General features: G+C 41.2%; 4 protein-coding genes across 8 annotated transcripts; 3 read left to right on the top strand and 1 right to left on the bottom strand.

The window, feature by feature from the left end:
* Positions 1 to 365: 365 nt before the first annotated feature.
* Positions 366 to 25093, top strand: ipo8 (importin 8). Of its 3 annotated transcripts, XR_269950.3 has the most exons (26): positions 366 to 761; positions 2657 to 2738; positions 3043 to 3199; positions 3352 to 3510; positions 7108 to 7264; positions 7705 to 7794; positions 8740 to 8834; positions 8930 to 9014; positions 10394 to 10528; positions 10913 to 11012; positions 11367 to 11443; positions 11725 to 11841; positions 11940 to 12029; positions 13003 to 13168; positions 13637 to 13797; positions 14156 to 14281; positions 14368 to 14443; positions 14894 to 15019; positions 15684 to 15781; positions 15896 to 15991; positions 16226 to 16446; positions 17080 to 17285; positions 17700 to 17782; positions 19717 to 19938; positions 20655 to 20784; positions 24601 to 25093. XR_269950.3 is itself a non-coding variant. In XM_005475566.4 (25 exons), coding segments are annotated over exons 1-25 (3048 nt in total). In that variant the 5' UTR covers positions 368 to 677; the 3' UTR covers positions 24602 to 25093. The 3 variants fall into 3 exon arrangements, 2 of the variants coding, with proteins under 2 accessions (XP_005475623.1, XP_005475622.1); XM_005475566.4 differs by lacking the exon at positions 17700 to 17782 and having other exon boundaries at positions 368 to 761; positions 14368 to 14434; XM_005475565.4 differs by lacking the exon at positions 17700 to 17782 and having other exon boundaries at positions 368 to 761.
* Positions 25094 to 31548: 6455 nt separating this feature from the next.
* glipr1a (GLI pathogenesis-related 1a) lies at positions 31549 to 36839 on the top strand. Its single transcript, XM_005475563.4, has 6 exons — positions 31549 to 31822; positions 32552 to 32800; positions 32911 to 33023; positions 33843 to 33928; positions 36335 to 36361; positions 36539 to 36839. The coding sequence occupies exons 1-6, from the start codon at positions 31652 to 31654 to the stop codon at positions 36688 to 36690; spliced, it is 798 nt and encodes a 265-aa protein (XP_005475620.1). The 5' UTR covers positions 31549 to 31651; the 3' UTR covers positions 36691 to 36839.
* Positions 36840 to 38091: 1252 nt separating this feature from the next.
* krr1 (KRR1 small subunit processome component homolog) lies at positions 38092 to 46665 on the bottom strand. 2 transcript variants are annotated; one of them, XM_025899728.1, is made up of 11 exons: positions 46361 to 46516; positions 46141 to 46249; positions 45809 to 45984; positions 44062 to 44196; positions 43784 to 43909; positions 43384 to 43467; positions 40514 to 40570; positions 39123 to 39293; positions 38920 to 38997; positions 38706 to 38802; positions 38092 to 38545 (listed from the first exon to the last, which is right to left on the bottom strand). In XM_025899728.1, exons 1-11 carry the CDS (start codon positions 46496 to 46498, stop codon positions 38385 to 38387), a joined length of 1332 nt encoding a protein of 443 aa, XP_025755513.1. In that variant the 5' UTR covers positions 46499 to 46516; the 3' UTR covers positions 38092 to 38384. The 2 variants fall into 2 exon arrangements, with proteins under 2 accessions (XP_025755513.1, XP_005475621.2); XM_005475564.4 differs by lacking the exons at positions 46141 to 46249; positions 46361 to 46516 and adding an exon at positions 46523 to 46665.
* Positions 46666 to 46706: 41 nt separating this feature from the next.
* LOC102080708 (uncharacterized) lies at positions 46707 to 52260 on the top strand. Of its 2 annotated transcripts, XM_025899730.1 has the most exons (7): positions 46707 to 48496; positions 48623 to 49751; positions 49874 to 49945; positions 50046 to 50164; positions 50247 to 50307; positions 50419 to 50513; positions 50959 to 52260. In XM_025899730.1, the coding sequence occupies exons 2-7, from the start codon at positions 49716 to 49718 to the stop codon at positions 51845 to 51847; spliced, it is 1272 nt and encodes a 423-aa protein (XP_025755515.1). In that variant the 5' UTR covers positions 46707 to 48496; positions 48623 to 49715; the 3' UTR covers positions 51848 to 52260. The 2 variants fall into 2 exon arrangements, with proteins under 2 accessions (XP_025755515.1, XP_013129602.2); XM_013274148.3 differs by having other exon boundaries at positions 46779 to 49751.
* Positions 52261 to 52513: the final 253 nt, after the last annotated feature.

Here is a 52513-nt window from a genome sequence, read left to right as displayed (position 1 = left end):
TAATTATTTAATTGCGTGATAAATATATTATATTATTAATATTAATATTTATTTTCTTTCACATCTAATTTACAATGTTATTCATTTACGTGACGTGTTTAGTTATTTATGTATTAATTTTACTTACTTTTACTCTACTTCTTTGAGACACTGAAATTATAGATACAAACGTGTGTAACTGTGTGCTCATTTAAATGAGCATAACGGCAAGAAAAGGGAATAATCGTGGGTCATACGAACTTCCCATTGCTTGCAGAAATATTGCATTTTGGAGTCACGTAATCACACTCCAGCCAAGCAGGTGGCGGTAATACAATAAAATGTTGGATGTCAACTGCCTAAAAAAAGAACTAGAGCCAATATTTACAGGTAGTTGTCTGTCAAACTGATAAGACCGCTGTAAAGGTATCGGGACTTTAACAGAAAGAACACCGATGTGTCTTTAACAGAAACTCGGCTCCGCTCCTTTAAACAAAATGCTAACCATGTGTCCGATAACAAGCCTTTTATTTTGAATGTTCTGACCGGACGTTGTGTTTTTTGCTACCGGAAGCCTTTTCGTGTTTAGGCCACACTGGATGCAAAAGGAACGAAATTTGGGTGCAGAAACGTTAGCTTCTGTTAGTTTCATGAATGTGAGAATAAAAATAGAAACGGAACCGTGGAACTAAACACACATGGATCCCAACCGTATAATCCAGGCTCTGAAGGGAACTATCGACCCCAACCTGAGGATAGCGGCAGAAAATGAACTCAATCAGGTGGGTGAGCTAAATAGTTTTTGGTTTGCTTGTTTTCTTTTTTCAGAAGACCGTCGGGGTTCATTCTAGCCGAGGGGGGCTGCTGGTGTTTGTGGAGGATGGCGGGCCGTGTTTTGGGGATTGCGCTCGGCTTTACTTGGTGAACGTTCAGCTTGGTTAACGTTCAGATGCATATATTAGGCCTAAGATCAGCATTTAGACTAACCGGTACCCCAACAGTCACTGCGGCAGCTGCCCTAGAGAACAATAGGAGGCAGCTCTAACAGCCATCATGAGCTGACGGTCAGCATCGGGGCTTCCCAAACTTTCTCATGTCAACACTGGAGTTCAGGACTTCCTACAGTTCTCTGTTGTTGCTCCTGCACACAGTGTGGAATTCTGAGTCTCAATGGGCCTTCAATGACCGAATAATAAAAAGGATCGCAATATTTGGCGCCGTGAGAGCGTTTCTGAGTTACCTAGAATGATGCAGAAACCCACTAATGTTTATGCTTTGTCATTTTAACGCTGGCTGTAGCATGACTGAAACTTGAATTGATAAATCTTAAATGGATTTGAGCTGTGGGCATTCACACTGTGTAATAACTCCTTATTTAATTACACATGGATTGTGTGATTATGTAAGTTTTACATCTAAGCGCTAAATTCCCCGTTTATCAACTTTCACCTGCTGGGCAATCCTCTTCTTTAAAAGGAAAACAAATCATATCTTCTTCTGTCCTCTTTTTCTTTCTCCATCTCTGAGATCGCACAATATTTTGTGTTTTTTTTTCTCTCTCTGAAACGGACGTATTGCACTTTTAGTTTACAAAGATTGGGATCCAAGCTATACAGAAAGGGTTGGTGTGTTTGTTGATCTTTTTGAAAAGTTTCATTTTAATTTATCTGCAATTTCAAAAGAAATAACTGTGATAATGTCTTCAATGTCACAACTTGACACCTTCTTGGATGAATTCATGACAGGGATAAGATGGGAACAAAAACGATGTGTGGATCTAATTTGAATCCTCTCAGAACATCTCTTTTAATGTCTTCTTTAGTCGACATCAGGACTTTTTAATGAAGTTTTGTACTTCAGGATGCAGAAGACTGAGTAAGACAAAAAAAATATTCTACTCCGAATCTTGGAAAGGGGGAGCTGGCAGGAGAGGAGGTGGAGAACGACAAAGGGCTTTATGTGGGATTGGAAAGTTTACAAAGGCCAGAATACATTAACTGACCAACAGCTGAGAATTGGATTGCAATCCTCTAGACAACATCTGTCTAGGATCCTTTATTCTCTTGCAAGTGGAACATGACTTTGACAGAAGTACAAATGGTAATAAAATAATACTAATAATAATAATAATAATAATAATAATAATAATAATAATAATAATAATAATAATAATGATGATAATAAATCTTGCACTGTTCAAGACAGAAATGTCAGATGGCGCCAATTTACAAAAACAGTTAGACTGTATATACTGTGATGAAGTGACACGACAATAAGGCAGTACTGATGGCCTGCAGTGTCTGTGGGGTACTGCAGCTGCATGAGTGGGCCAATAAAAGAGAATTACACCACTAATGTACATAGACCTGCACAGCACATACTTGTCTTTGCATGCGTAGGCTGCAGTCAGCAAAACAGACTTCAGGTAGAGTTTTTATATGAATGTTATTTTCACTCATTCACACACACTTTCCTCTTTATCTTTTGTCTTTGCAATTTAAGTGCCTTTACCTGTCACACAGTTACACACTGTTGAATGCATCAGAGGCCATTTTTAAGAGCTGCAGCTTTGGCATCTTACATTTCATTTCCAAAAACCTTGGGTTTAAAAATATTTTAATATTTTTTTTGAATACATACGAAATTTTGAAGCTGTCCATCTGTCTGTGTGTTTCAGTCCTACAAGATCATTAATTTCGCCCCCACCCTGCTTCAGATCATTGTGTCGGAGCAAGTAGAGTTTCCTGTTCGCCAAGCAGGTAAGATGCTAACCTGGTTTAGGTCACTGTTTCCATCATTATTTAGTAGTTAGAAAAATAGCACTGACCTGCTGAGAGAGACTGTTGTATGAATATGTCTAAAACTAGCTGCCATAGCCTACCATTTGGAAAGCACTTTTCTCAGCCTTAAGAAAATAATAGACATCAACAGACCAGTGTTTTAAATTGAGTCTTTGTGATTTGTAGAAGCAAATAGATAAATGAACAATGTAAAACTGTATTAGCAATATGACCTGTGTGATGATGGTCTGAACGTGTGCTGTGCTTGTCTCGGTGTGTGTAGCTGCAATCTACTTGAAGAACATGGTGAGTCAGTACTGGCAGGACAGGGAGCCATCTGTCGGGGAGGTTGTCTTTCCCTTCAACATCCATGAGAACGACCGGCAGCAGATCAGAGATCAGATCTTGGAGGGTATCATCCGCTGTCCCGAGTCCATACGGTACATGCACATGTGCACACACCTGCTCACTCAGGACAGCTTTTCCCCTTCTCTAAAAGCTTAGATCTTAACCTATTTTAACCATTAAAAGCCCTTTGAACAGTGCCCACTACATGATAGTGACGCCACATATTTTTTTCTTCTTTCTGTAGTGCCCAGTTGACCATGTGTTTGCGAGCTATCATCAAGCATGACTTCCCTGGCCGCTGGACTGCCATTGTGGACAAGATCAATATGTACCTGCAGTCGCCAAACAGTGGCAGCTGGTATGGAACCCTGCTGGCTCTCTACCAGCTGGTCAAAACATACGAGTAAGTGTTCAGCCCACCCACCAATCACGTCTGGAGAGCAGAACGGGTTGTTATAATTTTTTTATTACATCTGAAATCCTTTATTTAAAAAGATAGTTTAATTGAGATCAAGGTCTCTTTTTAAGAGTGATATGTGTACAAAAGAAAGATTGAGACTTAGACCAGCGGTCCCGAACCTTTGGTTTACTGTCAGACAATATTTTCATGGACCGGCCTTTAAGGTGTCGCGGATAAATACAACAAAATGAAATGATACGACCGAGACAAAAACTGTGGTATTTTGTAAATTTAATAATAAACGTGAATTCACTGTGTAATTGTGTAACTTTATTAGCAGCGTCCCCCTGAAATGCACCAACAACAATGACAGTAGCATCCTCCTCTCTGCCCCTTAATGCTCCCTGGTCGCTACGGTAACGTGTAAATATTTCTTTCAAAATAAGACACACAACTACAACACGGCCCCACGTTGTAGGGCTGTCCTGGTTGACACGCCTCTACAATGTTGCATGGAGATCAGGGGCAGTACCCCTGGACTGGCAGACCGGGGTGGTGGTCCCCATCTTTAAGAAGGGAGACCGGAGGGTGTGTTCCAACTACAGGGGGATCACACTCCTCAGCCTCCCTGGGAAAGTCTATGCCAGGGTGCTGGAAAGGAGAGTTCGTCCGTTAGTCGAACCTCGGATACAGGAGGAACAATGCGGTTTTCGTCCTGGTCGCGGAACACTGGACCAGCTCTTTATCCTCTCGAGGATACTTGAGGGTGCATGGGAGTTTGCCCAACCAGTCTACATGTGTTTTGTGGACTTGGAGAAGGCATTCGACCGTGTCCCTCGGGGTGTCCTGTGGGAGGTGTTGCGGGAGTATGGGGTGTCTGGCCCATTGCTACGGGCCATTCGATCCCTATACAACCGTTGCAAGAGTTTGGTTCGCATTGCCGGCAATAAGTCGGACTCGTTCCCGGTGGGTGATGGGCTTCGCCAGGGCTGCCCTTTGTCACCGGTTCTGTTCATAATTTTTATGGACAGGATTTCTAGGCACAGCCAAGTGGTGGAGGGCTTTCACTTGGGTGGCCTCAGAATCTCATCTCTGCTTTTTGCGGATGATGTGGTTCTGTTGGCTTCATCAGGTGAAGGCCTCCAGCTCGCACTGGAACGGTTCGCAGCCGAGTGTGAAGCAGCGGGAATGAGGATCAGCACCTCCAAATCTGAGGCCATGGTTCTCAGCCAGAAAAGGGTGGAGTGCCCACTCCGGGTCGGGGATGAGTTCCTGCCCCAAGTGGAGGAGTTCAAGTATCTCGGGGTCTTGTTCGTGAGTGATGGGAGAAGGGAGCCGGAGATCGACAGACGGATTGGTGCTGCGGCTGCAGTGATGCGGACGCTGCACCGGTCCGTCGTGGTGAAGAGGGAGCTGAGTGTAAAAGCGAAGCTCTCAATTTAACGGTCGATCTACGTCCCGACCCTCACCTATGGCCACGAGCTGTGGGTGGTGACCGAAAGAACGAGATCGCGGATACAAGCGGCAGAAATGAGCTTCCTCCGAAGGGTGGCTGGCCTCTCCCTTAGAGATAGGGTGAGAAGTTCGGCCATCCGGGAGGGGCTCAGAGTAGAGCCGCTGCTCCTCCACATCGAAAGGAGCCAGTTGAGGTGGTTCGGGCATCTGACAAGGATGCCTCCTGGGCGCCTCCTGGGTGAGGTGTTCCGGGCATGTCCCACCGGGAGGAGGCCCCGGGGCAGACCCAGGACACGCTGGAGAGATTATATCTCTCGGCTGGCCTGGGAACACCTTGGTGTTCCCCGGATAAGCTGGAGGAGGTGGCTGGGGAGAGGGAGGTCTGGGCTTCTCTGCTTAGGCTGCTGCCCCCGCGACCCGACCTCGGATAAAGCAGATGAAGATGGATGGATGGATGAACTACAACACGGAAAAAGACCCGAGTTAACGATAAAACCCCTGAAAACCATAAATTTCACACCCAAACCTCAACTCTCGCGGCCTGGTACCAAACGACTCACGGACCGGTACCGGACCGTGGCCCAGTGGTTGGGGACAGCTGACTTAGACAACCACATAATAAAATAAAACATTATACATCGTCACAGATTAAGAAAAATGTACGAGACTATTTGCAGAGAAAAAAAATACAACTCTGTAAAAGGTTCCAGTGAAATCATAGCTTTTATCTTTGTAGTTTTTGTTGCTCATCCATTTATAGGCAGTGAAGTACCTAAATTCATTTTTTAAGTGTAGTGTGAGGAAGAGGTACAGCTAATTTTAATGTGACCTGAAATTGTAAGGAGGTAGGCAGCCAATCTTTGCATCACACAATGTTACTTTCTTTGATTTGCCTGGGAGTACCGCCCCACTTTTTAACATAAGATTCAATGATGAGTAAAAAAAGAATCGCCTGCGATAAATGCACCGTGATCCACAGAATATGCTGATAAATAATATCAACATAATCAAGCACATGTGGTTGAATAGTAAATGAGAAACAAGATTTGTTTCTATATAAAAATCCAATGTTCGCCCACATGATTTTTTTAAAGTTCATCTGGCATGAAGCTGAAGTATTATAACAAACAGCAGTTTTAATCTGAAGACCATGAAGGGTCTGAATATGGACTGTGGGCTGGATACTTTTAGGTGACCTCATAAATATCGATGTAGAAAGAGATTTCTGAAATTTGTCAAAAGCAGACTGTGGATTTTCAATCTTGTCATCTGCGTATTTGCCTGTAACACGTGTTACATTAAAAATACAAGTTACAGGAGCAGTGATCATATCAGCACTGAGGCGAAGGAGGGACAGTTTACTGTAGACCATCGTATGGTTTATCCAGGTAAACGAGAATTTGTTTTTACAGTTCTGAATATTTGGTGGAGAACATATAAAATTGGAGATACTATGTTGTTAGACAACAAGTTCCTACAAAGCAAATTCCCAGCGTGAAAGCATTCCAAATATTTCAGTTTCAAAACTGATTCATGAAGGAAGTGTTGGAGGTGGATTACTTTTGGATAAGTTCTGAAGGCTTTCCAGAACTCGGATGCATTTCCTGGATGTTTGCAAGAGATAACAAATAGAAATATGATTTCAGTTGTCTAATTTTGATGATGAAATTTGGGATTAATCTTTGTTTTTCCTCTCCCCAACATACAGGCTGTGTCTTTAGCAATGAGATCTCTGGAAATGACTAATGCAAACCAAGGCTTGTTCTGTTTTAAAAACACATTCAGAACATTTAAACTTTAAATTTCACAGTGGGGCTAATCATTTTTGTCCTTATCTGTAGCAAAGTAGGCAACCAACTAAATCGCTTCATTTGAGATGCATTATAAATATTAATTTATTTTACAGTTAGTAAAAATCTGCAGCTAGTTGCAGTTTAAATCTTTGTGCCAAGAAATGTAACGTTACAGTGTAATGTCATTTAAAGAAATTCTCTCAGACCAGCAAGGCATTATAGAGACAGAAGTAGATAAAGCACTCTCTGCTTCAGTCTAAGAGTTAAAAGAAGACGATGTCTACAACCCAAAGCATGTTCTGATTTGAACTGAGATCATTTAGTAAGTATCACGCATGTGTCTGTGTTTCAGGTACAGGAAAGCAGATGAGAGGGAGCCGTTGCTTGCAGCCATGCAGATCTTCCTGCCCAGGATACAACAACTCATCAGCCAGCTTCTGGTTGATGCCACAATCTTTTCAGTCCTCATTCAGAAACAGATCCTGAAGATCTTCCATGCTCTTGTACAGGTGTGTTTGTGTGTGTGCATGTGTGAGCTTTTTTTTCAGATCAGATGTTTTCATATGCTAAAAAGCCTGAAACTGTGAAACTTTGATTTCTCATGTCAAAACATGTAGTTGGTGTTGTTGACACATGTAGTTTTAAATTGATATGTTTCCTTCAGTTGTCTTATGCTGAGGTTACAGAATGTGACCGTGGCCAGACTGAATGTTAAGAGGGTGAGAGGGACTACAGTCTTGCACCTTTTTATTCCTAATTACACACTGTTCAATGTGCCCTAAACTCCACTACACTGGTACACATAGCAGCAGTTGCTCTTTATTCAGATTAACTGCCGTAGTCCTCTGATGTGACTTATGTATTAAGAAAAGGCTCAGAGATGCTTTCAGAAAGCAGACAGGTTGTCGTAACGGAAAGGAGTAAGAATGGTACTTCTTCTTTCTTGCAGTATTCGCTGCCTCTCCAGCTGATCAACAACACAGTGATGACTCAGTGGATGGAAATACTCCGAGCCATAATGGACCGAGACATCCCAGCTGTAAGATCCCGAATCATATAGACACAATGTGATTTAACAAATTCAACAGTATGTAACGTCTTGATGCATGCTCAATCATCCAGAAGGAAATCCCAAAAAGGTTGATTCTGTTCATCTGGACGTAGCGTTTTCAGTGGTCACTCGTCCAAGTGACGTCTTCAGTCTCAGCTGACTGCAGGTTTCCCCAACCTTATAAACAGTACATTTGCATAATGACTGAAACTAGGACCACTAGTGAACAATAAGCTGCGAGGTCAGTTTATGATCTGACCTCATAGTTTCTTGATCATTTTCACATTACGGATCATTAATATGCACATTTCCAGATCGACAGAATCAACTTTTACATGGTAAATCCAATTAAGATTTGGGATTTTATTTTCAAAACTTGTGTATTGCACTTTAATTCTAGTCACAGAATGATCATTGAAGTACTAGCATGCTTATTCTATGTGCTTTCAGCCCTTTATCTGCCTCACATTAGAGGCAGATAAAGGGAAAGTCACACAGGGAGACCATGCAAACGTTTTGTGCTGAAAAGTTTTATTAATAAAAAAAAAAAAAACTCATAGAAAAAAAGTCTATAATGACCTTTTTTTATTAAGTCCCAACAAACCACATTCATTTGGTTTCATATTACACAATTTTACAATTACACATGTGAGGCTGAACTGTTAGAAGCTTACTTCTGCTGAGACATTCAGTTATTGTGAGAGCTGAGTGGCACAATACAGCATCATCAGTGTAGAAAGGTTTTTTCACTGACACAAGTGTTCCACAGTGTGGTTAAAAACCTCGTAAATAATCAAACAAGTGCACTGAAAATTGAATGCTCAATTACTGAAAAAAGCATCTTTCTATACTATTTAAAGACGCATGGATTAAAATTCTAATGAATCTGTTCTTCACAAGGACCTAGTACTGACCATACAATGTGTTTGTTAGGAGACATTGGAGGTGGATGAAGACGACCGTCCTGAGCTGGCGTGGTGGAAGTGTAAAAAGTGGGCGTTGCGCATCATCACACGACTGTTTGAACGGTGAGTCCAGAAATGCTGTTAAATCATTACTGAGCAGATTTGGATTTTGCAGAAAGACCTTTTCAGCATTCCTGTATTTCTGATGTGAATCACAGATATGGAAGTCCAGGAAACGTGACAAAAGAGTACTACGAGTTTGCAGATTTTTTCCTGAAGACATATGCAGTGGGGATACAGCAGGTAAATATGTGTCACTGAGTCTGTTTGAGTTATAGGGAATGACATTGTCAGGTAAATAACACTCTTACTTTGATCTTTACTATAGATTCTCTAGTTGATACGTATCTTTGCAGTCAGTAACCATTCACTCTTGTTTTTTTACGTGTATTTTGGACCTTTGGTTTTGTTCCTCAGCATGACAGCAACAGGTCAATTCAAGAGCTCTTCAATGTCTACTTGAAAATGCTATTTTATATTAGGTGCATTCCAAATTCAAGGTTATGTGATATTCATAAGGCGTTTATCCTGTGCCTAAAGGCAGACAAAAGAACATCTCCTAGGTTAAAGGATGGTCCTTAACAACCGGAGAGTCTTAACTCTGATAATAGCAACCAAGGGCCGGGTAGCTAACAACATGACTGGGAGCTGAGAAACTTTTATTGAGAAAATAGTGAACAATTCTCTGCAAATAAAGACTAAATAAAAAAGATCTACTGTAGAGTGGACCAGCCTGAAAACATGAGAATCCTTGGTATTACAGAACAGGCGGAAGATAACTTCCTTGCTATGGTGTTTGTGGAAAACATTAACAAAAATGTTGGAAATTCCTGAGATAACTAGTTTGAAAATAGAGCACATGAAAGTTTGGCTTCAAAGCCTGACCGAGCCACGAGCGCCCAGCCCCGGACACCAAGAACCACCAATGCGCCGACGGCTGAGAGCATCAGCCACCAGCAGGGAGTGTGGTGGGGGGAGATGGGTCCCCACAGATGGGGGGGCCTGAGATGTTCCCAGAGGGGCAGTCCGTCCCCAGACTCAGGAGATGTTGCCCTTTGCTCCCTGGGTGGAGACAAGCAGACCACCCCCGGTCCTGCAGCAGCAGGGAGCATCCCAGACACCGACCAGACGGCCAACTCCTCCCCTCGGCCCCCCACCCCTAATGGTGAACAGAGAACGGGCTGTGAAGACCCCATACTTCTCTCCGGCCGCTCATATGTGGTGTTGCTGTGTGCTGTTCTAAAGTGCATTTAAAACACGGGAGGGCGTGGTGCTTCCTGCCAGAGAGCAGCAGGTGTCAGCACGGCTCCTCATTTGTGAATATTGAACAATCACAGCAGCATATTTTACATTAACCAAGCCAGATGAGACTGCCTGTTGCTGTCTTTACCAAGTCATGCTGGTGATGCTGCGGGCTTTGCATTGCTGAGACAGGCTGAAACTTTTGTCCGCAGTTGCTCTTCTTCCACATCTGCAGTGTTGTTGTTTCCAGATGAACAGAATCAACTTTTTGGGATTTGCTTACCTGGATTATTGAGCATACATCAAGACAAAAAGTTTGTTGCAACTAATATTATGAGCGACGGTGGTTATTCATCCTGTGCGGTGTGTTATCCATCCAGGTCTTGCTGAAGGTGGTGGACCAGTACAGACAGAAGCAGTATGTTACTCCTCAGGTCCTACAGCAGTGCCTCAACTACCTCAACCAGGGCCTGTCACACTCACTGACCTGGAAACAGATGAAGCCGCACATGCAGGTAGGACAGGCATGAAGGAATATGATATTTACCTGTTCCTGATTGGCCCAGACCCTCTTATTCAGTTTAGAGCTATTTGCATTTAGTTTCACCGAATACTTAAAGGTACTAATCCACCAAAAATGTCAGGAACTGTAGAGAGGAGTCCTTCTGACTCAGTTCAAAGTTGACCTTAATAAAGAGTAACAAATGGAAACTGACTCAAAGTTGTTCTGTCTGTGATTTCATCATTCAATCATTCACATAGGGTTACAAATTTCTGCCCTACTTTTTCCACTCTGGTCATTTTTATTGTCTATTTATTTTAATAAAGCCAGTCTTATTTTTTCCCCCTTGAATCATCTTTAATCTCATTAATATTATGAAGACTATTGTTTCATGTAGACCATATGCCAGGAGGTCATCTTCCCTCTTATGTGCTACAAAGACGAGGACGAGAAACTATGGCAAGAGGATCCATATGAGTATATCCGTATGAAGTTCAGTAAGTGTTCAAGTATCCTGGTATTAGGGTTGTTATGATACTAGAATTTTAGTCTTGAATTACTTGTCCACATTCTGGAGTCTCTGCTTAGTGTTGCTATGGTTCCCCTACTGCTCTGCACAGGAACAGTGGGGTCCCCATGTGTCTGTAACCTGCAGATTGCAAAGGCAACAACAGCATATCTGAGTTTGGAGTTTGCCTACCAAAAAAAAAAACAACCCCTAAGTTAAAACTGAGAGAAAGTGAATGGGTTTTGGCCATTGACTGGCATTGCTATAATATTGAGTGGTGAAGGTGAGTGCATGTCATGTCTTGGGATATGTTATTTTTGAAAGTATGCATCTTTATATCTAGACCTCTATGATGACCATGCTCTCCCAGTCACTGCTGCCCAGAGCCTGCTGTGTAAAGCTGCACGCAAGAGGAAAGAGGTGAGGGGGGGGGGTCATGATAGCGCACATCCACAGGAACCAGAGTGCTTGTACACAGTATGTGGCAACTAGCCCTTTGCCCAGGGATATTGATATTATATTATAGTTTATTCCACCACATGAAAAAAGGACTCTTTTTCACTTTTCCTGTTAGTTTATTTTATTTTTATTACCCTGTCAGAAGATATCGCTTATGTTTTGTCTGTAAGCCACAAGCTTTAGTTTCTGCACACACATCTTGTAAATGTAATCTGCAGCATCTCCTTTATTCATTTTAACAGGTCCTGCCTCAAATGATGGAGTTCTGCCATCATATCCTGATGGACCCCTCTGCTGATCCTTGCAGGACGGATGGAGCGCTGCACTGCATCGGAGCTCTGGCTGAGCTCTTGCTTAAGGTACACAGAGACACGCATCTGGATGGAACTCTAACGAGCACTTTTATCATGTGATCAGCTTTAAGATTCGCTGCATTTCTGTATGTCTGGTCCTACAGAAGCGGCTGTACAGGGAGCAAATGGAGCTAATGCTTCAGAACTACGTCTTCCCCTTGCTTAACTCTCCTTTGGGTTACCTGCGTGCCAGGGTAAGTGAACCTTCCTCCCTCCTTGGTACAGCAGTGTAAGAGTGTCATGATGGCTAATAAGAAAAGAAAAGTTCGCACTTTTCTGAACCTGTATCACCACTGAATTTATAATGTGGGTGCATTTTAATCCTGTATGGTAAATGGTAAATGGCCTGTATTTATATAGCGCTTTTCTGGTCCCTAAGGACCCCAAAGCGCTTTACATATCCAGTCATTCACCCATTCACACACACATTCACACACTGTATGTATAATTTTCACCCTGTGTTTATTTCATAAAACTCAAAATAAAACCATATTATGTCCAGTTAAGGTATTTGAGTTAAATATTAAATTGAACTGCATGCATGTACAAACTCATCACTTGGGTTTAGGGCCTAAACTGGAATAATTCCAGTTTATTTGAATCTGGTATATATATTCCAGTGGCTATTGCAACTAATGAAAAATATGCAATAACCACTGGTCGTGCATATATTCATCAAAAGAAACTGTAAGATAACCTTTTTTGAGGAATGATTTACATTATTTACAAGCTGCATTAGAAGCTGATGTGGACTAGTGCTGAACTGCTTTCAGCAGACGTGTCAGAACTGGGTCCAAATGTTAATCTCACAGAACTATAGACACATAGTCTGTGGTAAAGCCTGCAGTGATTACTTGGGAAATGGTAACTCGTTGAGGGTTGTCGTTGCTAAAATTTTCACAAAGGAACTGTGTTTTTATTTTATTCCTTTAACGCGTCGACTGGCTCTCTTCTCTCCAGTCCTGCAGGGTGGTCCGTTTAGTCAATGTCAGTTATTGTTTTAGTCTCTTCAGCACACCAGGTGTACTGCAGACCGGAGTGATGCATCTGGTGGGGGGAATCGCTGACGGCAGCAGTAGACAGTTATGGTGGTGGTGGTTTCACAAATTTGACTAAGGTGAAAATTATATGGATGCTGTACAAACTTGGGATACTCTCCTTTGTTAGTCCTGCTGGGTGTTGCACTCGTTCAGTCCGCTGCGTTTCCATGACGAGCTGGTGCTGAGGAATGCCGTGGAGTTGGTCAAACAGGATCTGATAGATGACAAAGAGATGCCTGTCAAGGTGGAGGCTGCCATCGCTCTGCAGACGCTGGTCAGCAACCAGGAACAAGGTCTGTGGAGGACAGCTGATTTGTTCCTGTGATTTAAAGCTGAAATTTGTACAATGCACTTTACCAGCTCGACTGAAATCAGAATCCTTCCCATCATAGGGTTGTGAAAATGAATGTTTTGATGGAGGTATTAGCAGGAAGTTATAATAACCTTGAAAAGTAACATGATATTGGGTTCGATTTTTCAGATTTTTTTTTTTTCTTGTAAATTTCTTGCTTTTCAAGTTTGGCTTTATTTTCTTTACCATCACAGGCCCAAGCTTACATTTAAAATAATGAAAAATAATATGTGTGTAACAAAGGAGAATGGGTATTCCTTTAATTAGGGATTAGAGACTGCTTGTCATTGTACTAGTAGAAGCACTTATGAATATTGGTTGAAAGTAAACACTGATAAGTGCAAATATGATCATCTCCCATACAGAGATTTAGTCTCATTTTCTCACTCAATCTTTTTTCATTATAAAGCCAAGCTGTACATCAGGCCTTACATTCGGCAAGTCATGCAGGAGCTTCTGCATGTGGTCAGAGAAACGGAGAACGATGACCTGACCAACGTCATTCAGAAAATGATCTGCGAGTACAACCAGGAAGTGGCCGTCATTGCTGTAGACATGACACAGAACCTGGTAGGACGACAACACAGACTTATTTTGTAGTTTAATCAGGTATTAAGGAAGTATGCAGCGTGTGTGTGTGTGTGTGTGTGTGTGTGTGTGTTGAGTCTCCTGAGTCTCTCTTGTTGAATGTTCTGATCTATGCTTGGACATTTGTTATTTGTTCAGAAAACTTGGTTAAGACAAGGACAAGGCTACTTTTAGGTTAACTTAGTTTTATTTTAAGTTTAGCTGTGATTTGGGTAAGACTAGTGAAAAAAGTCAGGGCAAGGTAAGAGTTAGGATTAAGTTGGGGTTAATGTAGATGTCCACAAAATGAATCAAGGTCAGTGTGGAAGTGATGTGAAATACCACCGTGTGTGTTCGGCAGGCAGAGATCTTCACAAGAGTTCTACAGAGTGAGGAGTACGAGGAGAACGAAGATAAGACTGTTATGGCTCTTGGTATCCTCAGTACAATTGACACCATCCTCACCGTAATGGAAGACCACAAAGAGGTCTAAGGCGCACACGGCAATAAGTATTTGAACTTGGAACAGTGGTGAATGTAATATTTGACGCCTTATTTCTTTTCATGTCTCAGATCACACAGCAGCTAGAGGGGATCTGTTTGCAGGTGATTGGCCTGGTCTTGCAGAAACCCATCATAGGTATGGCAGGTGTGTGTGCACGGGCAGTCCAAAGAGTGTGTTTTTTTTGTTTTGTTTTTTTGGCGGGGGGGCCTCCCTTTTCAAATTCTGGCTTCCTCCACATTTTCACACTTTTCCCTTGTCCTAGATATTGCAAGTGTTCCAAATTTTGTTAATGAATTCATTTTGTTATTTCAAGTAAATGCATTCCTTTCTATCTTTATTAAGAGCCGTAGTGATCTCGAGATTAGTTAATTTTTCCATGTCTACTCAAAGGGAAGCAGTCCCATACACTGGTGTCACTTTTTATCTCCTGCAGCTACATTTAATGGAAATATGTGTAGAGATTGCATATTCATGCTGGGTGCTCTGTAAACAGGCACCGAGATGACTCTGTTTCCTGTTAGTGGTGTTGGATTGTCTTTCTCTTGTATCTCAACGATGTGGCAGAATATCATTGTCATTCTGTAACCACTGCAGAATTCTATGAGGAGATCCTGTCACTGGCATTTGGCCTTACCTGTCAGACCATCTCCCCCCAGATGTGGCAGCTGTTAGGCGTCCTGTATGAGGTCTTCCAGCATGACTGCTTTGATTACTTCACAGGTATGTCCTACACCCAGTTTTGGTTTCATCTCCACTAACTCCACTGGTATTTTCCTCCTAGATACGTGCAGAAGTTGTTTTGTCCATAAATTTTCAAATTATATAAAATACGTCTGCTTAAGTTCCAGCATCCTTCTAAATGTTTTATTTAACCTAATTAACCGTCTGCAGCTGCCCAGAAATTCAGTTTACTGTGTCCAACAGGAAGTGGAGGAAATTATCTCACCTGAGAGGCAGAAACAAGCACATATTTCACACATTTAAAATATTAATAATAAAACATTTTTTCAGTTATCACAATATCTGTGAAACCACAATTTGGTAACAACAAAAAGGTGACGTGTAGCCACATTAAGACAGTTACAAATCAGCCTATTACCATATTTATAATAAAATACATATTTGTGTTTTGTAGGTTTGACTGCTGTATTGGTATTTTTACAGGTCTCTGTGAAAACCCCCAGACAGCTGCAGATGATTCAAATGATTTTGGAGTGAATACACAGGGGTTGTGTCACATAGTTCTGAGAATATGACACATAAATGACTATTAACTTAAAACAACAACAACAACTTGAATAATAAAACTCATGATTAATGTTGGATAAAGCTTATATGAAAACATTGTTTGTGTTTCAAACTATTAATTGTGTTTATGTCACAGATATGATGCCGCTTTTGCACAACTACGTTACTGTGGATACGGACATGCTTCTGTCCAGTCCGAAGCACTTAGAGGTCATCTACAGCATGTGCAAAAAGGTCTGGCTCCAGATGTATTGAACTGTGGTTCACAGAAATATCATCAGGAACAAACATCCAGCTTTTTTTCCAATATTGTTGCTGTATTGTGACCAGTAAGCCTTTTTGTTTAAGGTATTGTCCATGGATTCAGGCGAAGATGCAGAGTGTCATGCAGCCAAACTGTTGGAGGTTATCATCCTGCAGTGCAAAGGCAGAGGCATTGACCAGGTCAGGTGCAGCTCTGCACTTTTATTTTCCACTTATCACACAGCCAGCACTGTTTCTTTTATTTTTAACATCCTGCAGCCAGAACACTAAAGTGTCGCTAAATCTTTCTATCTGTCGGTTTAATTATGCCCAAAGCTGGAAAGCCAGAGGCATGTCAGTTTGTTCACCTGCATATTTCAAACACACTGTGGTTCAAACCATAGTGAAATATTTGCTGCTGTTTTGTTTCTACAGTGCATCCCTCTTTTCGTGGAGGCAGTGCTTGAGCGTTTGATGCGGGGGGTGAAATCCAGTGAGCTGAGGACAATGTGTCTCCAGGTTGCCATTGCTGCTCTCTACTACAACCCAGCCCTGCTCATCCACACGATGGACAACATGCACTTTCCACACAACCCGCAGCCCATAACCACACACTTCATCAACCAGTGGATGAATGACACTGAATTCTTCTTGGGGTAAGGCAGCAAAGAAGGTTCTTTGTTGCTAACTGCTGAGTTAGGGAAGGGAAATTCTGGATAAATGTTCTCTTATGATTTTAAAAATTTCATGTTGTGAAGTTTTTGAGTAAAATTGTGATTGCTATGGAGAGGGGACAGTTTAATTCAGTTTTATTGCTTCAAAGCGCTTTATATTGTGAGGTAAAGATCCTGCAGTAATAAGAAGACCAGCTGGACAAAGAAGTAGTTTTTCTGTGGCTCTATATCAGGAAGATTTTTGTTTTCATTTTACACACAAATAAAGAAATTCGATAGCTAATAAGTGAGAAATGTTCATCACTGAACCATAGAGACACTATGTCCAGGTGAACATTTCCTTAGATTTAGAAATGTTTGTATCTGTTTTTCTGAACTTTGAGCAAAGCCAGACTATTTTTCCACCTACTTCCAGTCTAGCATCTCTGTAACTCCAGCTCTGTAATGGACACCCACATACCAACAGGTGTTCATTCATTAATTCTTTTAATTAACAGATAACAGTTTAATTTGTGTGAACACTTATTCATTTATTTATTTTTCGTTTTTGTGCTCCTACAAAACAACTAAAGCCTTCTTTCTCAGAAACCGTCCTTCTTCTGATTCACTCTACAGACTCCATGATCGTAAGATGTGCATCATCGGACTGAGTGTGCTAATCGATCTTCCTAGCCGGCCAGCAGTGCTGGATGCAGTTGCTGCTCAGATTGTCCCCTCCATTCTCCTCCTTTTCCTGGGCCTCAAACACCTTAATGCCTCCCGCCTAATCAACAAACCAGAGCTGCTTGCCCGTGCAGGGGCTCAAGATGAAGACCAGAATGGTGAGAATAGAGAGCAGAAAGCGGGATTTTGGTACGAACAGCAGAAGAAACTTAAACAGAATAAATGCAGACAGAAAGAAAGCAAAGAGTCAATCAAATTAGCCACTGAACTCACCAGCGCTGAGTTTAAATTAGCTGCACTGTGTTTCTCACTCTCAGCTCTACTTTAAAAATAAAGGAATTGGGTCGTTAAACCTTCTCTACCTCTTGTGGGTCACACTCATAAATGTATTTGGTGTTATTGTTGTGATTGAAGCGTCATTCTTTTACTCTGAAATTTAAATATTTTGATTTGAGTGTATTAGTTTTCTCTTAACAGGGTTGTCAAAAAAATTGATACTAAAAATTAATATTGAATTCAGATACTCATTTGCAACAATATCGATATCAACTATGCCGTCTTTGCCCCTCCAGCTGACACACAGCTTCACACAGCACCACTGCAGTCAGACAAACAGCTCCTCCCCTCACTAACAGCTGAAGTAGTTTTTCAAGAGGTCAGTAAAGCTCACGGTTCAACAACAACAACAACGAAGGAAACGGTTATCATAAATGTTAACTTGACCGGTGCACATTTTAACATTTAATTTATTAATATGCATTCCTTATTTTGTTGTAGCCAGCTGTGTGGTCAGTTTGAAAATGCAGGCAGCGACTGGATAAAAAAATGTGGTATTAGTTATGCAAAAGTTTCTGTAGCTGTAGCTCAGGTGGTAGAGCAGGTCAGCTACTAACCGGAAGGTTTCCGGTTCGATCCCAGGCTCCACCAGTCTGTATGCCAAATATCCTTGGGCAAGATACCCCATGTTGCTCTCTGATGCATTCATCGGAGTGTGAGTCTGTATGAATGTTAGACAGTAAGTACTAAACAGATTAGAAAAAGTGCTCGTGTGATTGGGTGAATGAATTAGTTGTATAAAGCGCTTTGAGTGCTCAGAGTAGAAAAGCGAGTCCATTTACCATCTAAAAGTTCATTTTTAACTTTTTCTTATTGCTCTTCTGCAATATTTCAATCATTTAAATGTTAGGTATTATGCAGTTCTGTCCTTTGTTTTTATTAGTAAGTTCTAAAATATTGAAATCATTTGTCAAATGAAAACCAGCACAGCTGTTAACAAAATCAGTCTTTTTATGAGGAAATCTGTTCAGTGACAGCTGCTGTCTTATCTTTCCTTTGTTTTCTGTCACCATCTTTATTAGCTGGACGGAGAAAGGTGGACATAAAATGTCACAAATATTCTGCACTACATTATCCTACCCAGTAGTAATGTTACAACATTCAACAATTTTTAAAATTCTAAACATTGGTGATGCCAACCACACTTTCTTGTTTTCTATTTTTGATTGCTTGTTTGTTTTTTAACTACGGAGCCCCGCAAGGGACATTGGAGGCAAAAAAAAAAAAGAAGACTAACTTTTGCGAGATCTCATAAAATAGGCCGACTTCCTTCGGAGGGTGCCAGCTCGAAGCTGACCGGGAGGTCGAGGCACGATGTGCCGGGAGTGCGATGTTCCCGCCAGTGCACTGTTGCAAAAGTGCTAGAATAAACCAAGCAGATATTTGAAGTTTACACAGCTACGTTCACGGCTGTGACCCAGAAAGAGTAATATTAAAACTAAGTAGCTGCTGCCACTGTTGGAAACTGGAATTGGCTGGGCCACGCTATGAATTCTGGGATAGGTTGGGCCACGAAGGATACCAACTTGACCTTCAACTGCGACCTGCAAAGGATGCGGCCTATTTTACGAGATCTTGCAAAAGTAACTCAAGATGATCTTCATGTATTTTTTTTGTTTTTTTGTTTTTTTTTCTCCTTCTCCAGGGTCCCTTGCGGGGCTCCGTATTTAACCACCTTAAGGCTAAAGATCCAATTAAAATAAATAAATAAATAATAATAATAATCCTGATTGTGTGGAAATACACAAAAGACTAAGCTGACTATAATTGTCAGCTTATTTAGAGATTTCAGCAACAACTAGTACAATGTCTCATTAGACTGCACTGTGTTATCAGCTTTGCTACCTGCCTAGATTGTAGTATTATAGTAGCTAAAGACCAAAGGTTACATTACAGCCTTACAAAAAGTTGTTGTGGTATTCTTTCACATAGGAAAACTCTTGGGAAGATCCTGTTCACAAAATTGCTTTGGTGTCAGAACCATAAGAAATTGGTCTGTTGTTAAAGCCAGTGATGCTCAGACTTGTGGTAGAAAACTTTTAGAATTTAAATAGACTCCTGTGTGGTTATTTTCCAAACTTCATATTTTTTCCCCAAGCTGACCACGACCCACCTATAGTGACTCCGTTCCCCTCTTCTGGGGCCAGCACTAGTTTGAGAGCCATTCCCCAAATCAAACTGCATGCTGAAAATAATTTCTTTTTAAATCCTGGTACCTGATTCTAAATGGCTGTGTTATTTTGTTTACGGTAGAGGAGATTCCTAGTGATGAAGATGAGGTGAATGAGAACTGTAACACCATGCAGCAGCAGTCCAGCATGCCAGCAGGCCAAGGAGGCGATGATGATGACGACGATGAAGATGACTATTGGGATGACGATGGTTTTGAGGGAACGCCTCTGGAGGAGTACAGCACGCCTCTGGACTACGACAATGGAGAGGACGAGTATCAGTTCTTCACTTCTGCCCTGCTCAGTAGGTCATCATTCACGTGTTAGTCAGAAATTGAGATTGGGAGCAGATTCTTTGGGTCCTTTAGGAAGCAGCATGGTGCTTCTTGGACCAGGCTCATTCAGGTGCAACCTCACATTAAGATCTAGGAAGTTTTGAGAAAGGGGCAACAGTGTGGACCCTTCTTCAAACCCTCTGTGTTTAGTTTTTGTGGTGCTGTTAAAGAATATTGTTGCCTTGGAGGTGATGCTTGTTAGTTGTCTCACTCACTCCCCTACACATCCACGCCCTACTTGACTACAGTTTGAGACCCACTGCCTCTCCTTTTATGCCATTTTATTCTTTACTTAAATATTTATTTGTTCTCTCACTGTGACAAATACAAGACATTATTGTAACCTTCAGAAACCATTTTAAACCAGCCTATTGCAACTGCATGTTTACATTCTTGCTCCGATTGGATTCGGTGAAGTTGAAACTTTTTAATATCACATACAAAAACATTCCAGTGGGATCAGTTCATTGGTCTGCTGTATTTATGCAGTTATTTTTCCACATAGTTTGGTAACGAAGCAGGATAAACACAGATGATACTAATAGGGACCGTCCTTGAGAAAATTGTGATACTCAGTAACTTTTTTGTAAAGCAGTATAACCTTATAAATCAGTCGAAGTACCGACTGCATGAAACCACCGTGACACTACAGCTTTCCTGTGTGTGTTTCTGTCTGTGTCTGTAGGGGTCCAGAGTACTGATCCAGCATGGTACCATTGTTTGACAGCTGCGCTCAGCGATGACCAGAAAAAACAGCTTCAGGAGATCTACAGCATCTCACAGCAGAGGAGGAGCACTGCAACTAAGGGCCAATGGTGAGAGACAACATAAGGAGAGAAGTTGGAAAGACAGGAAGAAAGCTGAAAAAATTCTGATTGACTCGGTGCATGCGTTATCGCATCCAGGGGTCCTGGGGGGCGCATCCTGGGGCTGTTCAGCTGTTCTGGCCGTTTGCTTAAGCCCACGGTCCTGGACTAGTAAGAGACCCTACTGGGTGTTTGCAGAGGGGCGGACCACTAGGGGGCTCCACTCACACCCAGTGAGAAGGGAAGGAGAGAGGTGATGTTTTTGGGCTGTAGACGGAGTTTGCTGCCTTGTGAGTTCAGTTGTGTGAAGCTGGGATTAAAGTCGGAGAAAAACGTGGTAGCTCTCGTTTCGTTCTTGCGTACCTCCACACGATTTTTCTGTTTCAGGTTAGAAGCATATATCTTTGCATAGATGGTGTTTATATGTTGATTAATGATTTTTCTGGATTAAAATGTGAACTAAAGCATATTTTTAAAGGGGTTATATGCTTAAATACATTAATACTTAAATACATTAGGCAAGAAAAAAATCTACATCCTAAGGCTGGAACACAGAAACTTTGACACAGTAATATCTGCTGCAATATTTACACCTCTTATGAAATCTCGAAAGTATTAGCTTTATTTTGATACAAAGATTTAGATTTAAGAAATAAGCACAATATCTATGAATCACTCAATAATAAATATCACAGATTGACAGAGGTGATTATAAATAAATATCCAGAATGTTGACAGGAATATTACAGAGTAGAAAAGAGCGTGTGCAACTATTACAGTGTTTACAGTATGTTAGATGGAGGAGTTGTACAGGGAGATGGCCACAAACAGGAATGACTTCCTGTGTCATTCAGTGGTGCTTTTTGGTAATCTCAGTCTCTCACTGAGCGTGCTCCTGTGGCTCCTGTGGCTCCTGTGGCTCCTGTGGCTAACCAGCAGGTCATGGAGTGGGTGGGAGGTATTATCCAACATTGTCTTAATCTTGGACAACATTCCCCGACACCACCTTAAGGGAGTCCAGCTCCATCCCCACAACATTACTGGCCTTACGGATCAGTCTGTTGAGTCTGACTCCAAGGTATTTGTAGTTCTCCACAATGTCCACGTTGACCCACTGGATTGAAACAGGGGTCAAGGGTTTCCTGGTCTTCCATAGTCAATTCCTTGGTCTTTGTCACGTGGTGTTAGCAGAAGTATCTGCAGCTCAACGTGACAAAGGAGTCAACCACAGCCCGGTACTCTGTCTCATCACCCCTGCTGATGCTTCCAACCACCGCAGAGTCATCAGAGAACTTCTGGAGATGGAGGTCTCTGTGCAGTGGCTGAAATCTGTGTTGTAGAGAATGAAGAGGAGGGGGGAGAGGACAGTCCCCTGTGGTGCCCCTGTGTTGCTGATCACCTTGTCAGACACAATGTGGAAGATGCGTCTTCCTGTCAGGTAATCAGCAATCCAGGACACCAGAGAAGGATCCACCTGCATCGCTGTTAACTTATCACCCAGGAGGGTCGGCTTGATGGTATTAAAAGCACTGGAAAAGTCAAAAATACATATACGCTATATATGTCCTGGTGTTGTGTGAATGGTGGTAGTGTATTGTCCAAGGTGACGTGGTTGAAGTCACCCGAGATCACAGTGAAGACACTTGGGTGCAGTCTGTAACCGGGCTATGTGGAGTGGATTGTGTCACATGCAGCTGTGGGGTTAGCAGAGAGAGGAACGTAAACAGCCACCAAGATCACATGGATAAATTCCCAGGGTAAATAATACGGCCTGAGTCCAACAGCACACAGTTCAATGTGCGGGCGGCAAATTTTTTCTTTGATTGCTATGTGGGCAGGGTTACACCACCGGTTGTTAACAAGAACAGCAAATCCCCCTTCCTTTCTGCTTACCTCTCGCGGCGCTGTCCCTGTCCGCCCGAACAGTGTGGAAGCCTTCCATGGACTCGGAAATGTCCTAGTGCATCCATGATTCGGTGAAACACATCAGGCTACACTACAAGAATAAAGCTGACTTACTGCTATTGAATAGGGAAAACCTCTGTTTTAGCACTGTGATCATTTTTAACACATAAAGCTGGATGTTAAGACCTTTTACCCCCTCTCAGATGTGAGGACAGGGGAAAGCCGGGGGACTTAAGTCTCTCTCTGCCCCACCTCTGTCGACAGTGGAAACAGTGCCCCACCGTTCTGTCACAGTCTTCATATTTTGAAGTGCAGATTTCCAAATTTCAAACACACTTCAGGGATCTAGGCTCCATTTTGGCCACGGTTGCACTGGTGTGCACAAAAATCAGGTGCACCCTAATTTTTCAACCACATCACTTACCACCGCAGTTTTACATGTTCACTTTTATTTCCTTTTTTTTTCTCTTTTTTTGGGGGGGGGAAATTGCTGTCCATACAGACAATATTGATTTGTTAATGATGAACTAACAATCTTGTTAACACAAAGTTCTTTATTTGGAGCTCAGTTCTACAAGAAAGATAAGTTACTGAAAAAGTGTTTGTGCTTAAAGTGCTGAGCTGAAATTTAAACTTAAAGCATCTCAAGATATATTAAATAAAAAGAAAATCTAAATTAAAAGGACCTCAAAGTGTCTCACAGGCTTCAAACTGAACGTCTCTGTATATCTGAACAGCTTGATATCTTATGGACTATCCTCCATTGCAGTCACATGCCCCTCAGATGGACAACTCCTGTAATTTGACCTTTTTTTCAATGTGTCTGTGGTGACACCTGTAAAATGGCCGCACGTGACATCATTCCTGTACGGGGGGTTTTTGTTCAAGCCGTTTTTCTTGTGAAGAATTATTTCAGACTTGAACTTAGTGAATGGAACATCTCCTTTGGGAATATCGTAGGCAATGTTAGACTTAATCATCATCTCGGCCTCCTCTGACCTGTTTGCTGCTGCCTGTCGCTGAAAGGCAGTGGGGAGAGGGGACACTTGGGCAGTGCATTTATCACAACATATAATGTGTTTTCTGTGCTGTACTGTGTTCACTGTGCTTTTTAAGCGTTTCAATTCGAAATGTATTAGCATCAGTCACAAATGCAACGTTGCCGGCCGTGTTCTTTCCACACTCACCACAGCTGGGGCATCCCTAGGGCAAACCCCGCATATATGTGTGTGATAGAATTTAGAAACATCGGTGCAAATTATAAGTCTATATCATGATGTCTGGTGCTTTTGTGTTTGTTGGTTTGTTTTTATTTTGATTTATTTTGCGAGCTGGTTATTAGATCTGCTCCAGCCAGCCAGAGAGTCCCCCGCCGCCCCGCCCCTCTTCTTCCTGTGCGGCAAGCAGCGGGCGCAGCTCGCAAATCGGAGGGCGCCCTTATTCCTCGTAAATGGGCGATAGAAAACCGACCGGTGCCAATGCAATCACAAAAGTGCCTTAACGTACCAAAAAAGTTATCAATCCTTCTTTTCATCTTTTGTCATTACCCACAGCTAAACCTACTTCTGTCGAGCTCAGGCTACTCACCTCTCTCTTCAAACGAACACACACGTAGGCCTAAGGAATATCTGAGCCACGGCCAATCAGAGAGGTCCCGCCCTTGACTATCTCGGATTGAAACTAGGTCGCTGTAGAGCCCTGAGCTTTTCCACCCACGGCATCAGGACACGGCACTGACAGTGGGCTATTTTAGCAATCTCTTATCAAAAGCCTCCAACGAATTTAACAAGCAAAAACAGTAGAAAATAAGTCATTCAGTTTACAAATCTTGTGGGTTTTGTAGTTGCAGAGGGAGAAGGATGCAGTTTTAAACACGTTGTGTCGCTCAATCCTGAGCTGAGTTTCATTTTGTGTTTTCAGAGCACTGAAGAAACAAATGGGCTGCAGAATCAGGAGAGGGATCAAAGAAGAGAAAAGCTGGTCTGAGCTGAAGTGTACTTCAGTTCAATCTGAACGATGTCAGTCTACATCAAACCATATCTGAACAGATCCCACCAGAACCAGTTCCCAGAGTTTCAGTAGACCTGGATGGAGTAGCAGGGGCTGGTTTCAAATCACAATAATTGCTGATTTGCTGCACTGCTTCAGACCCCCACTGGAATATTACTTTCACTGGGACAGGTCCACCGGCCTGTGAGTGTGTGTGGGTGTGTGACTGTGTCTCTGTGTATACTTGAGGAAAAGGTCTGCATTATAAATATAAATGTTCTTGACCAGCACAATTCACAAAATATTTTGTACAGTGCAGTGCTTTAATTTGTAACTAAGTCAGTTGTGTTTTGTGTTTGTCTCTCAGCGAAACTGTAAAAAACAAAACCGAATAAAACTGCATCAGAGTGTGTTTTTGTATGTACTCTAAGAGTGTCTTTTTTCTCTGAGCAAGAAGGGTCCCTTTTCTGTGTGGCTGCGTTGTATATAGACTGTATGGAAACGAGATCAGAGGTCATGTAGATCGACTGTAATGTTACATATGTAATGTAAAGTGGGAGAGGAATTTCACGAGCAGTTTTTGGTCATGTTGGATTTGTTTTTCTGAGGTTTTTTTTAAAACTGATTTAAGAAAACCATGGATGTTCACGCAATAGCATCAGAGTTTTTTCTTTACTATTTTTACTCTTTACCGTTACTAAACCAACATTTCTGGTGTGTTGTTAAATAACCTGCTGAAATAGTGCAGTTAGTCCTGCTATAAAGAATTTTAGACTTTAAAATGTGACTTTAAAAAAAATTACAGTTAAACAACTAAACTAATAACACAAAAACACTTGACTTTTGACATCAGTAACAACCACAACCTCATTCATGTTTTCTGTAGCTGAATAAGAGAGTCGTCAGTGATAAGCAGGGTTTAGGGAACATCAGCAAAACTTTGGGGTAAACAGTACTTTTGGGATGTTTGGATTCATTTTTGATTCTCCTGCTGTCCTTTGGGGGGGGACTGTTTCAGGACTACACATTGTGCTTCTGTTGTGATCTTTACAGAATACTTACTCTCAACAAGAGTCGTCCTGAATTTACTCAATTTGTGTTTTTGCAAATGGATCAACACAATAATCTTTTGCATTGATTGTAAAATTGTTTCATTTATAAAGTGCCAATTCACCACAGCAGTTTGCTCTAGGTGCTTTATATTGTAAAATAAAGACTATACAATATTATCCCTCTACCAATGCCAAGCAAGCATTTGACAATGCTGGGAAGAAAGTCCTCTCTTTAAAGAGACTTCATCTAAGTGACGTCTTCAGTCACTTGGATGAGTGGCGAAACGCTTCTCCCACTAAAAACGCTACGTCCGGATGAACAGAGTCAACTTTTGGGGAATAGTAGGACTTCTTTGAGCAGTTTTGAGGGAATGGGATTTTAAGAGATACACAGAGGAAGGTGCTTTGGAGGAAGTAAACACTGAAGTTAACAATCGAATGCACCACTCAGGTGCATCCCAAACAGTGAGCAATCCCTTACAGTACGTAAGGGATTGCTCACTGTTTTCAATAAAGATCTGAAAAGTTTCAATATTTGCATTAGTTTAGTCAGATTGAGTTTATTTATACTTTGTGAAGATGGACCACGTTTTTAGTTATAAATTCAGAAATTCCAAATTGTTCACATATTTCTTCCAACCTGTGTATGCGCTGAAGAAGTACTTCTGAGGAGAGCTCTGAGACAATGCTGTGTGTGCAACATTTTTAGGAGATGGCGCCATTGTATCAATGTACTGTTTCAATGACACAGAGCCACAGTGAAGCCTAAGTGAACATTATGTTTTATTATCTTCAGCTTAGCAGTTGTACATAAGTCCAAAGAACTGAAATTTTTAAGATTAAAAATTTTAATTGTGATAATGTCCTAAGCAGAGGTGGCAAAAGTACAGACATTCTTTACTTAAGTAGAAGTAAAGTTACTGTGAAAAGAAGTTGAATCAATGCTTTTCTTTTTTTAAACACAAGTAAAAGTAAAAAAAGCACCGGCTCTGAAATGTACTCAAAGTAAGAAAGTAAGTTTGCTCTTTGCTCCTTGAAAGATGGTTTTACTACCAGCTGTTTTTATGCAAGGGTAACTTAGCCTTGTGCTATATTAATATTATATTAATATTATAATAAAATAATATTAGTACATAAGAATAAAAATGTTATTCAAATTGACATTGTAGAGGGTGACTTTAAATTAAGATCGGGCACATGGGGGAACCCTAAAACCCTAGTCGCTCAACATAGGGAAAAGAATCATGACTCATAATCATTTCTATTTTGAGCTCCAGTAGGTTTTCTGTATACAGCTGGTATAAAGGTGCAATTCAGTTAATGTAGCATCATCATCTTAAATGCAAATTAATCTCCTATATTTGATGTAATCTGACACTTACCATGAGCACCAAACCAACACAGGGCTTCACTCTGAAATCACCACAGTACTACAAGCTAACCTTTTTATCCAGAACAAAACTACCAGTATTGTCATGCAACATTTGAACATCACAAAGTTAAGTTTCAAGAGGTGGGATTAAAAGAAATTGTCCCCCCGATTTAAGATGTAAAAGGTCTTAAAAGCCACCCTTTTATGATTAAAGTGAGTGCTATGGAGAGTTTCTGTGTGTGATTATGCTAATACAGGGAGTGCAGAATTATTAGGCAAATGAGTATTTTGTCCACATCATCCTCTTCATGCATGTTGTCTTACTCCAAGCTGTATAGGCTCGAAAGCCTACTACCAATTAAGCATATTAGGTGATGTGCATCTCTGTAATGAGAAGGGGTGTGGTCTAATGACATCAACACCCTATATCAGGTGTGCATAATTATTAGGCAACTTCCTTTCCTTTGGCAAAATGGGTCAAAAGAAGGACTTGACAGGCTCAGAAAAGTCAAAAATAGTGAGATATCTTGCAGAGGGATGCAGCAGTCTTAAAATTGCAAAGCTTCTGAAGCGTGATCATCGAACAATCAAGTGTTTCATTCAAAATAGTCAACAGGGTCGCAAGAAGCGTGTGGAAAAACCAAGGCGCAAAATAACTGCCCATGAACTGAGAAAAGTCAAGCGTGCAGCTGCCAAGATGCCACTTGCCACCAGTTTGGCCATATTTCAGAGCTGCAACATCACTGGAGTGCCCAAAAGCACAAGGTGTGCAATGCTCAGCGACATGGCCAAGGTAAGAAAGGCTGAAAGACGACCACCACTGAACAAGACACACAAGCTGAAACGTCAAGACTGGGCCAAGAAATATCTCAAGACTGATTTTTCTAAGGTTTTATGGACTGATGAAATGAGAGTGAGTCTTGATGGGCCAGATGGATGGGCCCGTGGCTGGACTGGTAAAGGGCAGAGAGCTCCAGTCTGACTCAGACGCCAGCAAGGTGGAGGTGGAGTACTGGTTTGGGCTGGTATCATCAAAGATGAGCTTGTGGGGCCTTTTCGGGTTGAGGATGGAATCAAGCTCAACTCCCAGTCCTACTGCCAGTTTCTGGAAGACACCTTCTTCAAGCAGTGGTACAGGAAGAAGTCTGCATCCTTCAAGAAAAACATGATTTTCATGCAGGACAATGCTCCATCACGCGCGTCCAAGTACTCCACAGCGTGGCTGGCAAGAAAGGGTATAAAAGAAGAAAAACTAATGACATGGCCTCCTTGTTCACCTGATCTGAACCCCATTGAGAACCTGTGGTCCATCATCAAATGTGAGATTTACAAGGAGGGAAAACAGTACACCTCTCTGAACAGTGTCTGGGAGGCTGTGATTGCTGCTGCACGCAATGTTGATGGTGAACAGATCAAAACACTGACAGAATCCATGGATGGCAGGCTTTTGAGTGTCCTTGCAAAGAAAGGCGGCTATATTGGTCGCTGATTTGTTTTGGTTTTGTTTTTGAATGTCAGAAATGTATATTTGTGAATGTGGAGATGTTCTATTGGTTTCACTGGTAAAAATAAATCATTGAAATGGGTATATATTTGTTTTTTGTTAAGTTGCCTAATAATTATGCACAGTAATAGTCACCTGCACACACAGATATCCCCCTAAAATAGCTAAAACTAAAAACTACTTCCAAAAACATTCAGCTTTGATATTAATGAGTGTTTTGGGTTCATTGAGAACATGGTTGTTGTTCAATAATAAAATTATTCCTCAAAAATACAACTTGCCTAATAATTCTGCACTCCCTGTACTTAAGCTGCTTAAATTTAATCAAAATATAATCAAACATTGGTCTAATAAAAATATAATTAAAAAAGTCGAATGAGAATTTAATCATTGGAATGAAATGTTTTTAATACCAGAGTTCTGACCTTTTACTGATATTGTGTGTGTACGTACGTCTTTGCTGGGACTGTTTGTGTTGATGGAGAATGTAAGTAAGTAAAATTTTATTTATATACCACTATATATACCATCTAGAAAGTGTCGCGAAATCGATCAATGTAGAGCAGTGAAACAAACCACGGAGGCCCCAGAAAAGTGCAATCAAACGGTGAGTTTATTAAGAACAAAAATTACAGCATGAGTCTTCTCTCTCTCTCTCCTAAAAATACATGTGGAGAACACTTTTAAAGCAATGGGGTATCCGCCCCCCCCATGGCGTCAAATACAGGTCAAAAATACATTATGTACAGTCATTGTTTACAGACAAGGGTACATCTTGTACATCTCTAATAACTATAAACAGACTTGTAACTTATCTTTTCTATAACACTTTCCATGCAAAGTCATAGTCTTAAGCCTTCAGGGTGTCTGAGGGCTGGTTATCGCCTCCAGTCATCTGTTACCAAGTAGGTAAAAGGGCAGCCGGTTACAAAAAGGTCAAAGACACTTGGGCCTTCGCTCAGGCCTGTTGCTAGATTTATGTATTGTAAGCATGCATGCAATCAACCTGCTATGTTCTCATCTTCCCTCAACATGTATCGCCTGGACACTCTCACCAGTGAAGCTTAAAACCCTCTTGGATGGAACATCAACTCTAAACAAGCACAGTTATGCATTGTGTATAGAATGAATGTGATGACAAACATATTCAATGCAATATGAACCCTGTAAGGAATATTACTAATCAAATAATGCTGTAAAACATGTTATTAATGCAATTATAATAATGCAGGTTATATGGCAGCAATAAAAGAACTTCTGAACCTCCACAAAAGATAAAAAGATCACAAAATGCTTCACAAAGGGATGACAAAGTATAAAACAAAGACAGAAGTTAACAAAATGCAATTCTAAAAAGATGTTTTTAGTAGTTTTTTTTTTTTTAAAGAGACTGCTGAGTCCACAGATCTTCAGCTCAGTGGGAGAGAGTTCCACAGTCTGGGGGCCACAGTGGCAAAAACTGTCTCCCTTAGTTCTCAGCCTTGTATGCTGAATAACCAGTAGGCCCTGATCACATGACCTCAGAGACCTGCTGGGGACATAAGGCTGTAAAAGTTCAACGAAGTAAATGGTCTGTATTTGTATAGCACTTTACTTAGTCCCTAAGGACCCCAAAGTGCTTTACACATCCAGTCATCCACCCATTCACACACACTGGTGATGGCAAGCTACATTGTAGCCACAGCCACCCTAGCGACACTGCCAGACACTGGCGCCACCGGTCCCTCTGACCACCACCAGTAGGCAACGGGTGAAGTGTCTTGCCCAAGGACACAACGACCAGGGCTCGAACCAGCAACCTTCCGATTACAAGGCGAACTCCCAACCCCTGAGCCACGATCGCATGATCGTAGGCTGGCGCTTGTCCATTTTAAGATTCTGGTTCTGACCAGAATCTTAAAATGGACTCTGAATTTGATGGGGAGCCAATGCAGCTGTGTTAGCAACGGTGTCACATGAGAGTACTTAGATGTTTTGGTCAGAAGCCTTGCTGCAGCATTTTGGACAATCTGCAGACGCTCCAGGGAACCCTTGCTTAGGCATGTAAACAGGGAATTACAGTAATCCAATCGTGATGAAATGAATGCATGTACAACAATCTCCAGTTCAGTACGAGATACAATAGGGCTTAATTTAGAAATGTTTCTTAAATGATAAAAGCAGGACCGAACCAGAGATTTAACGTGAACATCCAAAATGAGAGCCAGGTCAAAAATTACCCCTAGGTTCCTGATAGACGATTTCACAAATGTTGAAAGAGGACCAAGAGCATTCATTATCTTACGAACATGTCTGTCAGGAGCACATACAAGGACTTCAGTCTTTTCTTCATTAAGTTGGAGGAAGTTGTCAGCCATCCAACCTTTAATGGATTCTAAGCACTCATATCTGCAGCTTAGAAACATCTTGGGGTTTAAAAGAGATGTATAACTGGATTTCATATGTGTAGCAGTGGTAGTAGATGTCCTCAAAATGGCTCAAAATATGCTGGAGAGGAAGTAGATATAATAAAAACAATAAAGGCCCCAGCACAGAACCTTGTGGCACACCATAGTTAAGGGAAGTGGAAGATGACCTGTACTGAGAAACTGCCACAGAAAAGTATTGTTCATACAGATACTTTTCTGAAGAAGCATCCGAGAAGCTTCTTCAGACAATGCTGATGCTGATGGGGAATTTTTTTTTTCTTACATTACTATTTTTTTCTAGAAAGAAAGAAAGAAAGAAAATGTAAACATGGCACACAGGCCAAATCTTGTCTGAACATGTCAGAATAACTAGGCAAATATTCAGAGAAAGTAACAAATTCAGCCTTCAAAAAGGCGAGAAGAAGCATAAATGAGCCACATCTCTGTTTTATCTCAGTTTAGCTGATTCTTTATGTATGTATACATGAACCATTCTGAACATGTTTTGGCTTCTTAGGTTTTGTAAGCACATCCTGTTCCTCTTCAAAGTGTAATTTCCTGCAGCAGCTTGACAGATGTCAGATTGTGATTCACAACAAACCACCTCATCACCACTTTAGTTTGTTTCACTTTACTGATCTGGAGCATGAGGAGTGCAGTGGAGAGGTTGCTGTGGGCCTGCATTATCCTGGATTCTGGTGTGCGCTCAATTTCACTGCCAGAAATCAGTGATTTGAAGTTCATTGAGGAATGTGTGAAAGAGCACAACTGGGCGCGGTCGTCTGTCAGTCCCCCTGCTACTGACATGCTGTACATGGTAGGTGAAGAAATGGCGTTTGTTTCCTCTCTCTAGTTCTGGAAAGCAGTAATAAAATCACAGTGAGTAAGCAGCGATAGAAAAAAATGAGAGGGGATTTAGTTGTTCATGCCTTCTGTGATCTCTCTGCAGACTTTGTTGGGAATGAGGAGGTGAGGGAATAATAGTTATTAAAGCAGGAAGTTTTGTACAGTTGTACAAAGCTTCATGCAACACATCCACAAAGCAGACCTGACGTTATTAAGCAGAAGTCAGAGAAAGTAATATAAAAGACAGACAAAACCACCAATAGTCACAGATAGAAAACATCTTAGGTAAATAAAAAAATAAAGAACAGTTCTGTGACAACAAAACTGTGCAATAAATTGCACTGTTTTTAATGACCAGGACTCACATGTTTGACATTCTTTGCCCACAATCTAGTAAGTTATCCTCACTTTGCAGGGAGACTTTCAAACTGCCTTTCTGGCACGGCTAAAGTGCACTGCAAATGTTGTGGCAAAAACCTCGCCACAAGTTTTGGAAGTCGACTCAGCCATTCGACTTTTTCAGGAACTTTTTACTTCTGCTTGTGTATCACAAATGGAATGTACTGTCTTAGAAAAACAGGGACCACAATGAGGAAGTCAGAAATGTGTATGCACGAAAATGAAACTAGCATGTTAGAAAAAACTGAATTAACAAAAGATGAGGTCTAATGCTTCAAATCTTCTGTCTCTGCTTATCCAGACGTGGGATGAGGCCTTAGCCATTACTGCAAAAGCGTGGGCAAAACGCTGTATATTTGATCACAACATTTACCTCAAAGATGCTCCCCGCGTGCACCCTACCTATTCCTCTGTGGGAGAAAACATATGGACAGCCTATCCACCATCAGAATTTAATACAGCAAGAGCCATAAAGAGTTGGGTGGATGAAGTAAACAACTACAGCTACCAAGAGAACAGCTGCAATCATGTTTGTGGCCACTACACACAGGTATGTGAACTTTTTACTGCACGCATATTGTGAAAAAAAAAGAAAAAAGTGAACCATGATTTTTATATTTTTCTGCATGTAACACTTTTTAACCTCTCTGGTCTTTGCAGGTTGTGTGGGCCAGCACCTACAAAGTTGGATGTGCTGTACAGCTGTGCCCAGATGGCATCAAGTACTTCGATGATAAAAAAGGTGTCCTCTTTGTATGCAACTATGCCACAGCGTAAGTTGAAAACATGTATAAATAACACAGTGAAATTAGAAATGAATACTTTTGTCTCAACAGGTTAACTGGGATTTCATGACTGTGGTTAGCTAACAGGTTATTCTGGGCTGCCCTGAGTGTCATGTGAAAAAAAGGAAGTTGTTTATACGTATGTATCATACCGCAGTCACCTCATCCAAAATGCTGCTGTGAAAGTACCCACGGGGACTAGAGCCAGGGTGGGCAACTCCAGGCCTCGAGGGCCGGTGTCCTGCAGGTTTTAGATCTCACCCTGGGTCAACACACCTGAATCAAATTCATTACCAGGCCTCTGGAGAACTTCAAGACATGTTGAGGAGGTCATTTAGCCTTTAAATCAGCTGTGTTGGATCAAGGACACATCCAAAAACTGCAGGACACCGGCCCACGAGGCTTGGAGTAGAAAGACTGAGCATATTTCTCCCATACTGGTTTCTTGGCTCACTGGCCCCATCTTATCTCAAAAACCTTATAGTACATTATGACCCCAATACAGCACTTCGCTCTCAAACTGCAGGCTTACTTGTTGTTAGGGTATTTAAAAGTAGAATGGGAGGCAGAGCCTTCAGTTTTCAGCTCCCTTTTCAGTGGAACCAGCTCCCAGTTTGGATTTGGGAGTTGGATCAGATGACCCTACTTTAGTTAAACAGCAATAGGTCCTAGAAAGTGTTTCTTCTTCATTCAGCTGTTTCACTCACTGGATGTATTCTTATCTCTTATTCCTAACCTCTTTTCCTTGTACACCTTGGTGACACCTGAGGTGACTGAGGCACTGAGGCTCTGTTTCTTTCTTTACAGGGGTAATATTAACAGACAGCGCCCATATGCATCTCAGGGGGGAGCCTGCTCTAGATGCAGTGGCACTTGTGAGAATAAGCTCTGTCGTAAGTATTACAGTTTTTTCTGAACGCTTAAACCCTAACTGTGATTCGTACGGCACAATTTCTAAAACTATTAATACTTATAGCAAAACCACTCACTGAGTTTGCAAAACTAAAAGCACAAACACTGCTTTGCACTCAGTTTGCCATTTTGTAACACACACTTTGCAAACCTGTAGCTACAATCCACTGCACAGCACTCTTTTTGCAGAACTGTAAACACAACTCACTGCTTTACACTCAATTTGCAAATGATCAACACACTCCTAGCAAAACTATACACATTTATGGCCATTATTTACACTATTTTATCAACTGTCTGGCACACTGTCACATGTGACAACTTCTTTAGATAATTAGTTCACTTTGCAATCAGCCTAAGCACTATAATACAGGTAAGCTGTGTGTGTGGAGCACAATGGAGGGAGCAGGAAGAGTGAGAAGTAGAGGAGGCCGAGGAAGAGGACGTGGAGGTGAAGAAGTAGGATGAAGAGAACGACAAGGACAAGGAGGAGCAAGAGGAGGATGAGGAGGGGGGAGAGGAAGACGAGGAGGGGGAGAGGAAGGGTAAGAAGAGTAAGAAATAGAATTGCTGATGACATCAGAGCTACAATAGTGGACCATGTAATCAACCATGGAGTGACCCTGAGGGAAGCTGGCCAACGGGTTCAGCCTAACTCGAGCCGCTACACTGTAGCAAGCATCATAAGGACATTTTGAAATGAGAGTCGGTTAGTACAGTCACTTTGCACTAAGACTTGTAGCACTGCCATGCTAATGAGAAACACAACAATACCATAGATGTAAAAATACTGAAATTGTTACTTTACAGAATTGCTAGACGACCAGATGCTGGGAGCAGAGGAAGCATGTTCACTGCAGACCAAGAAACCCATATAGTCAATATGGCGATTGCAAATAATCCTATACTTGGAAATAAACACTTGTGTTTGTTTTGATGTGTGTGAATAAACACCAGTACTTGAAGTTTGGATCCCTCTATGCTTACGGATCTATGACAAAAGTATGAGCTCAAACTGACATAGCCTACCTTGTGCACAGAGAAAGCAAAAGCCAGATGTGTTTTTTATTCATACCATCAGTGTGTAGTTGGTGCATTGTGTGCTTATTAATATGATGGCTTGTGTTAACTGTCTGATACAAAAATACCATTTTTACAAAGGTGTGGAGAGTTAAGCAAAGGTTATTCGCTTTTACAAGAAAACTACAATGTTTTGCTGATTGGGTGAAGAGTTTTCTTATTTGTGTGCAGAGTTTTGCAAAAATAGCCAATAGTTACAAAAAATGCGCTTAAGCCATCAGAAAAAACTGTAAGTGTTGCGGGTTCAGTGTGAAAAGTTGCTGCCTATCTTCAAACAAACCACAAGTTATTTCAAATTTCAGCCCAGCTCATTTTAAAATTGTGAAAACTCTGATTAGAAATCAGCATGAATATTAACTTTTTAACTCAGTGAGCCTCATTAATTAACATTTGCACAGTAATGTTCTTGCTGTTATTTTTCACAAAACTACAGGATTCATGAATTGTGTTACTGTGTTAGCGAATGTGAATCATTCTAAATAAACAAGTTGATGCTTGCCGTCTGCGGGTTGTAATCTGCAACCTGGAATGTTCAGCGTGGATGCTGCCCAGGCCCTCTCTGTTATAGGAAGACACATTTACTGTGGTGTGAAGGAGCTCCAAGTGAGAAACTCATATCCCTTAATCAACAAAGCAGAATTCTGACTAAAGGAGGTTTTCTTGGGAGTGACACTGGTTTAAATTTTTTTTTAAGTATTTAAAAACCCACTTGGACTGTGCATGTATCCCCTGAAACTGAAAAAGAGAAAAGGTATGACATAAAAGCTGGTGTAGGACAAATTTATAAAAGACCAAACAAAAAGAAGGAAGCAGGTGGAGGACAGGGAGCACCTAATCTCCCACCATGACTAACCCCCTTATCTTTTTACCACGAGCCCAGCAACAGGTCCATTTTACATCCTCTCTTTAGAGGACTGTAACTTGGTTACCCTTACAAAATTCAAATGGTTTCAGAAAAAAACGAGACAACGAGCTTCATGGTGATGTTGACTTTAGCACAAGGCATTCACACAGAGACCGAGACAGGGAAATCTGCTCCGCCCAGGTTTTGCTTCACATTTCTGTAACTCCTCAACCATTTTGGGCTTGAGAGAAAATTAAATTTTTTTCCTATTATTTTATAACCAAAGTCACTAAAGTCCAAGTGGCCTGTATGCTACTTGGATGATTAAGGATTAATGAATGCGGTAAAATACAATTATTATTCAGTAATTGAGCTGTGCATTTACATTTTCCACTCCATGCAAAACAAAAGCACATCTTAAAAAAATTTCAACCTTTTCTTGTGTGTCTTAATGTTGTTGCAGGTAGTGCTGAACGTGATTCACAGAAAAGTAAGTCTGATGGTGATTAAGCCAAAAAATAATTGCAGTGAAGACTAAGGTGTAGTTCACATGGCTTTAAAAGTCCATAGCTGAAGTTTGTCAGTGTGTGTAGTAATGAAGTAGCAAAACATTCCATTGAACAGTTGGACTCAAAATTTGTCATAAAAACCATTTTTGTATTTCCAGGCTACAACTGGAGCCCAGACTGGGACACCTCAGATACCAGCAACTCTAGCTCTGTCAGTATTCTGATCGCTCGGCCGGTTGCCCTCGGCTTCACTTTCATTACAGCGTATGTAGTCCACTACTTCTACCCTGATGTATTCTGCTATGAATAAAGCAGCTTGGCCTGAGCAACACTGATTTCTTTTAGACATTAAGCAAATTATTCTCTGTCCATGTGAGGCTTAGGCCCAACTCTGCTGTAGATGAACTAAGAAAAATGTAACATGTACAAAAATTAATAAAATTACTACTATCAACTCCACTATCAGTCTCACATTATAGCACCAACAACAAAGTCAGTGCTCAGAAGTAATGCTTCATTTGACAGCACATTTAAGGTGGTCAGGCCAGACTGCTATGAGCTGATAAGATGAAAACAGCGACTAAAATAGCCACGTGTTCAAACCGGGGTATGCATAAGAACATTTTTAAATGCACAACACAAAATGTACAGACAAGCAACTGCGTGATGCTGTCATGTCAATATGGACCAAGATCTGTGGTCACTAGGTGGGCCAGCACGCGGTTAATGTACACAGTACTCACTCGTCTGCTTTCACACACATATGAACTTGAGACTTGAGTGACATCCAGCTGCAAAGGGTGGGTGAACAGGTGACCGTATGGCTTATAGCCAGAGAGCAGTAGGCCTGGGTTCAAGTCCAGCCTGCGGCCCCTTGCTACGTGCCGCCCCACCCTGCTTTCTTATCTAGCTACATTGTCAAAAAATAATCTTTAAAAAACAACTCTTTGAGGAAGGCTTTCCACAAGGTTAAGGAGTCTTTTTAATGAGAATTTGTGGCCATTCTTCCAGAAGCCCATTTGTGAGGTCAGACACTGATGTTGGATGAGAAGGCCTGGCTCGCTGTTGCCAATCCAATTCATCCCAAAGGTTTCATGTTGGACTGAGGTCAAGACACTGTGCAAGCCAGTCAAGTTTATTCACACCTAACTCACTTGTCCATGTCTTTCTGGACCTTGCTTTGTGCACTGATGGTCAGTCATGTTGGAACAGTCCCTAAACTGCTCCCACAAAGTTGGGGGGCATGAAAATGTCTGTAGTGATCGACTCTAAAGAAAGATGGCGACCTCTGCATACTCTGCGCCTTGACATTCGCTGACCCCGCTCTGTGATTTATGTTCCCAATAACTTCCACTTTGATGTAATACCAATCGACAGTTTTACTGTGAAACATTTAGGAGAGGAAATTCCATAACATTCCTGAGAGCAATCCATTCTTTCACAAATACTGGTAGAAGCAATCTGCATGCCCAGATACTTGTTTTAATACACCTGTAGCCATGGAAGTGATTGGAATACCTTATTCCCATGATTTGAATGAACAGGTGACTGAATACTTTTGGCAATACAGTGCAAGTCAAAGAAAGCACTTCAGAAGGCAAAAAGAGTCCAACCCAGTCCTTAAAAGGTGTGCCTAATAATGGGTGTACAGAGTGTATTTGGAGACTGGACATCTATGGTAATGCAGCAAAAATGGAAATTATAGGAAATGTAAGAAAACAAGATCCAGTTTATTTAAAAAAAAACAAAAAAAAACTTTAATTTTACAACAATGTTTTGTCCTGTCCTTTTTTCTGGAAATAATTAATAGCAAGGGAGTCAAACAGAAGGAAAAAACCAAAACATTCCCGTCACTGTGTAACACTGTAAAAAGGAAAGTCAAGACAGATGTGATGAAACATCATCTTGAGCCACGCTCTACACATTCACTGAAATTCTTCTTGCTGTGAGCTCAGAGTCTTTTCTCTGTCCAACAAATACCACAGCACAGGGAACAGTGCACAGTTAGCCTTTGCTTTTTGCTTTGTTGCTCTTCTTCTTCTTCTTATCAGTGGCGCTGCTGGTGGGAGGTGCAGGGTTTAATGGTGGAGCACCCAGTTTCTTTGTTTTAGCTTTTTTTACTTTGTCCTTAATAGCTTCGATGTCCAGCTTGCCTTCTGTAGGGGCTGTGACACAAAGAGGGAAATAAGGGTGGGATACATTGTTAGATGAGACAAGAATTGACAAATTAAGGGCAAAGCTATACCAAGTGCTCAAGAATCCAGGTTTTTCCTTTAATTTGTCACTGCTAGGTTCTGAGATCAGTGTTTGTTTTAATATTTCTACCTTTAGCAGTCTTCTTCATCAGAGGCTTCTCTTTAGGAGGAATGAAAGCTTTGTTCCGCTCTTCTTGCTTCTTGGTCAGTGCGGTGGCCTGTTTCACCTAAAAAGAGGAAGTAAGTTTACAAAGGCGACGTTACACAATGCTTGGTTGCTGCCACTGAAACTCGAAAGAAGCCTGAAGAAAACCAGAAGAGGCAAAGTCACCATAAATTCTCACCTTGATTTCTTCCATCTTCTTCCTTTTCTTCACACTCTCCCGTAGGAAGAATTCTCCTGTGGCCAGCTCCTGGTCAACCTGCATAGGAAGTCCACATATTTGAAACATACTTTAAATTGCCTCAACATGCAATTTAGTCTCAGCGGCTGTGTGTTTGTTATACATTAAAAACACTGAAATTCTTCAAACATGCTTCCCCTGACCTTGCTCTCTGGTTGTGGAGGAGGGAACGGGGTGTACTCCTTCTTCACGCTCTTCTTCTTGGGTTCCTTGCGCTTGGCAAGATTCTTGTGTCGGAACTTGGGCAGAAAGCGCTCCCAGTTTTGCATCCGCAGTTCGGGGTCTTTGGACAGCTCCCGTTTGATCATCAGAGTCTGATGGTTGCAGCCGTGGGTGGTGGTGATGGAGGGGCAGAACAACAGTTATAAAGATGCAATACTTTGGCCATGTTGTATATCTACACCTTATGTAGTGACTGCAGTAAAATGCTGTTTTATTAAAGACTGTACTGTGCAAAAGTCTTGAGCCACCGCTCGCTTATTTCGTTTTTTGCTACAAAACTGGGAAATAAGTGCAGCGGTAGGTGCAGGTATTTACTGAAATGTGCAAACATAAATGGAAATACATTACATAAAGCGAAACCAAAGAACATTTCCATCAGGCATGAAAGTCAATGTCTCAGAGGAAATTCCAAGTCCTTTTCTTTTGTTCTGTTCACAAGATGATCCCACACAGTCTGAATAACACTGATCTCTGAGGACGCTGACCAAAAGTGTTGCATTCTGTTTTTCTATCAGATATGCTTTTACTGCATTGGCAGTGAGTTTGAGATCACTGTCATGTCTTCCAGATGGTATTGCATGATAGCTCAGAATCTCATGGTATTTTTCTGCAATCATAATTCCATCAATTTTGATGAGACCTCCACCACTGAAACCATGACAGAACCTCCAGTGTGTTTTACAGACGCTGGAAACTCACTGTTGTATCTCTGTCCTAACCTCTAATACGAACAGGAACTTTCACATTTAGATTTGTCAATCCATCAGACCTGTTGACACTGATTTTCAGTTAAGGGCTTGTGTAATTTAAGCCTTTTCTCCAGTTACCTTCCCTTAAGAATAGCTTTTTGAAAGCCTGAACCAGCTCAACAGGGGGGGGGGAAACATTCCTATGAAAATGATCAGGTACCAGGACTGTAAATGAGGGAAAGAAAAGAGCCAATGAAAAAAAACAATAACAATGAAGAGCTACTATTCAAGACCACTTTTACAAGGAAGTCTGGCTCCATGGAAGTAAAATATATTAAAATGAGGGCTGGATAAAGACTTTTGCACAGTGCTGTACTGATTAGATAATTTAAATAACATTCTGTGACTCATACAAAACAGGAAGTCCTATTTTAAATAGTCAGCTCTGTGAAGCATGCTCTTTCATGCCCTCAGCTCTGGGCTGAGCCAACCTCGGCGTGCAAACCCAGAGAGATGGACTTCAGTCAGGAAATCAAGAACAAGGATGGAAAACATCATCACTGGGCATAAATGCAGCGAACAGTTTCACTCTGACTATTGTTTCTGCAGCAGTTTGAACATACCTTGATGTTGTAAATGGGATGAATGTTCTTCATGGTGTCCAACACCACTTTACGAACCTGAAAAGCAGAGGCAGAAAGACAAGTTTTGAAAAGGAAAATCATAAATGCTTCAACATTCTTTGCTCTGTGCTAAACACGTAGTTCTGATTATTAGACGATATAAAGGGATAGCCACAGTGACAGCACCCATCCATGAAGCTTTTTCGCTGTTGCTTTTTTGATGTTTTGAAACTGTATGTGAACTGGATCAGCTACCAACTTGTGACTGACAATCACCATTCAGTCATCATTCTGGATAATCCTCCTCTCACTCTAACAATGGGCAGAATTCAAAAACTGAAGTACCACACTCATCAGCTAAGTTTTGGGGTGATAGAGGAAGGACACAGCGGCCTGTTCTCCCTCAGACCTCAGTAATCAGGCTGAATCATTGTTTTTTGATTAGTTTGTGTTTCTCCACAGCAGGCTTGATTCACAAATCAGCAACTGATGTTGCTGCTTTAGCCAGCAGGAGCTTGATAGCAGGTGTAAGACAGAAGGCACGTGATTGGCTCAAACTTGTCTACGCCACTATCGTGAAAGATTCCTGCTGCTGGATCTCCACAATAAGCCTCATTAGAGTAACAGTCCACCTCTTCATCAGGTTTAGCTAAACCCAAACTGAAGGGCGTTTGTATTACACCAACGACTTCTCTCTTTTACTCTCACGCACACACACACAAGCTCTGTCCCAAAACGTAGGCTGCATCCTCCTGAGGCCGCATTTGTAGACCGATTAAGGCTACGTTCACACTGCAGGTCTTAATGCTCAATTCCGATTTTTTTGATCAAATCCGATTTTTTTGTCTGCTTGTTCACACTACAAATAAAATGCGACAGCAAACGCGCTCTAGTGTGAACGCTCAAAGCGGCCCGCATGCGCAAAAGAAGACGTCACACACAACGCGCTCTGTTTAGACCCAGAGCAAACAGTATTGTTTGACTGATGGCCCTTAATATAGAGACTTCGGACTTTACGTTTCCCAGTTTTTGCTTTAAGTTATTTTGTTATTTACATAATAATGTAAATAACCTAATAATTATCCTTATTGCTGTTTTAGAGGAGCGGTGCTTCAAAGGATAGCTGCAGATTTCTGTCAGAATCTGCAGATTATACAGTACAAATAAAATGTTCACGTTGTCTTCCCAACAGTTTCACTGACATCTACACGGGATGGCCAGGAAGCGTTCGCGATGTCTTCTCCGGCGCTGATAATTGGCGTCTGTCAGTGACGTAAAAGACGGATTTAATGCGACCTGACCGTTCAAACAGCAGTCGCTTTCTAAAACATCGGATATGTATCGGATTCAGTACCACATACGAAAGTGACCCAGATCGGATTGGTGCCGTTCACACTGTCATACCATGATCGGATATGGGTCGCATAGGGTCAAAAAAAATCGGATTTGATGAGCTTTCGCCTGCAGTGTGAACGCAGCCTTAGTCACAGCGACGCGATGAAGGCTGTCCCAATTCGTAGACCCCTCTAAATGCAGCCGACAAATGCGTCCTCCTTTTCCCCAGATTTGAAGGATGGGTCGGGTGTATCCTTCGTGGCCCACCATATCCCAGAATTCATAGCGCGGCCCAGCAAATTCCAGTTTCCAACAATGGCAGCAGCTACTTAGTTTTAATATTACTCTTATTACTCTTTCTGGGTCACAAAATAAACTTCAGGGGAGAATGTAGCTGTGTAAACTTCAAATATCTGCTCTGTTTATTAAGACATCACATATTTGCAAAAGTGCTCCGACGTTTTCGGAGACGTCTGTTACCCACCAGCTCGATAGCTAGCAGGGAGGTCGAGGCTCACTAGAGCCGGCGAGAACAGTGAACTCCTGGGACATCGTTTTGAGACCCCCGCGGTCTTTCGCAACTCAGGTTAAACATGATATATAAGTCACTTAGATAACTTAAAATGTAATTGTTTGGCTTTTTTCAGGGATTTATTTGTTCCGGAGTAAATCGGTTTGGCTGAGATCAAAGTTATTAGATTAGATTAAATAAAACTTTATTAATCCCTCGGGTGGGTTCCTCTGGGGTTTTCACACACTGAATGAATGGGGCGATCGTGGCTCAAGAGTTGGCAGTTCGTCTTGTAATCGGAAGGTTGCCGGTTTGAGCCCCGGCTTGGACAGTCTCAGTCGTTGTGTCCTTGGGCAAGACACTTCACCCGTTGCCTACTGGTGGTGGTCAGAGGGGCCGATGGCGCCAGTGTCCGGCAGCCCCGCCTCTGTCAGTGCGCCCCAGGGTGGCTGTGGCTACAATGTAGCTGCCATCACCAGTGTGTGAATGACTGAATGTAGTGTAAAGTCCATAGGGACTTTACACTACATAAGTAAAGCGCTATACAAATACAGGCCATTTACCATTCCTCCTCACCTCATTCTCTTTCTTTCTGCACACACACACAGAATGAATGTCAAACAGAAAACGGATTAGACAGAAGTGTGAGATGGTCGAGTATTTACGGCAGTGTCCTGTTATATTTTAGATAGCAAGAAACAGACGGCTGAGTTTATTAAACTCCACCGAGACAGCGGTGACGCAAATCTGAAGGCTAGACCGTCCAATTTCACAGCCTCGCACTTCCAGCCTTCTTCCGGTCTTTGAAGGACCCGGCCCACATAGACCGCGAAGGTCCTCCGAAGGATGCGGCCTAGGTTTTGGGACACAGCTACAGTGGGCTCAGATATTTAGCTGTCAGGAGGTTCTGTATACCCTCATGTCACATAGGATAAACAAACACACTAAAGTAGTCAGCGTAGGCACCTTTTCATAAATACAGCTGATCTTATTATATTTAGTCACCCATTATTGACAGTCTTACCTCCTTTAATCCGCTGTAGGGTCCCAGTGCAGACACCGTGTTCCCCTGCACCATCACATAGCAGTTGGTCAGTAATTCCAGTGCCTGCAGAGAAGAAACAGGCAACATGAAGCACACAGACAGAACTTCAAAAGAAATCATCTGTTAACGAGAGTTGGAAAGACACATGGGCTGATAAATGCTGCCACCTACTGACATTAATTCAAAAGTGCACAACACTGAGACTTGTTTACATTGCAGACTGGTGAAAATCAGTGACACAGATGCACAATTCATGATTTAGAAACAAATTGGATTCTCTTACTTTTTCTAACATCCATCACAACACTCTGTGGAAGGCATTTTCTACATGAACGTGATTAACCTTAGACAGAAAGCTGGACTCTGGTGTGAGACATACCTTTAGGGTGGAGCCTTTGGGGCCAATGAGCCGCTGCCTTCGCTTCACAAACCGTTCTCTACTCCTCACCATAGTGCCAATTTTGATGATGTCACAGGCAGTGTCATCCTGTAATATTCTTACAGCCTGGCGGCAACAACACATCACTGAGGTAAAATGGTATCAAAAAGTCTGCATCACTCTGAGTGCTTAGTGACAGCAATCACACACATACTCGAAAACAATAAAGGATGAAATCTACATGTTGTGCATGCTGCAAACTGGCACAGTAGTGTTACCTGTTCAAATGGCACACTCCTTGCCAGCAGCTTAATAAGATCTCTGGCTCTCACAATGGCATAAGGGTCAAAGGTCTTCTTAGTGGTGCAGACTGTCATGCTGCCTTCTATTAGGTCCAAAGAAGGTTTAATGTGCTGAGAACAACAACAAATGATTCAGTATGTGAACAGCTCAGGTCTGCAATTCAGCCTCGTATAGCTGCCAATGTAAGAGCCAAGTTGACACTTAACTGGAAAAAAATGTTATATAGGAGAAAAGTAAAACCAAAATAACGTGAGACATCTTTATAACTGGGGATGTGGCCATGTTCAAAATGAATTAAAAAATACAGTTCAGCTGTAGGACTTTCTGACACTGTGGACCATGGCTTTTGCTGAAAGTGGCTTTTAACAGGTTTCTTCCTGTTAAAAGGGAGTTTTTCCTTCCCACTGTCGCCAAAGTGCTTGCTCATAGGGGGTCATATGATTGTTGGATTTTTCTCTGTATTTATTATTGTGCTATCTACTGTACAATATAAAGCGCCTTGAGGCGACTTTTGTTGTGATTTGGCGCTATATAAATAAAATTGAATTGAATTGAATTGAATTGAAGATACAAAGAGCTTACAAAGCATCAAAGAAATCTCACTGTTTAAAAGGTGTCGTGGGCACCTTTAAACAGTGACACATCTCCACAATTTCCAAGGCATTAAACATTGCGTGGAACAGAATGAAGACAGCCATCGAAGAGGGAAGAAACCATGGCAAAACAGGGACATTACTAAAACACTAATGGGGAAAAAAGCTTTAAAAAACTGATCCAGTTGGCTTCCAAGATCACTGCAGAAATAGTAAAAGGAGCTCCATATACTTCACCAGTATTGATTGTGTACTATGTGTCATGACTATCTCTGTATTCTTCATATGCCTGGGCTATGTGGTAAAGTGTGTTACACTGCTGAGAATGGGTAAGGAAGTACAACAGATAAATTAAAAGGGAATCACTGCCCCAGTCTGTCCAAACCAGAGTCTAAGCAGTAATCTATGAACAGCCCCAAAATAACAGTCTGCTTTTGCACAAAACCTGTATGCACCTGGCAGAAGGCAGGTGGGGAGGAATTTCCCATTTCAGTACACTTATCCAAAACATATCTCCAAATAAAAAAATAAAAAAAATCACCTCCAATAGAAAGATATTGTTTGGGAAAAGCCCAGAGCCCAGATATGATTTAACTGAATAACTATGGGGACGACTAGAGAGATGACAATATAACGAAGGTATATCAACAACGACAAGCTTTCTTTGCAATTAGATGATTAAAATGTAGAACCAAAAATTTGTATTGCACTTATAATATGGCGTAAATAACAGATTCAGAGAAAACATGGTAGCCTGCTCCTGAGAGGTTGTGTGGTCAGCATATGTTATTGTAGCGATTTGGCCGGGTAAAAGAAGAGGTACTTTTGTAATAGATTTCAGTGTTTTTCCATTTGAATTTTACAGGTGATAGGTCACATTAAACTATTATAATCCTGAAATAATTTCTCCTGGAATCTTTTTTACATTGCAAAAACTGTTAAAAGGGGAGTACCGACTTTATATCAACTATATGTATACATTAATACAAGATAGCATACAACCTGATGAGACTAAAGAAAGTGGTTAAAAAAAAATTGTTAACTTTCTTCATAGAGCTACTATTTGAGATACAGCTGACAGGCAAGCATTATCATCTGCGTTCAGTGTAAGCAGCTTATTCTGACTCACCACCTCTCCTAAAGCCTTCTCCACCAGAGGCCAGCACTCTTTCAAGTAGGCCTCCCTGTACTTGGGGAAGAGGGTGGCAAAGCTACTCTCCTCCAGCAAACCGCGGGGGTTATCCTCTTTGGTGAACGGTGGCTCTTTCCATCCATCGGGAACTGTCAGGAGTTCGGATTCATCCACTGTAGGACGCACGTGAAGTCACGTTACTACAGCTCATTACAACTGAGGCATAGACTGCCAACACGAGGTATACTTAAGCAAAGTGAATAGAGTATGAGTTTGAGACAGAATATTGAAAAGATATACTGAAGGAAGGTGGAGAACGGTCCACTGACCAAAATAATAAAAGTTTGAAATTCTCATCATCGATGTGTTCCCCTGGATGAGGCGACTCAGTCTGCAGACTTTGGAAACGTGTCTGAATCCAGGCAGGGTTATAGCTAGCTGCCCGGCGTCAGGAAACAGTTGTCAGTTTAAGTATGTGAAAAGTAAATGTTCGGGTTATTCTTCTTGATGCGACCCTTTAACACAGCGAGTAAGGGTAACTACACTCACCAAACCAATCTGTTTACAATGCGAGAGCCGCCATGCTAGCAGAACGGTAAGTCCCGCATGCCTCGCAGCTGCCGTGTAAAGCTGGGAAACAATACTCTTCTTCACGGGGGAAGGGTCGCTGCTGTCACTTAACCTCATCTGACGCGAAAGAATCAAACTCACCTTGGTTTTTAATCTTTTTCGATTGTTTCCCCGTTTGCTCCTCACTCACGCCGTCACTGGCTGTGGAGGACGCCATTGCTGAGAAGAAACGGAAGTGACGTACAATACTCTTCCTGGTGCAACCTGGTGTCTACTAAAATAAAAATAAAAATAAAAGCTTTCTAACATCTCACCTGTTTGTTTTTATTCAGGCAAACATGTATACCATTTTTATTAATAGAGCTTGTGTTTCCGTCATGTAGTGATTGTGCTTAACTGTATGAAGCTTATTGTGTGAATGCTGTAGGCATCCCTACAGTTAGGAAAATATGGCCATTTGTTCAAGGGGAATCCACAAAACCAGAAATACACTGCAGATTGAGGAGCTCCAGGCTGTTTGACTGACATAATATTTGTTCTAAAACATAGTAATTCTGCCAAATCATGGTATTTCTGCTACTTTATGGTATTTGTGCTAAACACAGTATTTCTGCTAAATCATAGTATTTCTGCTAAATTATAGTATTTCTGCTCAGTTATTGTGTTTCTCTTAAGTCACAAAATTTTTGCTAAGATGTTATGTTAATGTTCCATGTCAGAAATACATTGCAGACAGCCTCTGTCTGTGTCTGTGTGAGCTAGGGGTGCAGCTGTACTGACAGGAAAAAGGTAGATTGAAATTGAGCAGTTCCAGGCTGTTTGACTGGCATAGATACACACAGGCCACACTCTTAATAGCCCCTGTTCACTCCATGCTCTGTGTCCTAAATTAAATGTAAAAACATACACACACTCTGACACACAGATGCAAATATAAACGCACAGATAAATTCCTCGCATGCGTCTTCAGCATTACTGGGTTTCTGCAGCTCCTGGTTTTTGTGTTTAATACATTCCAGCACACAAGCAATTAAACACTATGAATTGTTCCACAATATTTGCAGTCACTTTATAATGGGTAAGTTGTGAAAAGGCAGTCACTGATCATCACTATAACATTTTGACAATAAATTGTATTTGAATAAAATTATTTCCTGTAGCCTAAATATGTCTCTGTACCTGAATAGAACTAAAGATTTTTCTCATAGGGTTAATAACATGTCTACCAACTATTTCATGTCCAAATTACTGCTGAGAGTTACTCCAAAAACTTCCTTTAGTGGCTGTTCATCAGAATATTTATTTATTTTTTGACATGAAAATCAGTAACTGTTTGTTTTTAACACCTAAAATTCAATGTGATGCTATTATCCTGCCAAACAACATAAAAGTCTCCAAAAAGGTTAAGTATGGAACATATTATAAATGGAAAATCTTATATTGCACTCTAAGCACAATAAATGTGGCAGGAAAGATCAGTGCTCTGTTGCAGTATGCAGAGTACACTTGTACATTTTTCACAGTACCAAAAACACATTGGCTTTGCAGACTGATGATCAAACACAGAGATAGAGGTTGCAGAAAAATTACAAATACCTGAACGTTGCTGTCTTATGTCATGCAGTCACCTAAAGGTAGTAAGTTTGACCTTCGGAGGGTCATCATGACTAGGTCATGCATGCTGATTTCCAGTCATGTGACTGGCTGATTAGATATTTGTCTTAATGAGCAGTTGAGCAGGTGTACCTAAGTTACCCGAGATTAGTCATTAGGCCTTTTAAAAAGTATTACTGCCCTTTGTGCATTAATATTTCTAGTAACACTACTTTAACTGCAGTGAGCACGTGAGACATCCCTTTTTATGGAAAAGGAAGGAAAAGTCATATTTATTATTTTTCACATATTACACAGACTGTTTGGGCTGACCGAACAGGCTCAGACTGAAGCAGTGCAGTTCCTGGCATATTTTCAAGTATCATTAAAGTTATCACGTGTATAAATCTCACCATTAGATGTCAGTAGATTGCAGATTGCAGTCAATGCAGTCGCTTTTCTTATCCCTCCTAATTCAAGTGCATAAACTGATCTACGTTAGCTCTGGTAATTCTGACGATCGTTCAATAAATCTTTGTTTAATCTCCAAAAGTTGAATCTGTTCATCTGGACGTAGCGTTTTGTGGGAGAAACGTTTCGTCACTCATCCAAGTGACTTCTTCAGCTACGCTACGTCCAGATGAACAGATTCAACTTTTGGAGATTTACTTTCCTGGATGATTGAGAATGCATCAAGACCTTTGCTTAATCTCTTTATTTGCTTTTTGGAGAAGTGAAGTTACAAAAACTTCTTCAATCAAATTTGCTTTGGTGGACAGAAAACAACCGTTGACTGTTTGGGGTTACCTTTTATAAGTACTGAATTTTCAAAAGTGAAGTCAGTTCTTCTGACCAGGTTCAGACCAGGATAAACAAAAGTATAATATTGAACCTGAAGTATGATCCTCCCACCCACTAAGGGAACCGCTCCCAGCTGTGGGTTCACCTCCTCCTGCTGAACTCAGAGCAGCAACCAGTCCAGAGAGAGACTCTAACGTAGCATCACTTTCATGGTTCACTCCTGAACTCCTGTGAAGCATGACGAATGTGGCCTCTCTAAATATCAGTAACTAAGAAAACATGTCAGTAGGCATCCTAGTAATTAATGACTTCATTATTTGGGGTATTATTGTTATAAAAAATAATAATAATAGTATTATTATTATTATTGTGCTTCGGGCTTTAGGCTGTACTGATAACGCAGAGGTCTCTTCCTCTGGGCTGTTTAAAGGGCCAGTTTATCCAAATGACCAAAGCTGTGTATATACCAGCTGCTGTCAGGCTTCAAATGTTTGCATTGGTCCCCTCCACAGTCCACTGTTTTGTAAGCCATTGCTTTACTGCATAAGTTCCCATCTACTGTAACAAAATGGAGATAAGCAGGCACATAAAGGCATGCTGTAGGTTGACTTTGTCTTTTCTGATTCGTCGGTTTGTGTGGCTCTTTTCACAGGAGTGACCTAACCCACACTTTATTTACTTATATGATAAATGAAGTTGTAATGTGGTGCAAAATACACAGTGTTTTCTTTTAATTTAATAACATGAAGCTGCATCAAGTTTCCATGGTGACTGTTCAAGAAATTCTGCATTCATAAACAAACATCAGACTGTCAAAGGAGCTCATCTGTGTGACAAGACCACCGAGTGGAGAGCATTTTCAGGTCGAGATCCCACCGTACGCCATCATTGGAGAGCATTTAAAAGGTTTTCTTCCCGACTGTGATTTGACAACGTCTAAATGGAATCAAGTCAAGGAATCTATAAACCTATCAGGGTATGTGACCGTTTTTGTTTTTAATGCATTTCAAGAATTTGAAGAATTTGATGTAGTTTTAAAAGTTGACAAACTGAGAATCATTTTAAGTAACAATGACTAAATTGCTATTTCTTTGACAGGTGTTGTTCAACACACCGATTTATGAAACAGCTGTAAAGATCTGCTGGCATCTTCCGGGCTACAGGACTCAGGTTAGACCCAGATTCATGCAAACCAAAGCTGACAGAAAATATCAGGTAATTTCTGAGGACCTGAGCGTGGTGGTGATTAAATGTCTCCTTTTACTTTTAGATTGCAATTATGACGGAGTTTCTCAGACTTCAGCAGGAAGATCTAATTCCACCTAACCTCACTGCTGAAGATCTGAGAGATCTTTTGGTGGAGAAGAGCAGGGAGACACTCAGAGAGCAGTGAGTTACTGTCACACTGAAAGTCTGTTTGTGATGACGTGTAAATGCTGAGAGAAAACCTCTGCTTTGCTTTCTTTTGAAGGCTGTGGGAGTTTAAATTGGAGGATTTTGAAGAAGAGGAAGCCAAACCTCTTCTAAGGCTGGTAAGACTAGAAAACTCACAAGACTTGTAGTAATTTGGAAATTTCTTCTTTTTCATTATGTTCACATAAGCTTTAAACATAACTGCACTGTAAATGTGTTTTCTGTTTCAGGTATGGGCAGTGAACGTCATCAATAAAATGAGGGACGTTGAATTTCAAGCTAGAATGCTTCTTCGGTTCCCAGAGGCCATGCCTCCTAAATTTCAGTGAGTCACATGTAATATACAGTTATTAACCCTGTCAGACCCAACCCATCAAAAAATAGCCAGAAAATTCTGATTTTTTGGAACTGAGATGTTTATTAACCCTTTAAACAAAAGCCACAAATTTGTTTTTTGCTATGTCATGCTGTGTATGATATACTTTTATTATGTATTTATTATATTTTTTGTATCGCATTTGATGCATTGGGTGTTTTTGGCAACTTTATGTTAACAACAATGTTAACTTTAGACAAAAAAAAAAAGAGTTTTGTCCATAACATTTTGAAATTATGGCAAGTATTGATCACGTTGATGAGACAGAGGTCTCAGAACTGTATCAAGTATGATACAGAGGGCATTGGGGTTAACAGTCCAGCTACACTGTTTCAATATTTAAGTGATGCTTTGAATATGTTTAAAAGATAATTCTTATAATGTTTCTCTACAGAGCACCTAAACTCCTCAGCGTGGTGAAGGATTACATTGAAATCCTGAAAAAGAAGCAGCAGGAACAGCATAACAGCAAATTGCTCACCGCGCAGGAGGTAGTGATCGAGGTAGTTCCCCGCGTTCTCCAGGGCTTCTGGGAGCTTCCTCCTCGTCCCCTCCTAAACATGGCCTCCCAGAGTCTAAGCATCCTCTCCACGAGTGTCACCAAGGCCACTTTAGATCGTGTCGCCAAGAGTCTCACGGCGGAAACACAGGCCATCTTCACCCGCTCCATCCGAGACAATATGGTCGACAGCATCCTGACGGAGATCAGGCAGAAATTTCCACCAGAAATTCTGTCTATCAAAATTGCAAACTTTGCACCAGTGTTGCTGAAGACCATTGCTGATGTAGCAATGATCCGGATATGTGAAATGTTTGAGCCCCCTTCAAGTCTTCCTGATGTGAAGAACACAAATGAAGAACGCTCCTCTGACGGTCTTTCAATGGCAAATGTTCCACCAGCCGAAGGATCTTTTTCAGAAGGTGTGCCAGAGCCTGATGTTCCCTGTGAGGAACTTCTTCCTGAAAGTTCACCTAGTCTGAAGGCTGAAGACCTTACAATTGAAGGAGCTCTTTCAGAAAGTGTGGCAGTGGCTGACGTTCCCTGTGAGGAACCCTTTGCCGAGTCCGAATCCAGTGTTAACGGCAAAGATCTTAAGATCGAAGGATCTCTTTCGGAAATTGGGCCAGTTCCTGATGTTCCATGTGAGGAACCTTTTCCTGAACCCAAATCCAGTATGAAGTCTAAAGACCATCAGCTCAATAATAATAAGAAGAAAAGGGGCTTCTTCAAAAGACTTAAAAGTCTGTTCTGCTGTTGTTGCAGACCAAAAGACACTGACTGACATTGAAACTGAAATTGTCACCGTACTGGGTCTGTGACCCAGCACTGGTGTTCCAGTAACTGTAAATGTGTAAATTTGTTCCTTGATGATTGTTGTTCATGTTTTGGGGGTTTCTTTAGTTTTCAGTGGGCTGGGTGTTTTTTCTTTCCCTTTGTGTTCTTTACTTAATTCTTGTTCATAGTTCCTGATTTGTTTTCCTAGTTCTTGTTACTTAGTTTTTAGTTTTTTGAGTCCAGTTGAGTTTCTATATGAGTTTTGAATTTTTGGTTTGTTTTTGTGACGTTCATCTCTAATGAAAATGTTTTTCCAGCAAATTTAAGTTAAATTAATAATACATTAAAAGTGAAATAAATTAAGTCATTCCATGTAAGAGTCCTGTGTTTGGGTCCTACAACCTGCCTGTCACAGCACACCATGACAGAAATCAAATTTTATAAACTCATTCATACTTCTACATGAGTCTCCATCTATATTAAAGATTTTTTTTCTTTCAAACATTTGTAAGAGTCTCTTATGGTTCTCAAGTCCAGTAACATAATATATTGATGGTATTATTTTTAATACAATTTGAACATACGACAACAGTAACTGAAACTGGTATATAAAATGCATTTCCTGTAGAAAATGCAGTGTGAATGCTAATAGCTGAATAGTTTGAGTTGAATT

Source organism: Oreochromis niloticus, linkage group LG17 (genome assembly GCF_001858045.2).
Source record: "Oreochromis niloticus isolate F11D_XX linkage group LG17, O_niloticus_UMD_NMBU, whole genome shotgun sequence".
NCBI classification, from domain to species: Eukaryota; Metazoa; Chordata; class Actinopteri; order Cichliformes; family Cichlidae; genus Oreochromis; species Oreochromis niloticus.
This window is presented reverse-complemented; position numbering and strand designations above follow the sequence as displayed.

Excerpts from the sequence above, each read along its gene's own strand:
- ipo8 (XM_005475565.4), top strand. The coding sequence starts at position 678 with ATGGATCCCAACCGTATAATCCAGGCTCTGAAGGGAACTATCGACCCC. Across the intron at positions 3,511-7,107 it reads CAGCTGGTCAAAACATACGA|GTACAGGAAAGCAGATGAGA; the intron begins GTAAGTGTTCAG and ends TCTGTGTTTCAG. Across the intron at positions 19,939-20,654 it reads CTTCACTTCTGCCCTGCTCA|GGGTCCAGAGTACTGATCCA; the intron begins GTAGGTCATCAT and ends CTGTGTCTGTAG.
- glipr1a (XM_005475563.4), top strand. The coding sequence starts at position 31,652 with ATGAGGAGTGCAGTGGAGAGGTTGCTGTGGGCCTGCATTATCCTGGAT. Across the intron at positions 32,801-32,910 it reads TTTGTGGCCACTACACACAG|GTTGTGTGGGCCAGCACCTA; the intron begins GTATGTGAACTT and ends TGGTCTTTGCAG. Across the intron at positions 33,024-33,842 it reads GTATGCAACTATGCCACAGC|GGGTAATATTAACAGACAGC; the intron begins GTAAGTTGAAAA and ends CTTTCTTTACAG.
- krr1 (XM_025899728.1), bottom strand. The coding sequence starts at position 46,498 with ATGAGGTTAAGTGACAGCAGCGACCCTTCCCCCGTGAAGAAGAGTATT. Across the intron at positions 46,250-46,360 it reads ATTGTAAACAGATTGGTTTG|CTAGCTATAACCCTGCCTGG; the intron begins GTGAGTGTAGTT and ends GACGCCGGGCAG. Across the intron at positions 43,910-44,061 it reads GGAGTGTGCCATTTGAACAG|GCTGTAAGAATATTACAGGA; the intron begins GTAACACTACTG and ends TGTTGCCGCCAG.
- LOC102080708 (XM_025899730.1), top strand. The coding sequence starts at position 49,716 with ATGGAATCAAGTCAAGGAATCTATAAACCTATCAGG. Across the intron at positions 49,752-49,873 it reads GAATCTATAAACCTATCAGG|GTGTTGTTCAACACACCGAT; the intron begins GTATGTGACCGT and ends TTTCTTTGACAG. Across the intron at positions 49,946-50,045 it reads TTCCGGGCTACAGGACTCAG|ATTGCAATTATGACGGAGTT; the intron begins GTTAGACCCAGA and ends TTTTACTTTTAG.